The 72,089-nt window shown below is 35.9% G+C and overlaps 5 protein-coding genes, 1 long non-coding RNA gene and 2 pseudogenes across 6 annotated transcripts in view; 2 read left to right on the forward strand and 6 right to left on the reverse strand.

Moving 5' to 3' along the window:
• The window catches only part of LOC104720827 (subtilisin-like protease SBT3.7), a 3,221-nt gene extending 1,233 nt beyond the window's left edge, over positions 1-1,988 (reverse strand). The window contains exons 1-7 of the mRNA XM_010438723.2: positions 1,883-1,988; positions 1,695-1,786; positions 1,511-1,608; positions 1,217-1,372; positions 464-1,137; positions 298-386; positions 1-210 (exon numbers count right to left, since the gene is read on the reverse strand). The exon at positions 1-210 is cut by the window's left edge and continues 39 nt beyond it. Coding sequence (XP_010437025.1) covers positions 1-210; positions 298-386; positions 464-1,137; positions 1,217-1,372; positions 1,511-1,608; positions 1,695-1,786; positions 1,883-1,981 — 1,418 coding nt within the window. The 5' untranslated portion in view covers positions 1,982-1,988. The remainder of the gene's footprint in view (positions 211-297; positions 387-463; positions 1,138-1,216; positions 1,373-1,510; positions 1,609-1,694; positions 1,787-1,882) is intronic.
• A 15,350-nt stretch (positions 1,989-17,338) lies between these two features.
• On the reverse strand, positions 17,339-18,289 carry LOC104750080 (glutathione S-transferase T3-like). Its single transcript, XM_010471829.2, has one exon. The coding sequence runs from the start codon at positions 18,287-18,289 to the stop codon at positions 17,360-17,362; it is 930 nt and encodes a 309-aa protein (XP_010470131.2). The 3' UTR covers positions 17,339-17,359.
• Positions 18,290-21,771: 3,482 nt separating this feature from the next.
• Positions 21,772-23,403, reverse strand: LOC104720833 (protein DMR6-LIKE OXYGENASE 1). Its single transcript, XM_010438735.2, has 3 exons — positions 22,948-23,403; positions 22,245-22,814; positions 21,772-22,142 (listed from the first exon to the last, which is right to left on the reverse strand). The coding sequence occupies exons 1-3, from the start codon at positions 23,173-23,175 to the stop codon at positions 21,888-21,890; spliced, it is 1,053 nt and encodes a 350-aa protein (XP_010437037.1). The 5' UTR covers positions 23,176-23,403; the 3' UTR covers positions 21,772-21,887.
• Positions 23,404-28,660: 5,257 nt separating this feature from the next.
• LOC104720843 (uncharacterized) lies at positions 28,661-30,872 on the forward strand. The gene is made up of 4 exons (XR_756791.3): positions 28,661-28,959; positions 29,195-29,253; positions 29,344-29,416; positions 30,528-30,872. It is a non-coding gene; the product is annotated as an uncharacterized LOC104720843 (long non-coding RNA).
• Positions 30,873-37,462: 6,590 nt separating this feature from the next.
• LOC104720845 (glycosyl hydrolase 5 family protein-like) lies at positions 37,463-39,738 on the reverse strand. Its single transcript, XM_010438740.2, has 4 exons — positions 39,308-39,738; positions 38,959-39,206; positions 38,132-38,655; positions 37,463-38,004 (listed from the first exon to the last, which is right to left on the reverse strand). Exons 1-4 carry the CDS (start codon positions 39,704-39,706, stop codon positions 37,604-37,606), a joined length of 1,572 nt encoding a protein of 523 aa, XP_010437042.1. The 5' UTR covers positions 39,707-39,738; the 3' UTR covers positions 37,463-37,603.
• Positions 39,739-42,898: 3,160 nt separating this feature from the next.
• On the reverse strand, positions 42,899-44,435 carry LOC104750091 (F-box/LRR-repeat protein At3g59250-like; annotated as a pseudogene).
• Positions 44,436-55,486: 11,051 nt separating this feature from the next.
• Positions 55,487-56,617, forward strand: LOC147948442 (uncharacterized; annotated as a pseudogene).
• Positions 56,618-70,913: 14,296 nt separating this feature from the next.
• Positions 70,914-72,089, reverse strand: part of LOC104720858 (glycosyl hydrolase 5 family protein-like) — a 2,276-nt gene continuing 1,100 nt past the window's right edge. Inside the window, exons 3-4 of the mRNA XM_010438758.2 lie at positions 71,583-72,089; positions 70,914-71,455 (exon numbers count right to left, since the gene is read on the reverse strand). The exon at positions 71,583-72,089 is cut by the window's right edge and continues 17 nt beyond it. Of these exons, the coding sequence (XP_010437060.1) occupies positions 71,055-71,455; positions 71,583-72,089 (908 nt within the window). The 3' untranslated portion in view covers positions 70,914-71,054. The remainder of the gene's footprint in view (positions 71,456-71,582) is intronic.

Here is a 72,089-nt window from a genome sequence, read left to right on the forward strand (position 1 = left end):
TCGTAGTCAACAGCAACACAAGGGAATTCATCTAGACATGGTCGAAGAATGTTTCCTGGTTGTCCTGCAATGATTACACCGAGACCACCTGCTCTCTTAACATAACGTGCAGCCCTCGATACAGAAGTACTGTACGGTGATTCTGTGAAACACAACACAACTTTCCCCGCCATTGTACTATTAGAATTGATGATAAGACGCTCACATGTACTGCATTACAAGAACCAAAGTAAATTCAAATAACTTCTCATGATAAGACGCTCACATGTACTGCATTACAAGATTTGGTAATATTACCCAGAGAAACTTTCGTTGCTGTTCCCTGGATTCTCCGGGTAAACCAAGCTAGTGAAGTCAACTTCTGGACCTGTGTATATTGCTTGACCCTGCAATATAAGACAAAGATCATCAAACATTTGCAGAGTACATGTTTTGAAAACATTTGATTTTATCATGTTGTTACCAATATCACTTTATTATTCCCAAGTATCATAGGTGTAGCAAAGGACCGGTCAAGAGTAGTTGCAGCTACTGTGATGATCCAAGGAGCCAAATTTGTAACCGTTTGAGCCGCTGGACCCGCGTTACCGGCCGCACAAACAACAGTAATACCCTTCATTACTGCATGGAATGCACCAATAGCTATCCCATCTCGAACATCAGTTTCTGGGTACAGAGGTTCATAGCCTAGAGAAAGAGACAGAACATCAACACCATCATCGATAGCCTCGTCCATTGCTTTCAAGATGTCAGCGGCTGAACAAATCGTTATGTCTTCATCATCTAGATACCAACAAGTCTTGTACACTGCTATACGAGCACGCGGTGCCCCACCTCGCACAGTCCCTCGAGCTAGGCCCTTGTAGCTGGTATTGGGAACATAAGAACCACCCGCGATGGTAGCTACGTGTGTTCCATGACCATTGTAGCCTCTAGGGGAAATGAAGTCAAGTGATTCTGTAGAGTTGAAGCTTTCGTGCGTCGCAAGAAAACCATTGATGAAGTACTTGGCTCCTATGAGCTTTTTATTGCAGTGAGAGGAGTTAAAATCCTCTCCTGATTCACGGCCTCCTTTCCAGTGGCTTGGCACCGGTCCAATCCCATTGTCATTAAATACTTCAGATTCTGGCCATACTCCTACGTCAATACAATACAGTTACAGAGGAATCAATATGAACAAGAAACTTAATAAATGTACAAATATACACACTCATACCTGTGTCGATAATGCCGATGATCATTTGTTCACCCATATTGGTTTCATTTAGAAGATTCTTTGGATTGGCGGCAGAAACGCCTAAGTAGTCCCAAGTCCGAGTTGTTGTTGGTTTGTAGAATCTATCCGGTATGACATGAACAACTTCAGGTGAATCTGTTGACAGAAAGCATTAGCAATGATGGAAACGAAATCAAAATATCCTGTTGAGACAATCAAGATGTACTGTAAATATGTATATGTGTTTGGTTCCTTAGATGCCAAGTTAATGTGAGATTAGGATTGAGTATATACCTGCTATTTTCTTCGCTTGGGACTCGGTAAGTTTGGCCGCGAACCCTGAGAAGCCATGTCGAAAACTATGCACCATTGAATCATGGGCCTGCTCTTTACTGTTAACATGATTGATGAAGCAAAAGCAAGAACCATGATGAGTATACAAATTGAGACAACAATGGAAAAATATACCTATACATACCTTCCAAGAAGTGACCACAACATCCGATGATGAGACTCCGTGACAAACTCAGGATCATCATGTTGTTTCTCACCTAAATACACTATGTGAACCTATTGATCATCACAAAAGAACCCAAACTTGTTAGTGTTTTTAGTCTTTGTTTATGTTGTTTGGTAAAAGAATGAACTTATATAATTTTTGAATACCTTGCTCACAGGTCCGGCTCCCGCCCAAAAACCGGTCTGCGCATTAAGTATTATTACCAGAGTTAGTACAATAAAGGTTGATGTTCTGTGATTCCTCATTCCAAGAGAGAGAGAGAGAGAGAGAGAGAGAGAGAGAGAGAGAGAGAGAGAGAGAGAGAGAGAGAGAGAGAGAGAGAGAGAGATGTAATGTAGTTGAGGACTAATTTTGAGGAAGCTTAAGCATTTATATAGATATGGTCTTTGGATGAGTTTGACCAAGAATGTTTCCGTTTCTTGGATTTGTTCTAAGTTTCTGGTGAGTTTGAATTTCTTATCTTTCGTCATAGTCGGAGTCACAAATTTTTAATTTAATCCAACACACGATGTCTAAGGAATATATCAAACAGTGTGTGCTTAGTCAACTAAAATCTAGTTTATTGCAATGTATAGAGCCAACACATGTAAAGAGCAATAGAAATCAACCATACTCCATTCAATAGAAACTAGAAAAACTAAATTATCTCTGCCATTTGAAGAATTATTAGCTAGGGGAAAATAAATTTTCAAACTCTATCATCTTAAATCGTATTCTAAGATCATTACATACGTAACCAGAATTTCATCCTAGTTATAGAAAATGAAGCTATATTGTCAATTAATTTGACTGTGAGTGACAGACTCATGAGACTGAAATTTTGAAGAAAATCTCATTGGAAAAGAAAGTGTATAACCTAATTAGGGTCGAAGTTTATCGGGCATCGGCCTTTAAAATTTTGGTTTGGCTAGGTTCGGTTTGAAACTGTTCCCTGCTAAATCAAATTAGAGTTCGGATTGTTTGTAGAAGTAAAATTTTCGATTCAAGAAAAAAAAAACTAATGTTGGATTAGAACCGAAAGGGAAATTAGGTTCGATTTGTGAATGGATATTTTCAGTTTCTATACAATAATTTCAGTTAAGTTTTGGGAAGAAAAAAATACTTTAAGAAATATTGGTAATTTCAGTTTTATTAAAGATAATAAAATGTAAAAAAAAAAATGGTTTGGCTTTTTCGAATTACATGCTTCCTCTTGCCGATTAGTTTCATCCAGTGAACCGAATTAGCCAAATTTTTTGTTCCATAATAAATGTAAATTAAAACTTTCTAAATTTCTTAGATCTATTTGCGAAGTTTGGATAATCTCTGTAGTAACTATTTTCACGTTTAGATATTCATCAATTCTTGCATAATAGCAAACAAATCCGGAAGAACATCGTTATCGAACAAGAATTCAAAGAAAAATAGCAAATAAAGAAACTTATGGACCAGTTGAATCAATCACTTTTTATTTGAATTTAAGGAACACATTCATTTATAATACTATTAAAAAGTATGTAACAAGCACAAGACCTAAAGAAAAAAAAATCAAGAAGTAGTAACTATGGTTTCGAAGCAATGAAGCCCGTCAAACTCCGGTGCAACCCTCAGAGTCAAAGGTTTCTCCACTATAAACTTCTTTGGTGTCTTCTCCGTCAACACGGCTTGAACACCCGAGGAAGAAGTAGAGGATCCATGAGAGGATGGATTAGATGTAGCTTTGTTCCTCATAATCCCTGCGCAAAAGGAATCAAGCATACTGAACAATGAATTGATGATTCTATAATCAAACTCGAAACTTGTAAAGAGAGATTCTTAGAAACTCGGAAAGCTTTGTTAGATATTCTTATAATGAAGAAGAGAAAAAAATAAGTTTGTTTATTATATAGAGAGAACAAACTTTGCCGTATCAGTGTCATATAAGGAAACTGTACAATCTAAGTTCCACAGTTGTCTTTTTTTTTTTCTTACAACTTTTTTTTCCTTTTTTGTCTTTTTGACAACATTTTCCATTTTCAAAAGTTGGAATTAATTTTCCTGTTCCGGCTGATATTAATCTTACATTTTTACAATGAGACAAAATAACAGTTAAAAGTTAAACTTACCATAATTCAAGAATAAACAAAAAAACAAAGATCAAAAGATACAAAGATCAAAATTTAAACTTAAATTTGCATAAAGCATATAAGATCTACTTATGCAAATTGTAAAATAAAAGGAAAAGTTTGAAACAGAAGGACTAGAAAGTTATGCAAGATGTTGAACAAAAAAAAGTTATGATTGGTAAAGGCTTTTAAGACTTCATAACTTTTTTTTTTTGTTCAACATCTTTCATAACTTTCTAGTCCTTGTGTTTCGAACTTTTTCTTTTAGGACTAGAAAGTTATAAAGTCTTAAAAGTCTTTAAAAGTTATAAAATCTTAAAATCATTTTATTTGCTAATTAAGCTTTAATGACTTTTTAATTTTTTAAAGTTTCTACAGCCACTTTAATTTTTTCCTTCTTTATTTCCTTTTTTTTTCTAAAGCTTCAAAATGACGGTTTAAAACCAACAAGTTAAAAAAAAATTTATTTCTTTCTCCATCATAATTAAAAACTCTACATAAATTTATATATATTTTTAGGCAAAAATGCTAAAAAAAACTTCAAGTTATTTTTATTTGGATGTTTAATACCCAATGGTTTTGCATTGGAATAAAAATACACCAAATAATAAAAATATGTCATTTAAAACCTAAACTAATAAGCGTTGTTGTTTTCATACCCACGATTTTTCAACAAAATCAAAATTCCAATTTTATCCTCGGTTATCTAATTAATTAATAATTTTAAATACAAAACTTTCGGTTTTTTATTAACCATATTAAACCGGGAGTTAACCCGATTTTATACTTCTATCTCTCTTCTTCGTCGAAGCTTATAAGTTAAGGAGGACGAAGAAGAGAGATAGAAGTATAAAACCGGGTTAACTCCCGGTTTAATATGGTTAATAGAAAACCGAAAGTTTTATATTTAAAATTATTAATTAATTAGATAACCGGGGTAAAATTAGAATTTTGATTTTGTTGAAAAGTCGTGGATATGAAAACAACAACGCTTATTAGTTTAGGTTTTAAATGACATATTTTTATTATTTGGTGTATTTTTATTTCAATGCAAAACCATTGGGTATTAAACATCCAAATAAAAATAACTTGAGGTTTTTTTTAGCATTTTTCCCTATATTTTTACACAAACTTTCTTTTATAGATTAATTATCAGCATTTTTTTCTCTTTCTTTTGACATCCACTTCTCTTCACAAATTTATTATTTTTTTTTCAACCACAAAATTATTATTTTTATCATCACCTTTGTATTTCTTACAATTTTTTTATAAATAAAATTACAGTCACAGCTTTTAAACTTTTTTTTTTAACAATCAGATTTTAACAGTTAAAATATCTACAGTCAAAGTCTCTGCATCCAAATTTTATACAGCCAAATTTTTATAGTCAAAGTCTTTACAGCCATAAATAATAGTCGTTATCAATCGGGACCATACTTTTTTTTTTAGCAAACAGTTATGAGAGATACACTTATACAAACGAAAACAAAACAGGCCTTTGTATTATAGGTTGTTTTGATTGTTGTTATTCCTTTAATACTACTACTAGAATATAACCCGTGCTAGAGCACGGGTTGAAATTTCTTTTGTTTATTATGTAATTTTTATTCAAAAACATCATATATGTGATTATTTTATTTATTTTAAAAGTTTTTTTGGATGGAATACTATGCCAAATCATATGCTGAATATGAATTATGAAAATAACATATATTTTGTAAGATCTATTCTAGTAGATCTAGATAATTAACCTGTAGCATACCGCAAGTTAAGTTGTGTGATAAAAAATTAATTTTTTTTTTTGATTTGTTAAGTATTTAAAATTATACATTAGATTTTGATTGTTAATATTGTGAGTTAACCCGTAGTATACCGCATATTAATGTAACGTATGTTTGTCAAAATCATCTTAACCGAGAAAATGCCTACAAAACAACATTATTCTAAACTTTAATTTAATCTGAGAAATCATATTTCTTGAAATTTTAACCTTTGCTCATATTTCTTGGAATTATTTCATATTATAGTGACATATTATTGATTCGTGCTATAACAAATCAAATTAGAGTGTTTATAATTTTTAACTTTTTGATCTATCATATATTTATGATATTTTTAAAAATATCAAATTAAACTATTTTAAAATATTTCAAATTAATTTATTTTAAAAGTTTAAAATATATTAAACTATACAATTCAACAAAGAAATATATGAAATTGAATTTAAATATTCAAATTTTGATCCGTTACTCAGTTAAAATTTTAGTTTAATAGATATTTTTTTAAAGAATAATATTACTAAAGCTTGAATATTTTATGGATTGAACAATTTTTTTGGTATGAATAGAGTGTATTTCGGTGAATGAAAATGTCAATGATTTATACTAAAAGTTTGGAGGAGTGTTAGGTAAAATATTATGTCGTTTTAATTAATTTTCTTTAATTGCCTAAAAGTATATATGGCCTAACAGTATATGGTTGTTAGAGATTTTATTTCTTTTAAGTTGTATTATTCTTGGGATATTCTTTTTAAGTTTATCTATGTATAAGTTAACCCATATAACCTATTTTGTAACCAACTAATGAATCAAATAATAACTATAACTTTATAACTTATAACTATTATATAGTCTACCAAAAAGAAGTTGTGTACTTCCGAATTATTAAATAGGAGATATAGATAAGCGTAAGCCCATCAACAGAAATGTCATTTGATATCAATTATCAGTCCTCGATTAAGTTTACGCCTAGAAATTTAGTTTTAACTTTTAAGCGATTGGAATTTTGGGATTTTTATTTTTTAAGTTTTGGAAATCCCAAATAGATACAAAAATTATTTCAGTTTTTGGATCTGATTCAGTTCGGTTTAGAATAAAATTTACAATAAAACTAGCAAAAATAATTAATTAATATTATATTTTAAAAATTTTATATACTTAATTAATATTATTTTTGATAAACTCAAATCGATTGCACAATATTTAGTTTCAACAGTTTTCTTTGAATAACTCAATGCATAAAATAAAAATGGTTCGAGTTGTAATAATATTCGGTGCCAACTCGAATTGATGAATTTTGGTTCCATTTAGTTACAGTATTGAACTAAAAATAACTAAAAATAACTAAAAAATAACAAGATTGGATAATAATAATAACAAAAGGCCTATGTGTTAATTTCTTGGTTGCAAAGTAAACAAAAACTAAGTTTTTTTTGTGTACATTTGACTATTTGAGTGAATACACTAGGCAAAAATAAAGGTGACTTTTTTTTTTTTGAAAAAAGGTAAAGTTAAATGCTCAAATTGCAGTTGGCCCATGCGGTCAGGCAAAACAATTCCGAATCCAGAGTCATCGCAATATGAACCGATGAACCGAGGAAGAAGAAAACTTAAGTCACTTAACCCCTGAACCTTGTGTTTGGTTATATCTTTCTAATTGACTGCCTTGTCGTCAAAGGTAATGCTCTCTGATCACACTTGGCATCATCAGTCTGAAGCTGGAATCTACAAAGAGGACAGGTGTTTGTTGTGCTTAACCATTGCACAATACAATTCTCATTATAACTGTATCCACATGGAAGCTTCTTCCCGATTTGGATCCATTCATCCATCACCATTGCATCTAGACACACATTAAAAAACGTCCCACGTGCTTTTTTCCCTTACAGTGAGACAAAACAAACATTTCAGGCTTTTTGTAAAATTGTTTTGAACTATAATTCCTCTATTTCCCAAGTAAAATTATATATATAAGAGATATGATCGTGATAAGATTGTGAATTTGTGATTCTCAATATCATATCATATTACATTATATATTCTGATTATATATATTTTAGGAAAGTACTGTAATTAGCTAAACCTAGACTCCTCCTAGCTTCTGTTGTATAAATACATATCTGTACACCACTCTTTGATATATAGCAAAACACATTCTTTCATGGTATCAGAGCTATAATTGATACCCTTCTTTTTTTTTTCTCTAGCCGTCTCCTCTCTTCTTTGTTTTTCCTCATCTCTTCTTTCCTCCTCTTTCTTCTTTATCCATGGCTGCTGCTGCTGAAACTGTTGACACCACTCAAGGTCTCCTTAACATCAATATGATGAATGTCACCACACTTACCTCCACCAACTACATCACGTGGAATCTTCAAGTCCACTCTTTTCTTGATGGCCACGATCTTTTCGGCTACATTGACGGTTCCAAAATCCCACCGGATCATACACTCACCTCCACTTATCCACCAACACCGAATCCCGCCTACTCGACCTGGAGACGCCAGGACAAGATTATCTATAGTGGTCTCCTTGGCACTCTTTCTCCTGCTCTTCAACCTCTAGTTTCTAAAACGAAATCTACTGCTCAAATATGGAAAACAATTTCCTTCACCTATGTCAATCCAAGTTGGGGACATATTCAACAACTTCGTTTGCAGATCAAACAAGCTTCCAAAGGTGACAAAACCGTTGATGAGTATATGCAGACGCTGACGACACGTTTTGATCAACTTGCTCTTCTTGGCAAGCCTCTTGCCCATGAAGAACAACTTGAGTTCATCTTTGCTGGGTTACCTGAAGACTACAAGTCTGTCGTCGATCAAGTGGAAGGTCGCGACAGTCCTTCCTCTATCATTGAAGTCCATGAAAAGCTTATCAACAAGGAAGCTAAAATTCTTGCTTTATCCTTGTCCACACCAACCATAGGACCCGCTTCTGCTCATGTTGCAACCTCTCGTCAGAGATCCAACACTGGGAAGTTTCAACCTCGACAATCTCAGCCCTGGCACAACAACAACAACAGGCAGCAATACCAACCTTCACGTCAAGACAATCGCATGACCAGAGGTTACCAAGGCAAGTGTCAATTCTGCGGCTTGTTTGGTCATAGTGCCAAACGATGCACCCACCTCCAACAGCAACAATCCTTCTCTCAGCCCAGCATTCTTCCATCACCATTCCGTCCATAGCAACCTCGTGCCAACCTTGCTGTTTCCTCTAATCCATGGGTAATGGACAGTGGGTCCATTCATCACCTTACAAGTGATCTCCACAACTTGGCTTTGCATCAACCCTACAATGGCGAGGATTCAGTTCTCATTGGTGATGGATCCGGTCTCTCCATCACCCACACTGGTTCTCTTACTCTCCCATCACACTCTCGCCCCTTATCTCTTAATATTGTCTTGTGTGTTCCAAATATACAGAAAAATCTTATCTCTGTATATCACCTGTGCAATAACAACCAAGTCTCAATTCATTTTTCCCTACCTATTTTTAGGTGAAGGATCTCAGCTCGGGGGTTTCGTTAATCCACGGCAGGATTAGGGGAGAACTATATGAGTAGCCAACCTCTCCAACCATCTTCCAATCCTTCTTTACTTCCACCACACCACATCTCTCTATCACTGACTGGCATCACCGGCTTGGCCACCCTTCTCTATCTATCACAAAACAAGTTGTCTCGCAATTTCTTTTACCTTGCAATAATAAAGCCTCATCAAACACTTTATCTCCCGACTGTGCTATCAATAAATCTCACAAATTGCCTTTTCATCAAACATCTATTACCTCTTCTCGTCCCTTGAAATACATTTTCACTGATCTCTGGAGTTCACCCACTGTCTCCATTGATAATTATAAGTACTACCTTGTGTTAGTCGATCATTTCAGTCGATATACATCGATATACCCTCTCAAACTTAAGTCCCAAGTTCGTAACACTTTCAAAGCCTTCAAAGCTCTCGTTGAAAATCGTTTCTCAACCCGCATTAGAACACTCTACTCCGACAACAGAGGCGAGTTTATTGCCCTCCGCACCTATCTTGCTGACTCCGGTATTTCTCACCTTACGACACCATCACACACGCCGGAACACAACGGTATCTCTGAAAGAAAGCATCGCCACATTGTTGAAACAGGACTTACCTTACTTACACATGCCGGTCTTCCCAAAACCTACTGGTCCTATGCCTTTTCCGCCGCACCCTATCTCATTAACCGTCTTCCCACGCCGGTGATCGCAATGGAGTCTCCTTTTTTCCAAATTGTTTGGTGCTTCACCAAACTACGATAAACTACGAGTCATCGGTTGCCTTTGCTTCCCATGGCTTCGTCCTTACACCACCAACAAACTTGAAGATCGATCGACGCCGTGTGTCTTCATCGGCTACTCCCAAATTCAGAGTGCATATCTTTGCCTTCAACCCCACTCTGGTCGCATATACATTTCAAGACATGTCAAATTCGACGAAACTGTGTTCCCATTCCAGACTTTCAAATCCTCACATCCACAATCACACCCAGAACCTCCTTAAACACAACCTTCCGCATCGGTAATTCCCATACTCATACACTCATCCATCCCACTATCACCTTCCCCACCACAACCGCCACTCGTATCACTCTCTCTGTCGGAACCCGCAAGCTCTGGTTCTCACCTGCAAGGGAATTCTTCAACGGAAACGACAACGCCATCGCTCGCCAACAAAACTTTGGTTTATCGTCAATCTGGATCAGACATTGGGCCCTCGCTGAACAATTCACAGTCAGGCCCATCCTCGTCCCATGAAGAAGCAAGTTCACATCAAAGTCCATCATCATCTACAGGCCCACCCGATGATACCTCTCGTGCCAATTCCCCTGTTCTCTCCTCGCCACAACGAACACCTTCGCCAATTGTCGTCTCACCACCGCCTCCTCCTCCGGCACATCCGATGCTCACACGTCGGAGAAACAACATCACTAAGCCAAATCCAAAGTACAACTACGATGCCTCTCTCTCGTGCATAATTCCGGGGGAACCACAAACACTTCTTCAAGCTCTGAAAGACAAACGATGGAGAGGTATCATGTCCCAAGAAATTGATGCCTTTGCTCGAAATCAGATGCTTGACCTTGTTCCTCACCAATCACACTTCAATGTTGTGGGATGTAAGTGGATTTACAAAAATAAATTCCAGTCTAATGGTTCTCTCGACAGGTGCAAGGCTTGTTTAGTAGCCAAAGGCTACAACCAACGGTTTGGTCAGGACTACACCGATACGTTCAGTCCGGTCATTAAATCAACCACCATCAGACTTGTTCTTGACGTCGCAGTTACCTACTCTTTGTCAATCCAGCAACTTGACGTCAATAACGCCTTCTTACAAGGAACTTTATTTGAAGAGGTCTACATGGAACAACCGCCGGGCTTCCTTGACAAGGACAACCCAACTCATGTCTGCAGACTCTGCAAAGCCATCTACGGCCTCAAGCAGGCACCAAGAGCGTGGTACACAGAACTTCGTACTTTTCTTCTAACCCTTGGTTTTAAGAACTCACTTGCGGAAACCCCTCTCTGTTTGCTTTAAAATTTGGACGTGAATTCGTTTACCTATTCGTCTATGTTAATGACATACTCATCACGGGAAACAGCAAACAAGGCATCAGTCGGATTCTTCAACTCCTTGCAGATAGATTTTCTGTTAAAGATGCTGAAGATCTCAATTACTTTCTTGGAATTGAAGCTCGTCGCACATCAGCCGGTCCTCATCTCTCCCAACAAAAATACATCCTTGATCTCCTACATTGCTATGACATGAAAAATGCGAAACCAGTTCACACACCCATGGCCTCCTCCCCAAAACTCACGCTTACATCTGGTGTTCCTATGTCTGATCCGCTCAAGTATCATCAACTCGTTGGGAGCTTACAGTATCTTGCCTTGACCCGATTAGATATTGCTTACACCGTCAATCATTTGTCACAGTTTATGCACCGACCTACTGATGCACAATGGCAACCTGCCAAACGGATATTACGGTATCTCGCTGGAACACCGACACATGGGATCTCCTTCTCCGCAAATAACAAGCCCAACCTTCATGCTTACTCAAACGCTGACTGGACTGGTGACTCAGATGAGTACGCCTCCACCAACTCCTACATCGTGTATCTTAGCAAACATCCCATCTCTTGGACCGCTGATACTAGGGTTTTTGTGTGTCTATTCTAGTAGGTCTCAATTAACCTTATGTAGTTGTAGTACTTAAGGTGTCAATCCAAATGAGATGTTGCTAGCAATCAAGATGCAATCAAGTGGTCACAAGTTAAGCCAGATTCAAGTGAGTTTTTGTCTAACAAACTTGAGTGAACGAGATGCAAGAACAAAATGAGTTTGCAGAACAAGAGCTAAAATGCAATAACATAAGAGAGCAAAACAAGCTAAACGTGAAGAGAAAAATGAGCAAGCTATTGCAACTAAAACAATGAAGAAGCTTAAAGATGTAGAAACAATCAGATAAGTATAGGCCTTAAGGATGGGGTTATTGATTTCGGTGGAGTCTATTAATCTACCTAGAATGCCTAACAGAACACAATCAATCTATCCTTAGACAACGAACATCAAAGCTTAGCTAATCCAATCTCTTGACAGAAGCTACTCAGACTCAATCACTTCCAAACCTAACTCTCGCTAGAGAAACATGATTAAGCAGACATGACAAACAAGTTCATTCACGTCAATAAACATCCTAGACATCCAATCTCTTAGGCTAGGTATGTAAATCTCTGGTATTAGTTTGTTCAAGCATCTCATGGAACACCTTTGGATGCTGAGATGCTTAAGATCTAATTCCAAATGATCAGTAAGTAATTAGCAGTAAGAACACTAATCGAGAAGGGAAATCAAACAATCTAAGCTTAGGCATCCTATTAGACTAAGATTCTCCACCTAATCTATCCCATCCTCTAGAACTCTAGTTCACTACTCAGATCCGGAAATCATCATCAAGGATACAAACCCTAGAAAACATTGAATCAAGCATCATGAGATAAAAAAATGAGATGAACAACTTTGTAGAAGAAATCAAATGCAAAAAACTCAGTAACATCCAAAGCTATCTCAATTACAAAGTCTCAAAATGTTTAAGGTGGCTAGGTAAACATTCAGAAAAAAACGAGATTCCTCAGCAAAAACTTAACAAAACGTATTTATAGTAAAACATGGAAATCCCTAAAACATAAAACGACAAGATAGAACGTCGGTTCAGGAACCCTTCTCGGACGCGTCTTCAGAACAAAACCAGGACATCGATTTAAGAGCGTTGATCGAGTCGCACCGTGAGAGTTTCAATCGAGTCGGAGTCTAGGAAGTTTGAACGAATGGCGGCTTGAGAACGTTGATCGAGTGGCAGCTTGAAAAGTGTCTTCTGAGAGCTGCTGATCGAATCGCATCTTGAGGGTGCTTAGGACCCCTCCTGGGACGTCTTGGATTAGTCGCTGCTAACATCCGATCGAGTGGGAGCTCTCCTTTGCGTGCAGGTCGAGTCGGAATTCAGAACATATGTGCGTCCATTAAAACAGCGATAACTCATGAACGACATCTCCGATTGGCTTGAAATAAGCGGCATTGGAAATATGACTCAATTCCCTACAACTTTGATGAGGACATCGAAAGCTGAATCCTAAAGTAAAATCTTCACTCGAGTCGATCAAAGACGTGGAAGATTGGGTCGCTGGGTAGCGTTGATCGAGTCGCTGGACTGCTTTCCTTCTCCCTGTTTGCTTTTGATGGTTTGGACATCCACTAAAACACCTGAAACAACTCCAATATGCAAGATGCATGCAATACCAATGCAAAGACTACCTAGATATGCATATTATGCAAAAGAGACTAAAAACAATACAAAGCAATGAGTTAAAAGAACAAAATGAATGACAAATGCATGATGAAAGGGTATAAAATATATACATATCAACTGCAAAGAAGCAAAAGAGAGTAGCAAGATCTTCTACTGAAGCAAGAGTACAGGGCTGTCGCTAATTTTGCCTCCGAACTTAGTTGGATATGCAACTTACTCACTGAACTTGGGATCACTTGCCGCACCACCAGTCGGCATTTCTCTGTGCCAACCTAGTTTTCCACTCTCGGATGAAGCACATAGCCATAGATTACCACTTTTTTCGGGGCCAGGTCCAACAAGGTGCACTTCGAGTCGCTCATGTCAACACTCAAGATCAACTGGCTGACGCTTTAACCAAACCATTACCTCGTGCACGGTTCATCAACCTAAGTGACAAGATCGGAGTAGCTTCCGCTCGTCCATCTTGAGGGGGCATATTAGAGATATGATCGTGATATGATTGTGATTTTCAATGTCATATCATATCATATATTCTGATTATGTATACTTTAGGAAACTACTGTAATTAGCTAAACCTAGACTCCTCCTAGCTCCTCTTGTATAAATACATCTCTGTACACCACTCTTTGATATATAGCAAAACACATTCTCTACAATATATACTCAAACATGAAAAATTATAACATACAGATGAGACAAAACAAACATGAAAAATTAACGCTAAATCTTGTTTCCCAAGGAAGTGAAAAAAATAGAGCTTAGCAAACAAGTTAATGCTCCAATTGCGATTTACCTCTTGAGGTCATGCAATGCAACTCCGGATACACAAAAAAGTTAATACTCCAACATAAGCCGAACTAATCATCCACACCACTTATTTGCCCCCACTTTTGGTCCCAAGCTCACGTAACCTATCTTTGACAAATCTTTTTTTTGTTAATATCTTTGGCAAATCTTAAGCATTCAATTAACTCTTTACAAAAAAAAAAAAAAGAAAGAACCTTCCGTCATCCCACTGATTCCAACGTACGACCCCTCGATGATTTTGGCCAATCCAATTATAAATATGGTTGTTAGAGCATGCACATCGGTTGGGGTTAATAATAATATTTTGAAAGTTTTTTATTTTTAGTATAAACATTGGTGTTTATTTGTATTTGGTCTCCCGAATAAAATAATAATATTTTGAAAGTTTAAACATTAATTATTTAAAGTTGAAAAAACAAAAACATACAATGAAGAAACTAATAACAGAAAACATAAAACATAAAAACATCAAAACAAAAACAAACATTTTATTCAACTCATAGAAATTTTAAAATCAATCTTCATTATCCGGGAGATGTCCAAAGTTAGTCCAAATATGCTCAATCAAATCATGTTTTAGTTGGTCATGGGCTTGTTTATCCCGAAGTCTTGTTTGACGAGTAATCATACTGCTGATGTTTGAACCCACACCGGCGGCACCAACGGTATATGTTTGATCCACATGTTCTCCGTGTTGAAATTCATAAACAATGTTTCGGTAACTGTATGTATGTTGTTCATCTTCGACAATCATATTATGGAGTATTATGCATGATCTTATTACATTTGCCATTCTGTTTTTATCCCATAAACGAGACGGATTTTTAATAACGGCGAATCTAGCTTGCAAGACTCCAAAGGCACGCTCAACATCTTTCCTCACAGCTTCTTGTTTTTTAGAAAAGAGAGATTCTTTCCTACCTTGTGGAAGTCGGATTGATTGAATAAAAGTTGCCCAATTTGGATAAATACCATCAATGAGATAGTACGCCAAATTGTACTCCCTTCCGTTGACAACAAAGTTGACTTCCGGAGCTTGACCGGTTATTATGTCATCAAAAACATTAGATCGATCAAGAATATTAAGATCGTTCATCGTACCTGGAGCTCCAAAAAAGGCATGCCATATCCAGAGGTCATACGAAGCTACCGCTTCCAACACAATTGTAGGTTTTCCGGTTGATCGTGAATACATGTCTTTCCAAGCCGTGGGACAATTCTTCCACCCCCAATGCATACAGTCAATGCTACCAATCATCCCGGGAAATCCACGCTGTTCATTCTGATAGAGTAGTCTTTGTAGATCCTCCTGTGTAGGACGTCTTAGGTATTCATCTCCAAACACTTGGATGATGCCGGCGGTAAACTCGTGCAAACATTTCCGAGCTGTCGAAGCACCAATTTGTACATACTCGTCAACACTGTCAGACGAAGTACCATATACCAATTGACGAATTGCTGCAGTACATTTTTGTATAGGTGAAAGACCAGCCCGTCCGGTTGCATCCTGGGTTTGGCGGAAATATTCGATTTCGGTAGAGAGACGTTGCACAATTCTCATGAACAATGGCTTGTGCATGCGAAACCGTCGCCGGAATAAATATTCTGGATATGTTGGAGTGTCACTAAAATAATCATTCCAAAGATTATTGTGGCCTTCTTCCCGGTTTCGCTCGATAAAAATCCTATCGTTTGGCTGGTTTGGTTCCGGAATAATATGCGAAACATTATAAATGTTTTCTAAATAGCCCTCAAAATGATCATTATCATCGGCTTGGTAGTGATAATGATTATCATCGGCTTTGTAGTGATAATGGTTTGAAGATGATCCCATTTCAAGAGAAAGGAAAAGAAATGAAGAAATAACTTGTATTAAAGAGAAAGGAAGAGAAAGGAAGAGAAAGGAAGAGAAAGTGTTGTTGCTTTGATCTTGTTTGGTGTGAATATTTTGTTGCTTTGATGGTGTTTCTTGAGAATGTTTTGTTGCTTTGGTCTTGTTTGGTGTGAGTGAAGAGTTATCATATATATAATGGAAGACTAGTGCCCGTGATATTAAAAATTGGAGTTCCATTATTTTGTAACCCATGAGCCTCACCAAAACAAAACAAGGTACAAGGCAAAACAAAACAAAAGTACCCGTGGGATACCAAAACAAAACATCATACATAGCATAAGAAAACAACAAATACCTGTGAGCCTCAAACCGTAGCCTCAAACCATAGCAACAACGACATATCGAAGAAGATGGTCATTACAAAGTTATTACATTACGTAGACATGAACAAAATACATGCGAAAATACCCATTACACCAACAACCAGCAAATCAGTTACTTACGTATCTCATTAACTACATTCTCTAACATAACCATCTTCTGTTCAGTTGCGTAACTCTGATCTCTAACCTGATTGATGTATGATTCATATTCATTGAACAAGGTTAAGTAATCTACCTTCTCAGCCATCACTTCATATAGTCTATCATTGTCCCTCAACTCCTCCATTACAGCCACATCCCACCACTTGTGAATATGCATCTCTCCATCATCGACATTTGGACATGTGAAGAACTTGCAATAGGTAAAAGAGTTAGCATGTATAGCGAAACTTATACTTCAATAAAATTAAAATCACATACCTTCTGTTGTAGCAGTTGGATAGAATAGGCTGCGCACCACAGTAGCATTCCTTTGGGAATCCATGCTCCACCTCAGGTTGAGGTGGGTATTGCCTCGACTCTGCTTCATCCATACGAATCAAAGCCTCTAGCTCTCTATCCGCAGTGTCCTCTGAGTACTTATCAGCGAGATCGGATGATTCAGGCTGAGAATAGCTATAGTCCTGGCCCATTTCTTACTTAACCTGAAGATAAACAAGAAGAAGCAGATTAGACTTAGTACAATCTGATTAAGTTAGTTAATACAATAGCCGAGTTACTAGAAATTAAAATAGACTTATATTGATTTAGTTTGAAACAGGAAATACAAATCAAACAAGAAATACTAAAACAGGAAATACAAATCAAACAAACATGGAATACAAATCAAATACATAAGCTGAGTTACTAGAAATTTAAGCAAGATAAACAAACAACAAACACATGCTCTAATATCAGAAATACTGGGACACTATCTTGTTCATGATAACTTCTTCACTCGCATTCAAGGGTTCTTTTTTGGCTAAGAGAGTGTCTAGGATGGCCAGCTTCTGTAGTTTCTCCTTTTCAGCCAATTCCTCTTTCTTGACATCCGACATGCTCTTATACTCTGCAAGAGTCTTCACGTTTGTGGACTGAGCATTGTTCCTCTTCGCCTTCGCAGCCTTGATCCCTTCTGGCCTTTTCTCATACTCCTCAACATTGCAGCTTGATGATTGTGAACCTTCAGCAGCTTGTTTCCTCTTTGTTGCAGGCTGAGATGGGGGCGTGTTAATAGTGTTCAGGGATAGAAAATTCTGCTCAAACCTTAACCGAAACCAACAATGTTCAAGGTTAAATCTCTTCTTATGGTCAGCGAAGTAGATATCATGTGCATTCTTTAAGATATCATTTTCAGAATGACCAGAGCTGTTCAGTCTCTCTGCAGCTGCGAATGCCGCACAGAACTTGTTAGTTTGGTCATTTATCTTGTGCCAACGCTGCTTGCAATGTGTCACCAGCATCTGTTCACCACCATTTCTAGCATGAGGAGTGTCAGCATAGTATTTTTGAATCCTTTGCCAGAAGCTTCCTCCCTTTTGTTGATTTGCAACGATGGCATCTTTTGAAGAGTTGAGCCATGCAGAGATCAAGACTTCATCATCAGCAGGTGTCCATGTCTTTCTCTCCTTGCGCTCCAATGGTGTTTCTTGCGAAAGAGTTGGCGCCTCAGAAGGTTGGGAGCTGTGAGGAGAAGGTTGGGAGCTGTGAGGAGAAGGTTGGGAGCTCTGTCCAGAAGGTGGATAACTTTCCCAACGAAAGTTTTCATTTAAACCACCTTCTTCTTGACTGTTAAGCATGTTTAAGTAAGAAGAAGACTGAAAGAAGGGATTCGTAGAATCCATATGAAGAAGCGAGTAGAGAAGAGAAGGAATGATAAGAGAAGCGAGCATAGAAGAGAAGTGATAAGCGAGTACAAGTGAGAAGGGGTTACTAAATGAAAGAGATTGATGATGGAAATAGGAAGAAGATTGTTGGGGTTTGATAGGTTAAAAGGTAACTTGCAATAAGTAACAAAACATAAAGACCAAACAACCAATGTCTAATCACAATTTATGACAAGTACACATTACAAGTACACATTACCACACCAAAATTAAATACAATCAACTACACAACAATCACAATTTATTAGAAGTACACATTACAACTACCAAATGAAAAACCTAAAATCCTTTATCAATTAAGGAAAAAAAAAAAACAAAAGTTGTATCAAAATCAATGTAAAAAACATTTTAGCAACCATACGAGTACTTATCACACCTAGTTCGTATACATGTCGAAGCAACCATATCAATTACACAACAATCACCAAATTTAAAACCTATAATAGAGTTTCTATATACCAATCCCCTATATATTAAAAGAGAAGCATTCTCTTAAAAAAGCTGACGTGTCGTCGCCAGAGAGCTCTATCCCCAATTAATTATTTGCCTTTACTATTCCATAAAATTACATAAAACTGCCACTGCTATTCATTTTATTTATATACACAATATTTTGCTCCTATAAATTACAAAATTGGTAACTATTATCCCCTATATATTAAAAGAGAAGCATTCTCTAAAAAAAGTTGATGTGTCATCGCCAGAGAGCTCTATCCCCAATTAATTATTTGTCTTTACTATTCCATAAAATTGCATAAAACTGCCACTGCTATTCATTTTATTTGTACACACAATATTTTGCTCCTATAAATTACAAAATTGGTAAATATTATTCAAAAATTGATAAATATTATCTCTTACATATTATGAGATGTAAGAAAAATATATTTAAAATCATATCTTCAGAAATATAAATTGTTTTACCTTTAATAATTTTATAAAGCTCTAATGGTGAAAGAATCGAAGATCATTTGAAACTGGCTCAACGTTTATTCTTTTGCTAAAAACAATACCTATATTTGCCCAAAAAAATGTATGCTCACCAATTGAAATGACATGAATATATATTTTAATTTGGATAACTATGTAGTTAAACATTATATATAAATTTGTAGTTGTAGTGTTTTTACAGAAATCTTAAAATTTAGAAAATCCAGTCCAATAAAAATAAAAAAGTAATAATATTTTTTTTTTTGGTAATACAGCGGGGAAAGAGAAAAAAATAATAATATTATACCAATAGCTGAAACACATTTAGTTAATTTAGTCCCATTTTGATTTATTATTTACAGCTATATGCCATTGTGTTTTTAACAAACAAAAAAAAACAAATGTTTTATTCTTAAAAACTTTATCACATAACTTTATTAATATAAATTAAGTTTAAGCTTTAAATATATTTTATATATTAGAAATAATGATTTATTAAAATACATGTGGGTTACCGCGGATTTCACGAATTCAAGCGGGACAGATGCAAAGACATTTTGCGGCTCAAAATATTTAAACCCATTGTGGGATGGCTTAGCGGACGGGTTTGACCATGTTAACAATTTTATCTAAATAATTTAGTTTATGAAATTTTAGTTTTGTTGTGGTTTTTATCTGATTTGATAGTTCAAGATTTTGATAAAAATCTAATTCATCACTAATTCGGTCCTCATTCGATTCAGATATGCCATCATGTCAATCTAAAATATGGTGAAATAATTAATATTTTAAAATTTCATTAACTTGATGAATTCAAACCAATATAAGTTTGTATTATAAATGTTATACTAAATAAATATATTTACAAATGTAATATCTGAAACAAAAATTTTATGCCGTGCAACAGCACAGGTTATTACCTAGTGATCCTTTAACAATTAAGACAAAAAAAAACTAAAGTTTTACCAAAATCAATGTTAAAAACAATTTTAGCAACCATACTCCATAAGATTTGGTAAACTATCAACAGCAAACGACACAGACACAAAGACGTTGATAAGATGAACTTCGACATACTTAACTTCGAAGTTCATCTTACCAACGTCTTTGTGTCTCGAAAATAGAACAAATTTTATACTCACAGAAACAAATCGACCTTTAGACAGAGGCAAATCAATCTTCACACAAAGACAAATCGATCTTTACACATGAAAAAACAGAACGAGACCAAAGCAACAAAACCTAATTCGATAACCCTAATTCGATAACCCTAATTCAATAACCCTAATTTAATAATCCTAATTCAATAACCTTAATTCGATAACCCTAATTCAATAACCCTAATTCAATAACCCTAATTCGATAACCCTAATTCTCTAACCTTAATTCGATAATTCTAATTCTAACCCTAATTCGATAATCAGCAATAATGAGAGAAATCTCATATTGGGGGAAGAAGACAAACTTTAATTAGCTGGATTGAACCACCGGACAAGCTTCGGGAGACAGAGAAGATCGCTTCGAGAGAGAAGATCGAACCGTCGGACAAGCTTTGGGACAGAAGATCGGACTGGCTTTGGGAGAAACAGAAGATCGGCTTCGGTAATTTGTCAAGAAATTCCGGTGAGAAGAACGGAACGGCTTCGTGAAATTGTCGAGGATGTGTATCGCCTTTGTCGTCGCCGTCGGGAGAAAAGAAAGAATTCGAAGAAATTTTGTCTCGAGAATTTTTTTTCGTTTAACCCTAGAGAATTCGACACCCAATCAGAATAGAGCACGTGGCGAAAAAGACGGACGAAAAATGTCCCAAAATAAGAAACGTTTTTTCGATAATGGACCTTTTTGAATTAAATTAAAATCAAAAACAACCGAAGGACGGCCCGAATCATCGCCGTTGCACATGGTCTTATGAACTTGTGGTGGGGCCAAAACCCGTGGACTTCAACGGGCCACTTGTGTAAAAACAATTTTATGAGCATATAAAGCTTTGTGAAGCTTTGTGAAAAGCTGTGGAACAACTCAACAAAGGCTTTTTATAATTTTAGAAGATAAGATTCTATCGTACGTTTATATATAGTTTGAAAAGATATGTCTAGTGGTGATAGTTTTGTCTTAATGTATTTTTTAAAGAACATTTGCTAACATTCATAAGAAACAAACTGATCTTGCACCGTCCCTATTAAATGAGTTTTGAGCGAGTAAAACCTGGAAGCCTGTCATTTTTTGCAGCTTAACCCTCTATCTCTAAAAAATGCAAATTATTTCTACGAAATAAAAAATAATATGCAATATAACATGTTTCTTTACTGTAAATTTTTAAAATATTAGCACATAATATATATATATATATATATATATATATCAAATTAAAGTCCTCGAGGAGTGGAAATCTATATTTTGAATTTTAATAATCTAATGTATGTGACTGTGAAAACATGTAAAAGATATGTATAAGGCTTATATTGTGTATTACTCTTGGTTTTGTATGATTGATTTGCATTTTCTGCAGGTGGAATGTAAAGTTGCACAAATTGGCCATTTGGAAAAAAAATTTGTACAAAACCCTTATTAAAGAGATCGAATAGAGAGGATTATATTTTTTGACTGCATACAAAGTAGACTTTCTTTAGGTTGTTGAAGCTTTGAAGGCGTCAAGACAGCTCGCAGTAGCGAGTGATCTGTTCCAAAACTTGTCCCAATACTCTACAAATGGGAAGGTTCTGTAAACAGCAAGAGATTCTTGTTCATTGATCAGCTCGTTTGCTGGACCAATCACTGCATCTGTCGAAGGGAAATAGAATGTTGGAATCGATAATCGCTCCCTCTTGGTGTTTACAATGGCTCTGTGGAGCACGCTCTTGTATTTGTCATTACTTATAACCTTAAACGAGGAGACACAACCACATAAAACAGAAGAATTTTAACCAAAAGTATTATTAAAAATTAATTAAACAAAATTTTTTATTTGTTTTGATTACCAAACCTGCATTTGGTCGCCGATGTTGACGGTGAAAGTGTTGGGAATTGGATTAACAGAGAACCACTTATCATCCTTAAAGACTTGCAAACCAGAGACTTGGTCTTGAAGAAGGACTGTGATTACGGTTGGGTCTTTATGTCCGGGAAGTCCGTAAGTAAGCTCGGGCTCGGGACATGGCGGATAGTAGTTAAAGGCCATGTGTTGAGCGTGTTGGCCTAATATATTGCTTATATGGTCGCTTTCGAGGCCTAAGCTCTCTGAGATGGCCTCAAGAAGTGTCAAGATCAAAGCTCTTACGCTCGTGGCGTATTCAGCTGTGACTTCTTTGAAGGAGACGGGACTAGAAGGCCATTCTTGAATGAAATCTTCAATGGGAAAGCAATGAAGTCTAAGGAAGTCTCTCCAGTTCAAGACTTTGTCTGCGCTGACATTAAAACTGGTGGACACTCTCGTCGTCTTTGTTGAGTCTGCGGAATAGTGTTTGACTCTTTCGCTCTCCGGTTGATGGAAAAATTCTCTAGCAACGGTTAGCATTTTATCTATTGTTTTATCCGGTACTCCGTGATTCTTGATCTGTTACATAATCAAACGAAATTTTTGAAACAGAGTAAAGATAGTGTACTGCAATGAAAACCAAGTAACGTAGTGAATTTTAAGGATAACACATAGTAAAAATGAAACAGAACAATACTAAATGAGGAGTTACCTGGAAGAAACCATAAGTAGAACATGCGTTAGCAAGTTGATGGACACTCTCGGCTCGATTAGGTCCATGGAGCTCCCGGAGATCGATCAGAGGGATTGAATCGCCGGAACTCTCAACATCCAACAAGTTCGGACGGTCCGAGATGGGTCGGACGTAGTTTGGAGGGATACGACTAATGGAAGAGGCAAAATCAGACAGTAAGAGCTTAGATGTTGCAGAAGCTGCCATGGTTAGGCAGTGTAACGTTTAATGGGTAGAGATATATAGTGTAAGTAATCTAGGAACATTGATGTGTGACGTCGGCCATGGTGACGTCATTCCCGTATATTTTTAGCCGTTATACTTACGGCAACATTTCTAAAGTAACACTTGCGTAATTGTATTATTTAGTTGTAATGAAGAGGTGTACAAGTGTCGTAATATCTAAACAAAAACTAAATTGTCAATGGTTTGTATGAGTGTAAATAAATTAACACACACACACATAACAATGACTGTATATGATTTTCTGAATTTTAAAACTGATTTGAAGTCTTATCTAAACATGAAAAAATATACAACGTTTAGAGCACGGTTGATTCGTTGACCTGCCAATTGAGCTGTTAAATCATTATACCCACTACATACGTCAAATTAAGCGAAATATATATATATATATATATAATATATATACTACTTAATGAAAATGTGATCAAAATTCGTTTTTTTTTTTAATTTAGAATTTGTGATCCATCTTCTTTCATCTTTAAATTTCACAAATTTAGTATATTAATATATATATATATATATATATATATATATATATATATAGTGTTTTTGTTAGGATATATGTTATTGTTTTCATCGTTAAATCGATAAAACTCGATTCATAGTTAACGCGATTTAGTTGAGTCGAACTCTGGTAGGATTGATCATAAAGTGATGTTGTAACTACTTGAGTAAGACATTTTCCGTCACGATATGTGTTTATTTGATTGAATCTAACATTTACGTGATTTGTATAAAATTATGCATAAATCTTATGTTATTCAATCACTGTTATTGAACTAATTATTTCAAAATTTACTTTAAAATCCACTATTATTAAAAACATCTTGCGGATTTGATTTTTAGCGATTTGAAAAGATTTGAGTGGATTTGAAAAAATTTCCTTAGTTAAAAATATAGAAATCATAATTTCATGGTTTTGAGTTAAATTTGAAGGGATTGTACTATAAATCATATAAATTTTTCTAAAATCATCAAAATTAGATAAAAAATTATGAAAATTCTTTTTCATTTTTTTCTAAAATATTTGATTCAGTACACTTCATATTCAATCAAAATGCATCTTGAATTTAAATGTTTTGTACATTTTCTTAGAAGATGGTGCACATAGCTGCTTATGTAATAATTTACGTTATGTAGGTTTCTATGTCTTTTTCAACATTATAACTTCGACATAATGGCATGAATTATTCAAGTTTTAGTGGAAGAAAACTTAGATATTCTAAATTGAAGCTTATTCTAAGCTTTTAAAATTATTAAAAATGGATATTCTATATATTTGATAAAATGGATATTCTCAATATTTAAAATATTTATTAAACTGTGAAACAACTAGACCCATTTTTTTTTCTTTAATACATTAATAACTAATGATATCATACTCACTAACAACCTAACATCATTCAACACAACCAGCGGATAACATTTAACAACATAAATCATTATCATTCAACGAATGAATACGAATAACCAATAACAATCCAACAATACCAAAATCATTAAAAAAATGTCATTGAACCAGCAACCTAACATCTGTTCTAGACACAGTGTTCCATTTTAACAACCTAACAGAAGCATATAACAAATAACCGAGCCTCTAGAACATCGCATTGATTTCACGAACACACTTTATCTTTACATGCACCGCAACATAAAAGAGATGCATAAGTATTTCTAGAAATACTTAGTGAGACAATTCTCCTATCTACTGGGCTATACACACAAGCAATAAGATCTTCACATGCCACAATCAACAAACAAAAATAATCCAGACGATACACAAAAAGAAAAAACAACATCAGCTGTCTACTGAGGATGGGTGTCGACCGACATTGGTCACCTGGTGTTTACCGACACCCGACTGGTGTTGACCAGAACCTGCTCGACATTCTCTGAAAACCTTAGCAGTGTCGATCAACACCTCCACATGGTGTCGACCGACACTCACCAAAGCCCTCGCGCCATCCTCGTATTGGTGTCGACCGGCACCCTCCTGGTTACGACCGACACTGATGCCGAGCATTGATCTCTTTCGATCTCCAACACCTCACACGTGTCCCAAAAAATACACAAACACCAAGAGAAATCAATCAATCAACCAACAGAACCAAAGAAACAAAGATCTTAGCTTATATAAGCTATAGTCATATACTCACCTTAGCAAATCAGAGAGAATCGACCAAACTACGACCAGAAAAGCACAACAACAAGCTCCTTTCACGTTCTTAGCCTAAAATCTCCACTCACCGAGAAAGATCTCACAAGAACTAGCAAGGAACTTCACATAAACTCCCAAGAACTCACTGGAAACATTTTTCTCTCTTTCTTTTCGCTCTGGAACGAAAAGTGGCTAAACGAAACCCCTAGAGCGTTAAACTCAACCTTAAATATATGACCCCTAAGATTAACCCAATTAATCGTACCAAATCAGAGAAATTAGAATTAACCCAAACCCTAACCATGTTGACAGTGTCAAGCGACACCCCTAATGGTGTCGATCCACACTCCAACCATTACTTGGTACACGGGTGTTACAAACTGACAATTATAATTGAAAACACATATAAAATATTCAAATTCTGATCACCCAATTTGAAAGTGAATAAATCAAACGATTAAAACCAGGATTTAAACTGTATGTTTATTCTCAACTAAACTAATAAAGTAAAAATGTAAATCGTAGTGGAAAGCACGATAAGTTGCATATAAATAGTTATTGCCATAGAATAAACAGATTAAATACAGAAAAGTATCTACATTGATTAAATTATTATTATTGTTATTATTATTATTATTATTATCATTATAGAATTTATGATCTATGTCTACTATAAAAAATAACTAATTTATTAAATTATGATAAACAAACAATTCCACGACAAGTAATTCATCCAAACATAGTCAAATTTTCTATTGTTTTTGACCTACCTCATACTTATGATGAGCATCGTTACTTTCCATATTCGAGACATAGCAGACGATTTTGAAATCATTTAAAATTTTTGATTTGTTTTGTACCACTAATCTATCAAAAAATGCAGTCCATAAAAATCTAACCTCACATGATGTAAAAACCTTTAAATGCTTGAAAAAAGTTTCCACTACTTCTCATTTTTATTTTTATTTTACCCATTTTGCTATATATCGTTCATTGTTCTAAAGGCATCTCTAATATTCCTCTATTTTTACCTCTATAATAGAGGAACTCTATAATATAGGTGAGTTTTATTCTAATGGTCCTCTATTCTCACCTCTAAAATAGAGATTGCTATTTTTTCCTCTATTTATAGAGGAACCCTATTTTTTTCTACAAAGGTTCCTCTATAAATAGAGGAATCTCTATTTTAGAGGTGAGAATAGAGGACCATTGGAGTGTTGTTCAAAAAAAAAAAAAAAAAGGACCATTGGAGTAAAACTCACATCTATTATAGAGTTCCCCTATTATAGAGGAAAAAATAGGGAAAACCATTGGAGATGGTCTAAGTGATCCAGGTGCATCAGCATCGAAGTGGGTTTGGTGGTGAAAACATGTCCAACCACAAACAACTTATGTGTTGATTAGTTCTCCAGCTAACACTCATAAACGTAGAGTTTGCAGATGGTTACGGTTGCTAAGGGCATCTCCAACCCACCTCTATATTTGCTTTTTAACTCTATTTTAGAGTACAATCTACTCCAACCCATCTCTATTTCTACCTCTATAATAGAGATTTCTATTTTTTCCTCTATATATAGAGAAACTCTATTTTTTCCTCTATAATAGAGTTGAACTTTTATATTTATAAAATGGTCCATGAACTTTTAACACTTATATTTATGATCAAAATAAATAAAATATATATTTAAATAGTTTAATAATAATTTAATGAAGTGGAGGTTTTGTATTTAAATAATATTTATGAATGTTAAAAATTTAAATAATATCATAATTTTATGAAAGTTTCACAAATATTAAAGTAAATGGGTTAGTTTGTAACTTTTATAAGTAAAAGGTATTAATAGTAAAATAAAAAAGGAATCTCTACGGAATATTCTTTTTTAGAAGAAAAAATAGTGGAGCAAAAGTCATCTCTATAATAGAATTCCTCTATTTTAAAGGTAAAAATAGGAAAAACCATTGGAGATGGTCTAATGGTGGTATTAATCATACAAATGCTTTACACCGCTCTAGACTATTTGTTATTATTGGATTTAAAAAATTAGTTTCCGCAAGCGTTTGTAATTGCGGACATTTGCGACTATGTTGAAAAAAATAACAAATAATAACGTTATATATATATATATTTAAGTAACCATTTTCTCTGTATGACATTCTTAACCCTATTTAATTTTTAAAATTAAGTTAGTTTATGTTTATACATAATTTTGGACTGATATAAAATGTTTAAAATATCTTTTAATACTTCAGAAATTTATGTGGTCAAACGAAATCACATGTACGTTATTTCAACGGGTAATATTGGTAAAAACAAACAAAATAACTCAAAAAAGTACCTCTAAGTGGTATCCATAAGGAAAATATTGTTAAGAATATAAACAAACAATTTGGAATTGAGTTGAGTTGGAGGCAAACCAAATCTCGTTTGGATTATTTGAAGAGATTTTCTCATAATTATAGAGGCAATTTAAAAGATCTACTAGGGACGGACCTGCGCTACAGTGCGGGAGAATATTCATAGAGACATTCAGTATATAACAGATTGGAATATGTTACACTCTCGGTTCATTATAGTGCAATCAATTATATATATATATATATATATTATAGTAGATTATATATTTATATAATGAATTTGGATAAAACAGTAGAAAGGAAAAATAAATGGCAGTATGATGCGTTTTGATAAAATAAACTAAATTAGATTAGAGAAAAGATTTAATATTATAATGATTTTGGATAAAATAAAATAAGAATACAAATAATGAGGAAATTGTCTTAATATTTGAAATTAAAGACATTATAATTTGTGTTAGTATTTAATTTTGGTAATTAAAAAATGATTTATATAAAGTAATGATCAGTTAAGGCCGCTACAGCGTGGAGAAATGATGAATATGTCTGCTGGAGCATATGAAAATGTTTACGTGTTATTTAGTTAAATTTTCTATGTATATAATCTTAAAAATGTTGTAAAATAATTTAATTTGTATAAAATTAATTTAACAAAAGTGTTTAAATTATTGAGAGTTATTGATATTTACATTATAAAATTATCAATGTTAGCTTTTAATAGTGAGATGGTTGTTGCAAATTTGGGAAGCTAAGCTTTAATTACTACGACTTTTTTTTTTGGTTGCGTGTAATTATCCATCTGGATCTAAGGCTGTAAAACATATTCCCGTACCAAATGGATCATGAAGAGATGCATTTAAATGGGCTTCCTTTGGGCCGAGAGCCTTTTTCTTAATTACCGATTTATGAATCGAGATCTCCATTGGAAAGACCGAAGGAGAACTGTTTTCTCATCTTCTTTCCCAAAACACAATCTCGGTTTTTTTCGATTTCCAAACCCTCGACTTTTCAAAATATATTTGACACAAACCTTTGCTGTTCTCAAGTCTGACAACTATTCTATTTATGGAACATGTTGAGATGAATTTTATCTGTTACAATTGTTTTCGGAGAAGCCCAAATTTGGAAATTCGAAGATCATTCAGATGTAGTAATCAATCGATATCTTGATCGGCGGATTCAGTATTGGGTTTTGGTTTATTGGCCCGATCCTTGTCAATACAATTAATCTGGTAAGCTGCCTATGATTCACTCATTCATTTTATGTTATTACAGGTAGAATAAGAATACATATTTCTCGTGATTAAATCAAACATATAGTCTACAGTTTACCAATTTGTTATTATTATACCTTTCATTTGTTATATGTTTAAAGTAAATCACAGAAGTGGCAAATTTAATGAGTGTATGTATTTTGCTTTGCAATTGTATTGTATGTGATGAATATAAAATTTCTTATGTTTCCAGTGTATACAAAATTGCGATAATCGAGATGAAGAACATATACCAAATAACCGTAATGATATGTAAGTTTACATTTCCTACTGGGTTACTTATTTCATAGATGCGCTAAAGTTCTTGCAATAAGATTTTGTTCTGTATTGCATATACGACAGCACATATCATGTATTTCAGTGGAGCCATTTAACATTACATAGATCTAAAGTGTTTGGAAGAGACTACTTATTGGTTAGTGTTTCCCGAAACTCTTAACAAATAATATTGATATATTTCGTTACTTGATTTATATATAAACAAAAAATAGAATTATTTGATATGTCCATGAAAATTAATCTCAATAAACTTTTTAGATATTGGTTTTATTCAACAAATAAAAATACTACAGCAAGAAACCATAGATAATTTGAAAAATACATAAATATTTTATTAAGCCTTCAAACATAAAAATAATTCATTCATCTAGTAATCCTCTAGCCAAACACGCTTCCTTGCAAGTGTCATAGACAATACCTTCAAAAGTTCTTAAATCTTCATCACATCTTGGTCCTTTTAGAAAAGGGAAAAGAAGTTTCAAATATAAAATGACCATCAAACTTACTTGGCATATAAGATAATTCTTCTATTCCCGTTTGTTCTCTTCCGTCTTTCGAAGCATTTGTCTTTCGGATTCCATGTAAAGTACTATGGTATGTCCTCAAACGTTAGTTCTCTTGCTTCAGATGAATACTTGTTTAGATTAAACCAAGCCAAAAGCAGTGGATCTTCGATTTCTAAACACATATAAGATGAATTGTTGGAAAAAAAACACATATAAGATTAATAAGAGTACCCTAAACACATATAAGATCACATACTCATAGTCAGTAACAAATCTTCATTGTAATATCTAACTGAAATACTGTGAAATGAATAATTGATAAACCTACCGCCATATCACCTAAGACCATTTTCAATGGTCTCACCAGAGAAAATGGTATATTGTGACCAAGAATGAACAATTGTGACTTGAATCATCCAGCCAGTCTTGTATGGCTTGATTGGACAATGGCCATGGCCGCCATTTGTAAAGAGTATTGAAAGAACAAATCAAAGAAATTGTAGAAGGTATGATGAATTCAACCTAGATGACTGATGGGTAATTATAGGAAGACGTAGATCGATCACTAATTAGGTTAGTTTTAGGGTATATTCTATGGAAATTCTCTTTCAATTGAATAGTATTTGAACTGCAAATCTTTTAGTTAAAACAATTCTCGCTGCTCGAAAGTAGGATCAATTGGGTATGTATATTTGGTATGTATAATATTTGTTCATAATTGATTTTCCTAAATGGTTTCAGTGATTCGCGCGGAAGTTTGGTAAGGTATGATAATGATAAAGGTAAGATTGTGATCGAGGGCGGTTAGGAGAAGTTGGATGATGTTCGAATTGGAAATAATCGAAAGAATGCTTTTAATAGCCGGATGATCCAACTATTACTTTACGGTTTTTTCTCGCCCGTATCCGTTTACTTGATTTCGGGTTATTTTTTCAAATTGATCCGACCCATAATCGATTTTGTACTTCTCTTTTACTTATATAGGGATAAAATCAAAGATGTATTTTGCCGTTTGTCACATTACTTAATTAATACAATTTTTGGTGATGAACCAAATGCATAAAGTAATAAGCATTTTATTATAAAACTTATTTGTAAATTATTTAGTACTTTATTTTTCACTGACTTTTAAGTATTAGTCATGTTTAGTTTTTTAATCATAATAATATAATTTTTGATGTTTTTAAACATCTATATAATTATGAACTACATATAGTCATATATTATACTTCCTCTGTTTTTTTTTAATTGTCGTTTAAGATTTTTGCACACAAATTAAGGAAGCTATTAAATTTTCTGTCTTGCTTTTTATTAATATATTTTATAATTTTTTCATTGGTTGAAACTTTAAAACAGTAAGGATAAAACTGGAATATTCAACAAATATCTGCATTGAAAATCTAAAACGACAACTAATATGAAACAAAAATTAAGTCCTACAAGGACAATTAAATTAAAACAGAGGGAGTATATAATAATGTTTATTTATTGTACTCCTTGGTCTACCTATCAGTCATAAAACTTTCACCAACGCATTAAGTTTAAATGCTAAATCAATGTTCAAAACGTTTAATAAAACAACCGTCCGTTTCCACAAACTCTCGCAACCACACCGGCAACAACCGCATTTAACCCATTACTCACCCTCTAATTAATTCCACGTCAGATAAAGTTTGCCCACCTAATTTTTTAACTACATTTAAGGTATCAGGTTCGATGTGCATCGTAAAGAACATGTAAAGAACATATTGTTAGACAATAGGAATATATATATATATATATATATATATATATATATATTTCCTTTATGTCTAACACATATAACACAATTAACCGACAAGACAAATTAGTGGCCGAAGTCACTGTTTTGTAACATGCATGTGATTTTGTTTATAGTAGAAATCTAACTCAGGAAAAACAAATTCATGTTTCATCCCATTACCAACTAACACATGCATATATACAAGTTATAATACTCCATTGTCTTTTATTTTTGTTTAGTTGAATCTTCGAACGTATAGAATTGTATTATGATACAAGAAGCATCGTATATGTATGCAATTTGAGGCTTAAAGCTCAAGTAACATCAAAGTTTTCAACAAAAGAAGTATTATTCTTCTAGGAAATTTTCTTTCCTTCGGATGGAATATATATACGTCAGAAAGTATCAATCGTAAATAAAAAATATTGTAAATTTTACAAAATATATTAGTAAATGATTTGTAAATGTTTTATTCGTGGAGTGGTGGAAATAAATTATTTTTAAAGAGAAGAATATCCAAAAGAAGTGTTATATATACATAGAGACGCATACACTTGAACTAGAACGTAACGTTATTGCATAGCATCAGCAAGCACTGGCGTGAAGTCTAAAAGCGATACGATACGATAATGTTAAATATATTTTAGACGACTTTGAGTTGCACAAATAGTCCAACAAAAAAAGTAAACTTTTACATATTTAAAGATTTAAAAAGCCTCACTATTTTAGTTAATTTGTGCACGAACGTAATGCCTCTGTTTTATAGCTTCAAAATCACATGATGAAAGATGATGATTTATATTATAGAGAGGTTATGTCGATTTCTTGTTTCGCAAGACTATAAAATTAGGGTTTAGCTGATGCAATTCTAGTTTGATCTCGATCTCGAGTCTAATACACCGAGAATTTGAGGCTATGTCTCGTGTGGGACTTTAATTTATTCCATAAATCTTTATTATCTTGAAATCGGTATTCTACAACTACAAGCTATCGTATTCAGTTTCCACCTATTAACGAATATATAACTATACTTTTCCTTTCCCTTTGTTGTAGAATGAACGTATTTACCAATCATACATGTCAAATAGTGCCAAATCTTAAGCATGTCCAAAAAGTTGGATCTTTCATGATCCTAGAAAGCTGAAAGCAAGACATGGAAATAATTTTACTAAAACCTATTTTTTTTAAGAATTTAATTTGGCGGACCAAACAGCCATCTTTTGAAAAAAGCGTAATAGCTTACTTAACATATGCAAGAAAATATTATATTTTGGACTTTTTAGAAAGTAGGGTCCCATTGCCCTTTCCTTAGTTATACAAAGACTAATTTCCGTTAGTGGCTTTCCAAAATGGCTTAAGAATCAATTCTCATTGAGCTGAGTCAGCTTTTACGGAAAGGAGACTATTCGTAAAGGTCCGTTGGGGTTGGATTAATTTCTTCACTTCTACTTCTATAGCTCGACGAGTGAATTTAGTATTATCCTCTTGAAACTAATAAATTTTGAGGTCCAATGATTCGATTTTCTCCTGACATAGCTTTTGCATAATTTGAAAACACAAAAAGAAAAAACTGAGTTTTCCAAACATTTCTTTTAACCATGGTTGTAATTCTCCTTCTTCTTCTTCTTTTTTCTTTCTTTTTTTTTTCTATTTTTTTAACGTCCAGATTAGGTTACTTCAAGCACTTGAAGAGTTGTTCACTCTTCTCATAGTAAACGAATTTGTAACTCTTTTAGGTACAAAAGAGTATAACCAAATGTGATACCGGGAAAAAAAACCTTACCAATGAGAAAAGAGAAATAAAACAAAAATTCAAAAACCTATTTTAATATTAACTAATTTTTTTTTTTTAAATCATTTACCGCTACTGTAACCCATTTACTACGTCATAATCTTTTCAATTTTTTTTTTAAATAGCAAAAACAAAATGAAAATTACAATTATTTAACTAGGAAACCTAGCACTGTACTAGTTTTTCAAGTTTTGAATCTTCTGATTTTTTATAGATCGATAATATTTTAATATTTGTTAAGAGGAATATTGAAAATAAAAAATAAATATTTAAAAATTTGTCTATCTATGTGTTCTATTAACAAATGACAACTTTTCATAAACTAACATTTGCAATTGATTTAGTAAAAATTTCAAAGAAAACAAAGATAAATTCTTAGGAAATGATGAAGAAGACATGAAGATCCATATAACGTCGAAAATATGATATACAAATTTTAGAATACACCTTCTGTATTTAGAATATGTAGGGTAAACTAGTAAACTAAAATAGCTTTGTAAAAATATATTTTCTTGTCACTAAAACTTTTTTCATTCGGTTAAAATTTGACACTAGCTAGTGATTTTATTTATTCAAATAGATTGTGGTGATTAAACAATTATTAATTGAGTGCTTACCAAATTTTCTTTCAAAAAAGTTTGAATATTTTTATTTTTGGGTGGTGTATTGGAAACTCTTAATTTTAGTTTCAAGGGAATCATAAATTTTTATTTCCAAGGATAAGTAATAATATATATAAGGTTGAACAATCATAATCATAAATCGTAGTTTTGATGATTACAAATACATTATCTCAAGAATAAAACATAGAAACTACAGGATTTAAAGAACTTTGAACCATTGGGTAGCTGGATCACACGAAGCATCCTTTGTCAAACACTTGCAAGGGTTAGCGACGACGCTGTTGTCACGTTAGTCCACGTCAAGACATAGCAACAAACCATTACTTGTCTTGAACGCCAAATGCATCTTGGTAGCTGCGATTTGTCCCAACTTAGAACACTTAGTGCCAACTCCAAGCTTCACCTTTTGTCCAGAAACATTGGGAGCTTCGACGCACATTTTATTGATCCAAAGAATGCCTTCGTTGGGGTTGAAGGTCGATGTGTCGGCTTTAGGGCATGGTCCTAATCGAAGTGTTGGTAATTTGTCTGAGGGATTATGGGTGACGCAGAGTCCAGACAATGGATGGAAGAGAGCGTTCTTGGATTGCAATCCAGGTCCTGTATATAGATAAATATTTATATGGGAAAAAAAAAACCAAATTTGAGTTTTGAGCTAACTTTGCGAAGCTATTCATTTCTTATATGGCGTTTTCTTAAAGCTATTCATTTCATAGTTCTCTTCTTTGAGAGTAACTGGAACAATCAAAGTCGTGGTGCCTTCCATGTCGAAGTTACCGTTGGTTAATGCTATTGTCCAACGGATAAAGAGATGAGACTTTTAAAGTCAAACAAAAAAGATAAGAGAGATTAGAGCAAAAGCGTTTGGTGGGTGTGAGAATGAGAATATGGAACAACAAGGCTCTGATACCATGTAAGTTTAGAGAAGAAAGAATTATAGCTTAGATCGCAAGTGATGAGTAAATTCAAGAAAGTGTAACAAGTGTAGAGATAAGAATCGAGAGAGTGTATAAGTGTAGAAGAAGAAATTATTATTTCTTACTTGATATGGTTCATAGATACAAGCTAATTATAGACAATTACAAAGAGAATATTCTAAGTAGATGATGTACACGATTACACATAATGATAACGACATCCCTTCTTAAACTAAACATGTGATCTTTGGTTGACTTAAGCTTCCCACTTGTCTCAAACTCGCCAACGTCTCTTTGAGGAAGGATCTAGATGTTCCTTGACCGTTGGAGACTTCTCAACATGGGCTGGACTTGTTAAGACACTAAATGGTACGGACGGCCCATCTCCTTGTACGGACGGTGTTGTACGGACGGTGTGGTACGGGCGGTATGTGTGAGTTCTCATAGATCTCTTAATCTTTCTCCTTTACACCAAATAACCAAGAGTTCTCTCTCTTTCTCTCTGATAACAATATCGACAATAGAAAGAAAAAAAAAAGGAGGCATCGACTTTATGAGGTAGATTAGGGTTTTTGGTTTAATTAGATTAAACCAAGATTTAATTAAAGCAAAATTAATTAAAATTCAATCCTTTGGTTTGCTCCACATCCCACAATTCCAATTTTAGAAAGTGGATGTTATAATTCTAACCCACCAACATGGATTCATCCTCGAATCTCGAACAACTATTAGCCAAAGACTCTCGTGCAACCTTCTCCACGGCCCGCAACCTCTTCTGACCGATCTACAAAGGTTACTTCCAGGCATTATTTTCTCTGACTTTTGGACTTTCCTTACGCATAGGTCTCAACCTTAAGTTTTTATTTGGCTCCTCATCAGGCCTTAGCCTGCATTCCATAATATTGGCTCCTCATCGGGCCTAAGCCTGCATGCCATAACATATAAAGGAAGTTCAATATTTGTCTCTCGAGTTATCACCCTACAGCGCGCCCCAAGATCGTCATCCGAAGTTGATATACCAGCCATACTCTCAAGCCATAAAGTCTCTGAATATGAAGGTACTAGGAGAAATAAAGTCTCCCAAGAGTCGTTCAGGACCAATTGTCCTTAGAGCAAACAATTCTGAACAGGTCTGAGTCCTATCACCTAAGCAGGTCTCCCTCTCGTGGTTCGTGTAAAACAACACAATGTCCTACCAACCACATATCCCCTCACTGGAATACCTCATGACCACACAAGGATAATCAAAATGCCACAAAGGCTACCACTAAGGCAAACAAATGTCTTAAACAGAACCGCCACAAAGGCTGAAAATGTCTAAACAGACTGCCACTAAGACCAAACAAATGTCCTAAACATGACTGCCACCAAGGCCATACAATTGTCCTAACAAGAACTGTCATGAAGACCACTCGTCCCAAAGGACCGTAACAAAGACCACTCGTTCTGAAGGACCGTCACAAAGACCACTCGTTCTGAATGACCGTCACGAAGACAACTCATCCCGAAGGACCGTAACGAAGATCATACATCCCAAAGGATTGCCTAAACATGCCACACATCCCGAAAGATCGTCACGAATACCAAACATCCCGAAGGACTGTCTAAAAAGATAACATTTGCTAAACAGCCCGCCATGAAAGCCACACAATTGGCTAAACAGCCCGCCATAAAAGCCACACAATGTCTCAAAAGACTGCCATAAATTGGCCACACAATGACTCAACAGTCAATGATTCAACAGTCCGCCACATAGGCTACACAAGTCCTACCAAGGCTCTTAACAACTAAAAATAGACAAATTCTAACTCACATAAAACTTTCCATTTTTAGCACTTTTCACTTTTGAAAACTTTCCCCTTAACGTAGAGGAGAGAGAACTAATTATCAAGTACTCTATGGGTACAGATTGATAATACTCAAAAAAACCTTAACAATGAGAAAAAAGAAATAAAACAAAAATTTAAAAACCTATTTCAATATTAGTTAAAAAATTGAAAAAAAGAAAACCCTTTACCGCTACTGCGTCAACGTCTTTACTATGTCATCAACTTTTCAAATTTAAAAAAAAAAAAAAAAAACAAAAGAAAACAAAAAATGAAAATCACAATTATTTAACAAAGAAACCTAGTATTGTACTTGTTTTTCAAGTTTTGAATAATCTGACTTTCTATAGATTGAAATATTTTAATATTCGTTAAGGGGAATTGAAAATAAATAAATAAATATTCAAAAATTTGTCTATCTATGCATTCTATTAACAAATGACAATTTTTCATAAACTACTATTTGCAATTGATTTAGTAAAAATTTCAAAGAAAGTGAAGATAAATTCTTAGGAAATGATGAAAAAGACTTGAAGATCCATATAATGTCAAAAATATGTTATTTTTATTGTCGTTTTAGATGGATAAAATATGATATACAAATTTTAGAATACACCTTTTGTATTTAGAATATGTAGGATAAACCAGTAAACTAAATTAGCTTTGTAAAAATATATTTTCTTGTCACTAAAACTTTTTTCATTCGGTTAAAATTTGACACTAGCTAGTGATTTTATTTATTCAAATAGATTGTGGTTTTTATTTTCAAGGGAATCATAAGTTTTTATTTCCAAGGATAAGTAATAATAAGGTTGAACAATCATAATCATAAATCGTAGTTTTGATGATTACAAATACGTTATCTCAAGAAAAATTAAAACATAGAAACTACAGGATTTAAAGAACTTTGAACCATTGGCTAGCTGGATCACACGAAGCATCCTTGGTCAAACACTTGCAAGGGTTAGCGACGACGCTGTTGTCACGTTCGTCCACGTCAAGACATAGCAACAAACCATTACTTGTCTTGAACGCCAAATGCATCTTGGTAGCTGCGATTTGTCCCAACTTAGAACACTTAGTGCCAACTCCAAGCTTCACCTTTTGTCCAGCTACATTGGGAGCTTCGACGCACATTTTATTGATCCAAAGAATGCCTTCGTTGGGGTTGAAGGTCGATGTGTCGGCTTTAGGGCATGGTCCTAATCGCAGTGTTGGTAATTTGTCTGAGGGATTATGGGTGACGCAGAGTCCAGACAATGGATGGAAGATAGCGTTCTTTGATTGCAATCCAGGTCCTGTGTATACATAAGTATTTATATGGGAAAAAAACTAGGATTCTTTATTTCGAAAAGAAAAAAACCAAAATTTGAGTTTTGAGCTAACTTTGCGAAGCTATTCATTTTTTATATAGCTTTTTCTTACCTTTAAAGGGATATTGGATTCCAGATAGTTGCTGCAAGTAAGTAGCGTTTCTCACGTCTTTCCAATTCGCATCCAAGATACCAAAAGTCTCAACCATATCCGTTTTACCGGTTCTCAAGTAATAATCTCCGGTTAACGCCCAAACCGCCCAATCCAAATCATTCTGAGCCGCCCAAGCCACCAAACAATTCATATACCGGTTTCCGCTGATGTCACGGCCACTCTCCTCAGTCCCAAACTCAGTCAACATCAAAGGAAAGCCTCTCCCAACTAAGAATCCTCCGTTGCGTGTAACCTTTGTGATGATTTTGGCGCAGAAATCGTTAGAGTTGTGTTTTCTCCACGAGTCTCTGCCGTCAGAGAAGCTGTACCAGTGGAGTTCGAATACGAGTTTGTCGGTGAAGCTTACGTTGAAGAAACGGTCACGGAGGAATGAGAGGTTTGTGTCAAAGTCGATGCCCGAGAGGATGACTAGTAATTTAGGGTTTGCGGCGTGCACTGCTTCTGCTCCTTCTGGCATATGCCTTCACGTTACCATTAAAACGCATGCATGCAATTAGTTACCACGTAAACATACACGAACAATGTTATAGAAACAATAGCAAATAGTGAAAATTTGAAATGTATTGTATAACATCATGAATCCAAACATATTTATGTAAAATTATAGCTGATCAGCTTGTGTATAGTTTGATAGGTACAGTTTTAAAAAATAAATTTAAGTTGTGATTCAAAAATATATAATTTTCTCATTTTAAAATTGTGATTCAAAAATATATAATTTTCTCAGTGGAACAAAGTTTGGTGAAATTTTCTGAAATATGTACCTGAACCAGAGGTCAGGGTAATCTCTAGCGCCACGTGGCTCGTTCCTCAGGCTCACACCAACGACATTAGTGGCACTTTTGAACAGAGTAGCCATCTTGCTCAAGCCATTGGCCCAGACTTTGGGATCAAAGTTAGGGTAGCCGAAGAAGGCGTCGAGGTCATTCTCACCACAGCACCAGCCTGGGGTTGTCAAGTGGTTATCTAGTATCACCATCACTCCATTTTGTCCTAAGTTCGATACCACTTCCTGATGACAGAAAACAATCATAGCATATTATATTATTATTTGTTATTGATTCAAATTGGTTCAGGTTAGATATAGTCCATCTACTTTAACACTATATTTACCTGGAATGCGTTTAGAAGGGGGAGATTAAGGATTTTGGGATTGTGAGTTTGAATCCCAAGAACGTCTTCAAATAACTTCAAGCTTTCGAAAGACTGTTTAACAGTAACCTTAAGGGCCAATGTGTCGTTAGTCATCAAATCAAGAGGCCAAGTGAGCCGAACGCAGTTAAATCCCATTGAGACAATCTTTTTGGAGATGGAGTCTAATGGTTGTTTGCTTAGCCCTTCAGCTACCGTGGGCTGGAGATGAGCCGGCCAGTTCACGCAAGCTAGCTTCACCCTTTGCCCTTTCTCATCCACGATCCATCGAGACTTTGTTGAGAGAGGATAGCTTGTGATTAGCTTTGATGTCGAAGAAATGAATAAGAAGAATAAACAAATATACAAGGATCTCGCCATTTCTTGTCTGTTCTTTGGTTTTTATTTTGATTGTTTTAAACTTCAATTTGATTCGTAATTTATATTGCAAAGCAGTTAGTTTTGTTTCTGGTTTTTGGCAGATTATATGTGTTTATGGTTAGAGGTTTTTTTTTCCAACTAAAGACATAATTGAAAGAAAAAAAAAACTAATAGTATTAACGGTAAGAAAAAAAAAAAATCAACAGATAATACCAATCTAAGGTATTTATTTCTCGAGAATTTAAAAAAAAACTTTATAACAAGTCAAAAACAATATATTACATTATTGTAACAGTAAATATTTGTTTGTAAACTAATTTCATATAACAAGAAAACAGTATATCTTATCTTTCAATCTTATAATTTTAAAATTTTCTTTGTTCTGTTATAACAAAAAGAAAAAAGAAACGAAGGTAAAAACAACTTTAACATAATACTAATTTCTTATAACAAGAAAACAATATACATCTTATCTTTCAATCTTATAATTTTAAAATTTTCTTTTGTTCTGTTATATCAGAAAGAAAAAAGAAAAAAAAATGAAGGTAAACACAACTTTAACATAATGCTGTAATTATTTTGTGTATGTGGAAAATTAGATTCAGATTGATATATATATCAGATGCATTACCAAATGTCGGTAGCTCAATTGGTAAAGACTCTTTGGCAAAGTCTAGAGGTCGCCGGTTTGAGGGACGGCGCTTGGGAGAAGACCATATAAAATGCTCTGGTTCCTGGCCTGAAGAGATGTACGGACCTAGGCTCGGAACCTCTTAGTAATTCAAAAAAAAAAAAAGATATAACCATGCATTAATACTACATATACTCTTTTCAATTGCGTGTTGTATTAAGTGTGCAAAAATTAACATTTACGTTTGTTTCAATCCCCAATATGGTAAAATCCGGCTTCAGCATTTTATATTTCCTTGTTTCTCCTTACTACTACTGAAAAAGAACCAGCCGAAGAATGCCCATGTGCAAGTAAAGCCGCACCAATTGCTGCACCCATCTTCCCTAGCGAGATCATTTCTTCTTCTTTTTTTTCTTCCCGATCAACGCAAGAACCTAGAGGCTTACAACACAAATCCAGGTTATTAGCAAAGTTCTTCAGTCAAATGTGAAAAGATTCCTCGAAATTTTGGACAAGGCCGATCAAAAGATTGTCTGCCATTGAGAACCATCTGTATAAGACTTAATTATATGTGACTAGATCTATATGTTAAAATATGATAAGACATAATGGGTTCGGATAACCTACGTCTCCGAGACCAAGTCGAGAATTCATTAACTAGAAAAGTTGCATCATACAATTGTATCTAATGGGGCGACGCCACACACCTTGTGTGAATCCTAAGGTGCGCACATCTTTATGAAATACCCTCTTGATATTTATAAGAACTGTTCAACCCTAGAGTTGACAACTTTCTAATTCTAAACCGTTAAACTAACATATTTAGATAACTCCTAAATAGAACTAATTCTAATTTCATAACTCAGTAGGATTAGTATAACTTGCACCTCAAACTATCTTCAAGCTTATGTCAACATTCTCCCTCTTAAGCTTAAACTCCTTTTCTTCCAAAACTCTCATGCCAATGAGATCCCTCATTTCTTTAAACTTGTTTCGTCTGAGTTCAAGAGTCAAGATATCCACATTTTGCTCATTTTCGGGAACATGCTCGACTTCCACTTGCCCATTCTCCACACATTCTCTTATATCTCTACAAAATCAAATTTTATTTCAAGTTTTATTGATTCCCCTTTTGATGTCGTTGAACACTATCTTCATCGCCTTCATTCTTCGATGCTTATGTTAAACAAGATTCAACTTCTGAACCATCTTTAATACCCACAAGCATCATGTTCATTCCACAGAGACATAATCAATAGAGACTTCACCTTAGTCTTTCTAGTCTTTGTGACTACAGTGGAATTTGCAAGGAGATCCCAATCAGCTTCTCATAGAGAGTAAATCTTTATGTAGAATTTTATTTTCAAATGAGCTTGATATCTCCTTGCAAATTACCTTTGAAAACTTATGACTGAACTTATGATAATCAATGAGAGAACCTCTTGTCCTTTTCATCAAAAATAAATCTTCAAATACTTAAACCATGATGATGCAGATCATATCTCCTTGTCCCTTTCTTTTTCCCCAATCAACTCTACTTTTCCTCTGTGATCTCTTTTAATCTCTTCAACCACACAATCTTCTTTATGAACTTTGTTAATCACACATACCTGTTTACAAGATTAAAAAGATCATCTTCTTTCTGAAATTATACTCTCCAATCTAGCCTTCAAGATATTTCTCCACAACTTTTTGTTTTGAGACATATAAAAAAATCTGTCTTTTTCATCAGTTTTGATGCAGAGCACAATGGAGTAGCAAACCAACCCAGAAAAATTATGAACTTTTGTGGGAAAAATCAACAATAGTCATATGAAGACACGGGAAGAAACAGATGACGATTTGCATTTACGGTTTGGAAGTTACAGCCACTTTCCCAACTCTCTATAGAGTTGTTTAATGCATTGCACAAATATACCTAAAGATAATTATATATTGATCTTTTTCTTATATGCCTTTTAAACAACTCTCTATAGTTTTGTTTAATGCATTACACATTTTCTAAAATTAAAGTTTTAGTAATAGAGGCAGAGATAAATCGAGATGCATGCTTTAAGAAACCGATCTTAATGTTTAGGATCTTGATTCGATGGATGCAAAAAGATTCGATCAAGAAGTTTTCTACTAAATGATTGAATTGTATCCGTTTTTCGTTGTTCATGAGAAGTGTGGTTAGTGTTTTGCTTTGTTTGTAACTCGTAGGTTTTGGTAAATTTTCTATGTTTCCATCACATTTGTTTAAGACTAGAAACATTAAGGGATCTGTGTTCTATAGTTATATTATCATATCTTCAGTTAATTGAAGGGATCTATCTCACCTTCAAAGAAATCAAGAACTTGGAAACCTCTAGAAAACATGAAGTTACCCACAAAAAAAAAAAAGTGGAATGCATTGAAAGTCAGTCTTTTAGTAAGCGTTTATAAGCAGCTTAAGAATCTGAAAGAGAAAGGCATAACAGAGGCCAAAGTGCTATATTGTTTCTTAAGCTAAAAAAAAAACTAGAACCAAAAACAGTGTTGGTCTTTTCTAAGGTGAAGGAGAATAATAACAAATCGGAAAGTTACTCCTGAAGAGAGATGAGTCCACTTGGGAAAAAGGAAGACGATACGCAGCTGTTAGAAATAACTTGGATGTTGCAATTAGCTGAAGCTACTCTAGGAAGCATCTGAAGTTGCTCGAAAACATAAATCACATCTTTATCAAATGATACATCGTAGTATATTATCATTTTTTCAAGATCCGGCATTGTCTCAAGAATGTGTTTAACTTTGCTTAATCTGCTTCCTCATCGAAACATCAAAAGGATACAAAATGTCACCAAACTTTAATATCTTTACAACCTTCACCGGACTTGATGATAAACAAGTAGGAATGTCCTCAGAAGAAGGTTTGCAAAGGCAAACCATCAACTTGTTCACATTTAATTGTAGTGACGCAGTCCCTGAATCAAAGAGGAAAAAAAAAAACTCCTTCAAAAATCTAAATGTGTGTTGAGAAATGCAGTAAAGGATATATGTGTTTGGTACCTCGAAGACGAGTGTTTCTAGATTCGGACTGTTCTTGAGTAGAGCCGGGAATGATTCCCATATTCCATGACTGAGAGTGCTTATAGTTAAATAAACCAGCCTCTTGAATACAGGTATTGGTTCACACCAATAAGTAAGTACCTGAAACAAAAAAAAAAAACAAATCAAACAATTCATCTGCAGTCACTAACTTGAAGAATCATTAAACAATGTTACATTAATATACTTCAACAGAGTTGTCAGATAAGTGAAGGATCTGAACATTGTTAAATCCCATAAGAAACTCTGTAGCATTAGCATCAAAATCTCCATAGCTCATTCGAATATTGAGACTAACTTCAACAAGCGAACAAAATTTCACTTTCGGGTACTTGTCCGCAACATAATCAGAGTATTCCAAGTAGACAAGATTAGGTGTATCGAATGAAACAGTATTCAGAACCTTATTACGTATAATACTATAATATAGCTTCAATCTCTTAAGCATTTTAGAAGACATAGAGCGGTTCAACATATCGTCATCAGAGTAGACATCAATCAGAAACAATTCCTCTAGAACATGACAACCAGATATAAGCTTGTTAAAGTAATCACTAGCTTTTCCTAACAAAACTGAACGAAGATAGAGAGTCTTAAGCTTTGGAAGTAAAACATGTTCCACATCAACTTTTTGATATTCTATCCTCAGCCTAACTAGTGACTCGCTCATAAAGACTTTTGAAGGAAGGTCCACCCCAACTAACGTGTAAATCAAGATCGGACACTACACGTTCCAACACGTTTAATATCCAACGGTTGACAATAACCGGATCAACAAGTCCACACTTTAGAGAGAAATTATTTAAAGTAGAGTTGCCTTGCAAACTCGTACTCTTTCCACAAAGTCAACAAACGTACCCATTCCAGGTTTCAGACAACCAAGCCATTGAACTCAAGATTTGGCGTGAAAGCAAAGAGATAACGCCACGTTTTCGATATAACTGAAGTCAAAGCAGAAACCTTTATAGGAAGGAATGACAATATGTGGCAAATTAGATATTTTGGTAGACTTCTGATTAGATCAACGTCCATCTTTTTCGACTTCATATGTGACAGATCTCAACAGTTACAACCTTAATAATAAGATTTTTTGAGACAATTTCAGAAATAACAAGAACGAACACACACACACACACACAAAAAAAACAGAAAAATAAAAGCAAGTTGTTAGAGAGAAATAACAATTTAACAAATCAGAAATAAGAACAGCCGGATTCAGTGGTTGACTGTGAGAGGTGTAGGGTTTTTATTTTTATTTTTTGTTCACGAAGAAGAATAAGTATCAGTTTACAAAAAAACATTCATCTCTGTTTAGAAACAAAATATTAAGCTTGGGCCGTATTTTGTTTCAGTTACAACAAAGACGGGCCGATCTAAACTTAAACCTTTTTGAATTATATTTAGACAATCTACCCTTTTAATTTTACTTAATTACATAAAAAAATTATTGTAAACAAATATTATAAAAGTTTATCTAATTTTTATAAATCTTTTACCTAATTCAAATTTAAATATGGGCAATTGACAAAAATAGCACTATCTTAAGTTTTTAGTCCAAAATTAGCACACATACTAAAAAGTTCCAAAATTAGCACAAATTTATATATCTCAATTGACAAAAATAGCACCATGTTAAGTTTTTCTTCCACAATTAGCATATGTTTTCATATATTCCAAAACTGGCACAAAAATTCTAATGAATACAATTATAATTAAAATCACATCTTTATCTCTACAGATGAGCTTAAAGCCCGACGAAGGAATGTTGCCATGAGCCAATTGAATCCTTACTCCCACAAGACCTTGAAGCATTCCAGATCTCTTGCCAATCGATTCTCATCGTCGATCTGTCGTTGTTGCCGTGTTCTCGCCGCTGTGTTTTCTTAACCCTTTCTCATCGTCGATCTGTCGTTGTCGATCGATTCTTTTCTCTATTTTTCTTGTTGGGATATAAAAATCAACATTTAATTGTGCCGGCCGGTGAGTTTGAATCACAGCGACAAACGCCGACGATGTCAATTTGAAGCCGTTGTTGCAGGTTTTAGATATCAAAATGATTAGGAGAAACAAAGAGAGGTGTCGTTTCCTCATTTCATATGGTGTTTTGGCTCAACATGCTATGGTCGCGGTTCAGTTTAATGATCGAGTCAAGTCATGACAAATTGATAAAGGATCTTTTGTTTAGTTTATTGATTACATTTGCAGCGATGTTAAAGGCCACAAGAAACTTTTTCACCTCTCTATTTGTTTCCTATATATCTGGTTAGATCTAAACCACATTTGAGTTGATTAGAATTTGGATTTTTAGTTTAGTAAGTGACTTGAAGGTTTGATAAGTGTTACCGTTTTCGTATGATGGGAGAAAATATTAATCTATGTGGTTGTGTTCAATGTTTTTGTTTTGTAGTCTCATCTGCATTTTTTTGTATGAAAACGTAATATGTAAACTAGCTTTCGCTTTGGATACAACTTTTTGATTATGTGATGTACTAAGTTTCTTATTTTCTACATATTTGCTTTGTTGAGTAATTGAAGAAAGTTAAACACATTAACCTTGGCCAAATACAACTTTTTTATAAGAGAATTCAGTTGTCTTGTTTGTTGATGTGTTTCTTAGTCACATTTGAAAATTAAGGAAGTATTGTTGAGAATTTATGAAGACTTTCCTGAAACTTATATTCCCTGATTTCAATTTTTACTATGCAAGTATGCTTTGGATATGTTTAAGGAGTGTGTTGGTATTTAATAGGACTATGTTTGAAATTTTTTAACATTGTTTTTGGTACTTGTATGATGTTTTTTCATTTTAACAGTGTTACATGTTTCTGTTAGCACTTTACTTTAACTTTTATTGAACTTCAGGAAGGATTCTACCTAATTTAGGAAGGGTCCTTTAACTTCATGATGTCTGTCATAAAAAAAGTTTGGCTTTCCTACTCGTTATTAATGAAGATGTCTACCAAGATCTGAACAAAAATGAAATTCATGAAGGATTCAATAATATTCAAGAATGACTCCTTGAAATTCAGGATGGTTTTCATAAAAATAATAGTTGAAAAATATTACATCTTTAAAGTGTTCTTGCTTAAATCTCATAAGAGTTTTGGGTGCTTTGCCATGGAGCATGCTGTTCATCATCAGCTCTATGTTTCTACTTTGGAATAACATACTCAACTTACATTTGTAACATCCGTGAACCGGAATCCCGGTTTGGGAGTTGCATCGGTCGATGCAGATGGTGCATCGGTCGATGCAGATGGTGCATCAGTCGATGCATGTTCAATTCTGTGCGTTTTGACTTAAGTCAAATACTGCGTTTTGGGTTAGGGAAAACCCTTAGATGCGAGTTTTGTCTCATTCGTGGGTGTGGAGCCGTTTTTGAGAGAAACGAAAAGAGAGAAACTGTTCTTGAGAGTTCCTGGTGATTTCTGGAGATTTGAGGCGTTTCTTGGAGAGATCTGTAGCTGGGATCGTTGTAGGAGCTTCCTAGAGGCTTGTTCTTGTTTGTTTAAGGTTCAGATTCTTCTGTGGCAAAGGTAAGTGCATGACCATGGCTTATCTAAGCTAGAGGATTCTTTAATCTGCTTGTTGTGTGATGTTAGGCTTGTTAGTTCATTGCTATGGACGTTAGGAAGCTTTCTTGTGGCTTGGGATCGAGTTTTGTGGTTGTAGGAACGGAGATCCGGCGAGAAGCTTCGGGGAAATCACGGTGCTCGACGTTGCATCGATCGATGCATATCTTGTGTCGGTCGATGCAAGTGCGAGTACGACGCGTAAAACTCTAGGGTTTTCGTGTTACGTCGAGCATGCGTCGGTCGATGCAGATTGGGTATCGGTCGATGCAAGTTACACTTGCATTGATCGATGCAGCTTCTGTGTCGATCGATGCTTCCCCATTTGGCATCGGTCGATGCATATGTGGCGTCGGTCGATGCTGAGTCCTGGTTTGTTATTTGACGTTTGTTGATTGTTGTGTGTTGGTTATTGATACTCTATTGCTTGTGTGTATAGCCCAGTAGATGGGAGGATTGCCTTACTGAGTGTTTATAAAATACTCATGCATTGCAATATGTGTTTGTGGTGCAGGTAAAGGCAAAGTGTGATCGTGGAATCAAGGAAATGAAGAGGAGAATGTTCTAGGGACTCGGTTTTATGTTGTCTGGCATTGCTAGGTTGCTAGAGTTGGGTCATTAGAACATTGCTAGGTTGCTGGTTCTATGATTCCTGTTGTTTGGATATTGATTATGTTGGAATATGGTTATATTTTATTATTGGAGTATTATTGAATATTGGTTGGTTATTTCCGCTGTTGAATGTGTTTGTGGTTAGGTGGCTAGTGGGTATGGGACCACTAGCTGTAGTTTATTTTATTATATTATATTTATTATTTATTATTTTAAAAAAAAAAGGTCGGTCTTTTCAACATTGCACCGTTTCTTTGTTCTTTGCTGAAATCAAAATATAAACAAAAAACCCACATTACAATCCGTTTAGGAAGGTCTTCCTAATTTATGAATCCCTTCCTAAAGTTTTAGTAATGCGTCTTAAATTTCAGGAACGTCTTCCTGAATGTCTGAAACGAACATCTATATAGCCAAATGTTGATTTGCTATCTAAAACCCTTGACAAATATAAGCATTAGATGTAGATTCTACAAGTGTTAAATATAATTGACACCATAAACTAAGATCCATGATCAAAGTGGGATGATCATAATACATTCAAAAACAAAATTGTTAAACGTGCTATATTTCTTAAAACAGAGTGCTGCATATGCCATAGTAGCCAATGTACATAATGTTAAACCTGCAAACTACAAGTTGAAGAAGCCGAGGACAATAAAATCAGTGACGACGATGAACTTCTCTTACTCTTAACAAATGTCTTCCTCTACTAAACAATTCATTTAATCCCAAGATGATTTCCACACAACTTTAGCTTCCACAAAAATATATTGTTTCAGTTTCTCTCATCTTCTTCTTCTTTCCTCTTTTTTTTTTACATATCTTCTCTACTTCAGGATCACTCTCACTCTCGAATCTAAATATCAACACGGCATGCCCTCCTCCTCCTCATTCGTCACCTAACTTTTTTAAAAGTAAGAGAAGTGAGAGACAACACACACCCACGATTTGGACATGTGATTCATCAAAGAAAAACCATTGCTAAAATTTTCCCATCTACTAATTCTCATTGGGAGCATATACAGATACAAACACTCGCAATCTAACTGTAGAATTTCAGACCCTTAACACATGCATTTGCATAATCTTTACCACATTATTACACACATTTCCTATTTCTCTATGGTGAAATTCCAAGCTAGTAAATGGTACCTGAGAGTGACAATCTTGGTAACCAAATGAAACATGATGACTGGGACAGCCACATTCTCTCGTTGTCACCGAAGATAGAAGCAAACTAAGAACCAGATCCAATTCATGTTCCATCTCTGCAACTCTCTTCACCGTTGCGTTCAGCTTCTTCCCTGTACTAAGTTTACCATCCATCATATCTCCAATTGAGCTGTCAAAGTTTCAATCTTCTCATACGCATCTCCCAACTAAGCTGCTTCAAACTCTCTCTGCAAACTTATGCAATCGGCAAAAAATGAATATTATATCATCTTGAATCCAGCGTGAGCATGTCGAGAAGAGTAATAGTTGTAATAACATACCAAAAATCTATAATCGATACACCTCTTCTTCTTCTGCCGTTATCGTAACCTTCTCCGACGATAAAGTGGTGGAAGTCGATGATGATTCGAAAAAACCAAATTGTTCTGGTGTCTAAGGTTAAGGAGACCGTTACGACGAAGAAGAAGATACTCCGATCGATTATGGATTCGGCGAAAGCAGAGGAGTACGGTGAGTCTCTCTCGAAAATTGTTGAGGACGAATTAGGCGAAGAAAACGCCCAGAAATAATAATAATAATTGTATAATTAATAAAGCCCAGAAATAATAATATTTCTCTCTATTAATTACTCAGTATTAAGAAATGCTAGTTTTGGAACATTCCAGCGTGTGTGCTAGTTTTGGAACAAAAACCCAAATGTGTGCTATTTTAGGGTATTTCTCTTAAAATATTAATAAAATTAAAATAATGTCAAAAACATGAGATTGCAATAATCGTATTCTCTCTCACTTTTCTCTCTCTGTCGTTTCCAAACTCAATCGAAGACGATGTTCCACCTTTAATCCACAAGTGAAATCAGCAATTGCGTTCCCAACATTGAAGAGGAGCCCAAGCATGAATCAAAGACCAAAGAGATCTTTGAGCTCTGATTCAGAAAGACGAGATAGCCCAAGCTTTGAGGTCCCAATCTCAATCTCTAATTTTAATTTAATTTAGTTGGTGTTGGATCTGGAGAGTTTTCTGATTTGTGACCTTCAACAACGATAAATCCCATGACGGAGGTGACAAAGGTTTTATTTATTTGCTCCATTGTTTAGAACATATCGATCGTATTGATTTGTTACCAAAAGTTATTTTACCTTTTGTAAAAAAAGTAAATTTGATTTTGAATAAATTGAATGTTTCCTCTACCATGTCTATACAATTTCTAGGATTTAATAATTTTGATTGTTATATGTTTATTGTTTGTTGCTTGTGTATTGATGTGTTTCTTAGTCACATTTGAAGATTAAGGAAGCATCGTTGAGAATTCATGAAGACTTTCCTAAAATTAATTCACTGAGTTCAATTTTTAACATAGGAAATATTGTTGAAGGTTTCTCTAAGCTACGTGATGTATCTGCAGATGACACAAGATGCAAGTATGCTTTGGATATATGCAGATGAGACTGTGTTCTTTTATCCAATTTTACTATATATGTTGTTTAGAAATATATAATGCTTGAGAAACATTTTTAGACTTTTTGGTACTTGTATGATGTATAACATTCTCACATATATATGTTAGCACTTTGCCTTAACTGTGACTGAACTTCATAAATGATTATAGGAAATTCGGGAAGGATATATGAAATTCAGGAATGATTTCCTTGAACTTCATGATGACTTTCATAAAAAAGTTTAGATTTCCAAATATCAGAATGTGCACAAAAATGAAATCATTATCCCTCACTAATGGAGTAATCTACTAATATTTGACACATTGATCCAAAATACACAAAACAATATATTTAGAAACACATATATTTAAATTTATGAAGGGTTCAATAATATTTACATTTAGGAATCACTTCTTGAAATTCAAGATGGTCTTCACCCTCAATGGACAAAGAACCGGATGCGATACAATATTTTTCTTAATAACTTTGTCACTTCTGATGACTTCTCTTCACTTCTTTCTCTTGTAGACACTGAAGCTTTATATGAATCTTGCTTTGTCTTTACTTGGATTCTGAAATTTCACAAATATCAGAATTCTCTATCTCTTTCCTTACATCATCATGAACACTTTTCTTCTCATCTGCTTCAATTTTCACATTCTAGTCAAAAATCCAGGACCATGCCCAAAACAAGAACATACCTCTACCGAACATAGCTCTGATACCAAACATAAGACTTATATGTGGCTAGATCTATATGTTAAAGTATGAGAAGATACAAGCTTTGTTAACGGGGTTCGGATAACCTACATCCCCGGGACCAAGTCCAGAATTCATTAACTAGAAAGTTGCATCATACAGTTGTATTTGATGGGGCGACGCCACACACTTGTGTGAACTCTAAGGCGCACATCTTTATGAAACATCCTCTTGAGATTTATAAGAATTGCTCAACCCTAGAGTTGACAACTTTCCTATTCTAAACTGGTAAACTAACATATTTAGATAACTTCTAAATATAACTAATCATAATTCCATAACTCGGTAGGATTAGTATAGCTTGCACCTCAAGCTATCTTCAAGCTTATGCCAACAATCAGAGCCGTCTAGGTAAGTAGTAACACAAGCTGGGGAGGAAGCTGACCAGTGAACTAAATATGATAAAGATTAAGAATGTTCAGATATGTAATGCTTGATAAGCTGGCAGTGATTTCACCGGAGAATTGATTATAGGAGAGGTCGAGAAGTGTAACAAATGGAATGAAGGAGGATATGTTAGATGGTAAAGGACCAGAGAAGTTGTTCCTAGAAAAATCCAGACCTGTCAAATCAGAACATCCCTTAAATACAAGATAAAACTATCCATTGAGACCATAACAAGAAAGTTGAATGCTCAGAACCCTTTTCTCATCATGTAACAAATGAAAAAAATTATTAGGTACCATTTATTTTGGGATTTTTTAATGGACATATATTACCTTTTTTTTGGTAGAAACGGACATATATTACTTAGTTAAAAAAATATGTGTAATCAACGTTCCATATTGGCTAAAATGCTTAAACAAAGATTAAAAGTAATCTTATAAATAAAATCAAGATGAATTCAAATCCGAATTAGCAGGAAACTTAACTTAACAAAAATCCAAATAAAATTTGTATAGGATTTAATTTTATTTTTAGTTTAATTATGAAACAACCCGACCCGTTCTTTTTTTAATAATAATATATATATATATATATATATATATAATTAAGCATCCCATACTACTTAATTAAACCAACCAAACCACAATACCTCATTAAACCAGCAACAACCAATATATATACACAGCGGAAAACATACCAACAATACAAAACCAATACATCATCAATACAATAACATTCCTAACCAGTCTATCCATCCACCTAATATAACTCTATCCAAGGTTCCAACATAAACAATATAACAAAGACCATCACACACAAACGAGACCCTAGATCATACTCCTCCTCATCGCCATGATTCCATGTCACATACCTGCACACCACAAACAACAATTGAGATGCATAAGTATTATAACAAATACTTAGTGAGACAATCCTCCCATCTACTAAGCTATACACACAAGCAAATGAGATTCTAATGTTTAACAAACAACAAACAAACACAACAAACCAGGAAACCACGTAACAGACAAGTTGGTGTGGTCCGACACCAGAGTGGTGTCGATCGATACTGGCCGTAACATGGTGTCAACCGACATCCACCTGGTGTCAATCGATACCAACTCTGCAGACGCGTTCTGCTCGAAGCCGATCGTCGAATCTCCATTCCAATCCATCCCGAACTCACCCAAAGGTCACATGAACCATTTGAGACGTTAAAGCAATCACAACTAACAAGAAAATCACCAAAACAACAACAAACAAGCAAAACATAAGAGATCTCAGGCTTAGATCAGCAATGGTCCTGCACTCACCTCTTTTGCAGAAAGTTGTGACCCAACAACGACGAATCCAACTCTTAGAAGCCATCTCCTTTGTTCCCAGCACAAGATCTTCACTCCACAGCAACAGATCTCTCAATCCAAGCCAAGAGTCTCCCAAAAACCTCCAAGCCCTCAAGAACACTTTTCTCCCTCTAACTCTCTCTAAACGGCGTCAAAACTATTTTTTACAAAACCCTTTTCGTTGACCTACCACTTAAATAACCCGGTTATAAGGTTTCCTTAAACCAAACCGACCCAAATCAACAATTAAATCGAACTTGTCGAACCAAAAATTGCTGGTGTCGATCGACACTACCCTGGTGTCGATCGACACCTATCCCCAAAATCCACAATTTTGTTCGCGGATGTTACAAATTATATAATATTACTGTACATAGTAAATTTTAAGAATTATAAAAAAATATAATTGATAGATTTAAAAACAATAAAAAGTTTAATATATATATTTAAATATATTGAAAGTTTAAAATAACATGGAGGGGTTATATTGTCCCGCGGGTTTGAATCAATATTAAAAATATATATATTCATTAATTTGATTCTTTAATACAGGTTAAATATTTATTTTACTCTCTTTTTAACACCATTAGATAAGTCAATCAAGCTGATTTAATTAAGATTTTATGAAAGAAATAATTTTTCGCGGTATACCGCGGTTATGATGAGGACATCAATAGTAAACTTCCGGAAGAACCCGTTCTGCCATTTCCCGTAGAACCCGTTCTACCATTTCCTGAAGAACCCGTTCTACCATTTCCTGAAGAACCCGTTCTACCAACAATGATACACAAACCTATGACAAGGCTGGGAGCAAGAACCTTAAGGGAACAATTCAACAAGTCCATTGCAAGTCTGATTACTCTCATCGAACTAGAAGATTCCAAAGAGAAGACTCTACAAGCATCATTTTTGTCAATTCTACAAGGAATTAAAGAACCCGTTCTTTTCATCATTTCCGAAGCAATCAATGAAGGGCTAGAGCGTGCATGAGAGCTATTATCAAGGTAAGTGTTTGAATTCAAATAATAAATGGTCGTTCTTTTCTTGTTTGCAGGAATCGACCGTTAGGTCTTTATGAGTCTTCTATTTATTTAAGTCCTAAAAATCGAGTCTGTTGTTTTTGCAAGTTTAGTCCTTTTATTTGTAATAAATTTCGACCCTAGAAGGTCCCCCGCTGCTGGACCATTATATAAGGTCCCTTCTCAGCATTGTAACCTTTCAAGTTTTTATGAAATAAAATGAGAGTTTTATTAGGTTATCTTCTGAGATAGAAGCAACCACCCTTTTCTTCTTCTTCTTGTGTGTGAATCCTTGAAGACTGAGATTTGACATATCATAGATCCTTTCACAGATCTGTGTGGCGTCCTTCACTCCACCATCTATCTCTTCATCTTCCACTGCTACCGAATAGACAGAACAGTGTTATCAACCATTTGTCTATTCACCATCTCTTCGCTGCGTTCCATCTATCATCCACCGAATAGGCAGAACGGTGTTATTAACCATTTGCCTATTTCCATCTATCCACGTGGGTTCCCTCATCTGGGTTCCTATATCATCTGGTATCAGAGCTAAACGCTCCAAATCAGGTTTTGTCTATCCTTTTGTTACAGTTTGTTTTTGCACTTTCAGATCTGTTATTTTCATGTGTTTTTGTTCTACTGTTGACTGTTCATCTTCTTAAAAAAAAAAAAAAAATTTGGTCAGATCTGTGTATTTGGACCTTTCGACTTCCTGTGCACTTGATCTCTTTTTCTTACTTTTACAGAAACGTTTTGAACCATGGGAGAACAAGGAGGAGATGTGAACATGGCTGAGATACTTGCAGCTATTCAAACCCAACTCCAAACGCTTGGTGATCGCATGACACGAATTGAACAACCCCCACCTGCACCAAGAGCACCAGTTCGTAACTTGCCAAGAGGAAACCATGAGGTTGATAATGGAGATCAGTCTGATTCAGAGGAAGAATATCAAGATCTTAATCAACACCAAAGGCCAAGGAGACACTACCAACAAGGTAGAGGAAGAGATGAGGGCAACATAAGAGAAGGAGGCTATGATCTTAAACTCAATCCGCCAACATTTGCTGGAAATGTTAATCCTGAAGCTTACATTGATTGGGAAAGACGTATGGAGCATATCTTTGGCTACTACAACTATTCTGAACAGAGAAAGGTATCCCTAGCTGCTGCTCAACTTACAGATAATGCCTTAGCTTGGTGGGACAGAGATGTATCTGAGAGGAGGAGGCATAGACATACACCACTTGGGATGATATGAGGTTTCAGCTAAGAAAGAGATATATCCCAGCTTATTACCACCGGGAGCTACAAAAGAAGTTCCGCAAGCTTTCACAAGGAAGCAAATCTGTTGAGGAATACTTTGAAGAGTTTGAATCTCTTAAAAACAGATTGGAGGTAGAAGAGTCTGAGGAGAACTTGATGGCGCAGTTTCTATATGGTCTTCATGATCGGATTGCTAGGAAGGTGAAAAGACAAACATATCATGATCTTGAAGAGTTGTTGCATCTAGCAGTCCAAGCTGAACAACACATCAAAAGGAAGGCAGCTTCTACTAACCGCGGTAAGACTCCATGGACACCACCACCTCAAAAACCTTTAGACAAGGGAAAATCTCTTGATGTGGACCAGAGATTTAAAAGAGCTGCACCTGAGGCATCAAAAGTAACCAAACCAGAGCAAGGTAAGCCTACTAACCAAAGAGCTCGTGATATTACTTGTTTTAAATGTCAGGGAAAAGGACACTATGCAAGGGAGTGCCCAAACCAGCGAGTAATGATCCTTAAAACCAATGGAGAGTATGAATCACAAGATGAGGAAGAAGAACGTGTTGAATCTGAGGAGGATATTGTGGACTATCCAGAGATGGGAGAGCTTCTAGTCATAAGGAGGGCTCTTAGCACTCTTTTTGATCCTGAAACAATTCAAAGAGAAAATATCTTCCACTCTCGCTGCTCAATAAACTCCAAGGTATGTAGCTTAATCATTGATGGTAGTTCATGTACTAATGTAGCCAGCAAGTATTTGGTTGATAAGCTAGGTCTCCAAAAGACAAAGCATCCCCACCCATATCGACTTAAGTGGCTCAATGATGAGGCTGAACTAAGGATCTCCGAGCAAGTCACCATACCATTCACCATATGCAAATATTCAGACCAAGTTGTTTGTGATGTGGTTCCTATGCAAGCTGGACACCTTCTTCTTGGACGACCATGGCAATTTGATAAGGAGACTTTACACAATGGCCGAACCAACTACTACACCTTCTCACACAACAACAAGAAGCATACTCTAGCTCCACTCACCCTTCAAGAAGTGCATGAGATGCAACAAACAATGTCAAAGGGAGCTAAGTCAAATAAAACCAATCTTTACATAACACCTTCTACTGTTTTGAAATCAATTAATTCACAGGACAAGGTGCTACTAATGATCTTTAAGGAAGGTTTGTTTTCAGGACAAGAGGAGAAAGACTTACCACCAGAAGTGCTTGAATTACTAGGAAGGTTTAAAGAAGTCTTTCCTGAAGAGATACCACCTGGACTACCGCCTATAAGAGGAATCAAACATCAAATTGATCTAGTTCCAGGAGCACCATTGCCTAACAGACCAGCCTACCGCGTAAACCCTGAAGAAGCAAAGGAGCTGGAAAATCAAGTTCGTGATCTAATGTCAAAAGGCTACATTCGTGAAAGCCTAAGCCCTTGTGCTGTAACTTCTAGTGCCTAAGAAAGATGGAACTTGGAGAATGTGTGTAGACTGCAGAGCAATCAACAACATCACTGTCAAATATAGACATCCCATTCCCAGGCTTGATGACATGCTAGATGAGCTTAATGGAGCTACTGTATTTTCTAAAATTGATCTAAGGAGTGGTTATCATCAAGTCAGAATGAAAGAAGGTGATGAATGGAAAACGGCTTTCAAAATAAAACAAGGATTATATGAGTGGTTAGTCATGCAATTTGGACTCACCAATGCCCCAAGCACCTTCATGAGGTTAATGAACCATGTCCTAAGGGAGTACATCTGTAATTTTGTGGTTGTTTATTTTGATGATATCTTGATTTATAGCACAAGTCTTGCAGATCACGTAAAGCACCTTGAAATGGTGATAAAAGCGCTTAAGGCTGAACATCTCTATGCTAATCTTAAGAAATGCACGTTTTGCACTGATCAAGTTGTGTTTCTAGGATTTGTTGTGAGTTCTCAGGGACTAAAGGTTGATGAGGAAAAGATCAAGGCTATACAAGACTGGCCACTCCAACAACCATTGGACATGTTAGGAGCTTCCATGGGCTGGCTAGCTTCTATAAGAGATTTATGAAGGATTTCAGTACCATTGCTGCACCCTTGACATCAGTGATTAAAAAGAATGTGGAAATCAAATGGGGTCAAGCACAAGAGGATGCATTCAAACTGCTCAAAGACAGCCTAACAAATGCACCTGTTTTGGTACTTCCTAACTTTGATAAAATGTTTGAAATTGAATGTCATGCTTCTGGTACAGGAATAAATGTTGTTCTAACTCAAGGAGGAAAACCAGTAGCATACTTCAGTGAGAAACTCAGTGGAGCTGCACTTAATTATCCAACATATGATAAAGAATGTAACACCCGCAAACCTATCATTGAGATTTTGGTGAGGGTGTCGATCGACACCACAGGGGGTGTCGATCGACACTAGTTGTGGCCGGTTTGGTCGGTTCGATTTTAATCGTCCGGTTTGGTCGGTTCGATTTTAATCGTCTAGTTTGCGTGGTTGGTTTAGGAAATCCCTAAAATCGAGTTGTAAAAGGGGGAAAACGACCTAGGGTCGTGTTTTTGTGTTGTTTGGCCGCTTTTAGAGAAAAAACAAAAGAGAGAGTTGGTTCTTGAGCTTTTGAGAGAGATTGGTGAGATTCCTTGCTGTTCTTGGGAGATCTAAGGCTGGGAAGGTGCTAGAAGCTTGCTAGGAGTGAGGGAATTCGTTCTTATTGGTCAGAATCTTCTTGCAAAGAGGTGAGTGCATGACCATGGCTAATCTAAGCATTTGATTCCCTTGTTCTTACTTGTTTGTGTGTTTTTCTTGCTGGGATTGGTTGATACAGGTTCACATGGAGGTATAAGGCTTGGGTTTTGAGTATTGGACGATTTGGAGGGGATTTGGGAGCGAGATTCGACTCTCGACTTTGCGCGGATCGTAGTTGCAGAGGGAGTGTCGATCGATACCACTTGGTATCGGTCGACACCAGCAATTTGGCATCGATCGACACTGTGGGGTAGTGTCGGTCGACACTATTGAGCCAGTGTTGGTCGACACTAGGCTGGTGTCGGTCGACACCTCCCTTCCAGCGAGACGATGTTTGATTTCCTAGTTTGTGTGTTTGTTTGTTGCTTGTTTTGGAACTTTGGAATCATTGTTGCTTGTGTGTATAGCCCAGTAGATGGGAGGATTGCCTCACTGAGTGTTTATCAAATACTCATGCATCTCAATATGTGTTTGTGGTGCAGGTAAAGGCAAAGTGTGATCGTGGAATCAAGGCGATGAAGAGGAGGATGTTCTAGTGGTTCGCTTGGTTGTCTGGCTTCTGTCAGGTTGCTAGAGTTGAGTCCTAGAACATTGTTTAGGATTGCTGGTTATTTGAGTTATGCTGTTTGGATCATTAGATTGAGACTGGATATTATTTTATTGGTTATTGGTTATTGGTTTATGGGATATTTATTGGTTTGTTGTTCCGCTGTTGATTGTGAATGTGGTTAGGTGGCTAGTGGGTATGGGACCACTAGTTGTAGTTTATTTATATATATATATTATTTATTATTTATAAAAAAAAGGTCGGTCGTTTCAAAGAACTCTACGCTTTGGTAAGATCTCTAGAAACTCTGCAACATTATTTGTTATCCAAAGAGTTTGTTATTCATACAGATCATGAGACACTCAAGCACCTAAGAGGACAAACTACACTTAAGAAGAGACATGCAAGGTGGCTTGAATTTGTGGAGACATTTCCATATGTGATTAAGTACAAGAAGGGCAAAGAGAACATTGTAGCTGATGCTTTATCAAGGAGACATGCTTTGATCACTACAATGGAGGCTAAAGTCATGGGATTTGATCACATCAAAGGTCTATATGAGGAGGATCTAGATTTCAAAGAAGTCTTTAAGGAAACAAGCAAAGCTGCTTATGGGTCATACTACCAACATGATGGATTTCTCTTCAAGGACAAAAGACTGTGCATTCCTCAAGGATCCATGAGAGAGCTGCTAATAGGAGAAGCACATGGAGGAGGACTTATGGGACATTTTGGGCGTGATAAAACTCTAAGTGTTCTTATGGAACATTTATTTTGACCGCATTTGAAAAGAGATGTTGAAAGGTTCTGCGCAAAGTGCATCACTTGCTTGAAAGCAAAATCCAGGTCACATCCTTATGGTTTATATATGCCTTTGCCTATTCCTAACCTACCATGGGTAGATATTTCTATGGACTTTGTTTTAGGGCTACCTCAGATCAACAACCGAGATTCTATCTTTGTTGTGGTGGACCGGTTCTCTAAAATGGCGCATTTCATTCCATGTAACAAGACAAATGATGCTACTCAAACTGCTAACCTCTTTTTCAAAGAAGTTGTGCGTTTACATGGAATCCCAAGGACCATTGTTTCAGATCGAGACACCAAATTTCTCAGCCACTTTTGGAAGACTTTGTGGAAAAAGCTAGGAACTAAGCTACTCTTCTCCACCACTTGTCATCCTCAAACTGATGGCCAAACTAAGGTAGTTAATCGTACTCTCTCCACTCTTTTGAGAGCTACGGTGGATAAGAATCTCCGAAACTGGCTATCTTGTTTACCCTATATTGAATTTGCTTATAATCATGCTAAGCATTCTGGTACCAAATTCTCTCCATTTGAAGTTGTCTATGGTTTTAATCCTCTAACCCCATTAGACATCACACCTCTGCCCCAAGCTGTTTATTCTAGTGCAGAAGGAGTCACCAAAGCTGATTTGTGAAGAAACTCCACCAAAAGGTTAAAGAGAATCTTGAGAAGAAGAGCGCAAAGAACAAAGAGCATGCGGATAAGCACCGCAAGGAGCTGACGTTTGAACCTGGAGATTGGGTCTGGTTACACATGAGAAAAGAGAGATTTCCCAAGGAGAGGAAGTCCAAGCTGTCACCAAGAGGAGATGGACCATTCCGGGTCTTAGAGAAAATCAATGACAATGCCTACAAGATTGAGCTACCAGGTTAGTTGAACATTTCTCCTACCTTTAATGTTGCTGATTTATCTCCTTTCCATGCAGATGAAATAGTTCTGCAGACAGAACTTTCTCAAGAGGGAGGGAATGATGAGGACATCAATAGTAAACTTCCGGAAGAACCCATTCTGCCATTTCCCGAAGAACCCGTTCTACCATTTCCTGAAGAACCCGTTCTACCATTTCCTGAAGAACCCGTTCTGCCAACAATGATACACAAACCTATGACAAGGCTGGGAGCAAGAACCTTAAGGGAACAATTCAACAAGTCCATTGCAAGTCTGATTACTCTCATTGAACTAGAAGATTCCAAAGAGAAGACTCCGCAAGCATCATTTTTGCCAGTTCTACAAGGAATTAAAGAACCCGTTCTTTTCATCATTTTCGAAGCAATCAGTGAAGGGCTGGAGTGTGCATGAGAGCTATTATCAAGGTAAGTTTTTGAATTCAAATAATAAATGGTCGTTCTTTTCTTGTTTGCAGGAATCGACCGTTAGGTCTTTATGAGTCTTCTATTTATTTAAGTCCTAAAAATCGAGTCTGATGTTTTTGCAAGTTTAGTCCTTTTATTTGTAATAAATTTCGACCCTAGAAGGTCCCCCGCTGCTGGACCATTATATAAGGTCCCTTCTCAGCATTGTAACCTTTCAAGTTTTTATGAAATAAAATGAGAGTTTTCTTATGTTATCTTCTGAGATAGAAGCAACCACCCTTTTCTCCTTCTTCTTGTGTGTGAATCCTTGAAGACTGAGATTTGACTTATCATAGATCCTTTCACAGATCTGTGTGGCGTTCTTCACTACACCATCTATCTCTTCATCTTCCACTGCTACCGAATAGACAGAACAGTGTTATCAACCATTTGTCTATTCACCATCTCTTCGCTGCGTTCCATCTATCATCCACCGAATAGGCAGAACAGTGTTATCAACCATTTGCATATTTCCATCTATCTATGTGGGTTCCCTCATCTGGGATCCTATATCAGGTTAAATTATAGTAAATTAATTAGATTATAAACTTACACAAATATGGTCTTTTAAAGAACTCTCTTTAGTTTTTTAATACACATTTTCTAGAATTAATAGAGACTGAGATAAATCGAGATGCTTAAAGAACGGATCTTAATGTTTGGGATCTTAATTCGATGAATCCAAAAAGATTTGATCAAGAAGTTTACTACTATGCTTGATTTGTATCCGTTTTTCTTTGTTCAAGAGAGAAGTATGGTTAGTGTTTTGCTTTTTCTTTTTTGTATTTTTTTTTTGGGTGAATTTTCAATGTTTCCATCACTTTTTAGTTAAGAAGACTACAAAACAGAATATTAAGGGATCTGTCTTCTATAGTTATATTATTATATAGGGATCTGGTGAGACAGATCTTGGGAACCTACATAAAACATGAAGTTACACAAAAAAAAAGGTGGAATGCATATTAAGAATCTGAAAGAGAAAGGCATTAGAGAAACCAAAGTGCTATAATATTGTTTCTTAAGCTAAAAAAACTAGAACCAAAAACAGTGTTAGTCTTCTCTAAGGTGAAGGAGAAAAATAACCCTCAAGTCAGAAAGTTACTCCTGAAGAGAGATAAGTCAGTCCACTTGGGGAAAAGGAAGACGATACGCAGCTGTTAGAAATAACTTGGATGTTGCAATTAGCTGAAGCTACTCTAGGAAGCATCTGAAGTTGCTCGGAAACATATATCACATTTTCATCAAATGGTACATCGTAGTATATTATCATTTTTTCAAGATTCGACATTGTCTCAAGAAAGTGTTTCACCTGCTTAATCTGCTTCCTCATCGCAACATCAAAAGGATACAAAATGTCACCAAACTCAAATATCTTTACAACCTTCACCGGACTTGATAATAAACAAGTAGGAATGTCCTCATAACAAGGTTTGCAAAGGCACCCATCAAGTTATTCACATTTAATTGTATCTTTGTGACGGGTCCCTGAATCAAAGAGGAAAAAAACTCCTTCAAAAATCGAAATGTGTGTTGAGAAATGCAGTAAATGATATGTGTTGGTACCTCGAAGACGAGTGTTTCTAGATTTGGACAGTTATTGAGTAGAGCCGGGAATGATTTCTATATTCCACGACTGAGAGTGTTTATAGTTAAATAAACTAGCCTCTTGAATGCATATATTGGTTCACAGCAATAAGTGAAACGATCCGAACCGTTTTTTATAATGATAAATAATAATAAATAATAAACAGATAATATTTATTTAAATAACCAAAAACTCAAATCATAAAATAAACAGCAGAAAAAAAACCAATAATAATAAACTAATAATTACTAGAATCATGGACCAAAAGCTAGCAACTTAAACCATGGTTCTAACATCAACATTCCAATTCTAACAACATAGCAGAAACCAAAACATAACAACTAAGTCCGTAGAACATCCTCCTCTTCATTGCCATGATCCTACAGTCACACCTTGCCTTTACCTATACCACAAACACAATGAGATGCGTGAGTATTACCAGAAATACTCAATGAGGCGATCCTCCCATCTATGAGCTATACACACAAGCAAATCAAGAGTACAACCACAAATAAAACATAACAAATCAGTCATTAAACAGAACACCCAATAATACATTCACCACACCTAAACATCATTACACAAAACAAGTCATACAACTCAATTGCTTAGATAAGCCCATGGCCACGCACTCACCTTAACAAGTGATTCACAAAAATAACTACAATCAAATGAGAGGCTCTCCAATTTCCAAGAACAACCAAACTCGCTCCTACAACCAATCACAACAACAATCAATCATTGAAAACAAACTGCCATGAAAATAAGAAAAGAACAATCTCACAAGTAAAACCACGAAATTTTCCAATCTCTCCGGTGAATAGCAAGGTCTAGACGTCTAGAAGGCAGAAGCTTCCCACAAAATTTTGGCACGATCAAATCTCAGATAAACCCGAAATTTAGCCCGAAACACCCGCTGGTCTCTATCTGCGGCTAAGAAGAAACCCCACGAAACTGCCGATATTTCCTAGAATACTAACTCAAATTTACTTCTGTAAAATGGAGAGTCAGTGCCGTGCCCATACTAATTGGGGCTTTCTTAAAAAAAATTAAATAAAATAAATGTAAAATAATTTCAAAATAATATAAATTATTGAAAATAAAACAATATAACAGTCTTCCTTATATTTCAATAAACTTTTTCACCAAATACTCATAATCTAGGTTCTAAAAATTTAAGAAAAAACAATATATCAAAACATCACAATCATAATTCATAAACAAAATTACTATAAAAATGAATTAGTATATTAATGAAGATTTAGAAGCACTGAAGCAGGTTTTAACCGTTTTAAAGAAAAGGAAGTAAATATACAAAAGAGTTCTAAAATAGATTGTCATTTTTAAGAGGAATACATCTTCTTATGTTAAAGAGTCAAAGCAGAAAAATAGAACCAATGTTATTCATGAAATAAAAAGTCTCCCTAAACTATTGTGATAGACCATATTTTTAAGATTTGGGGGCCTTAAAATTCCTTTATATTATGGGGGCTTGAAGCAAATGCCTTTTTTTTAACCCACAGGCACGGCTCTGAGGAGAGTCTATGAAAATTACTTAGCTACAACCCTACCAAAAATCAATACCTTCCGACACGATTTGAGCAGTCAGATCCCCCTTCTCCTGAACCCTGACAGTTCCGTTTCTCTCTTTATTCTAAGAAAAAAGCTTGATCTTGTAAGTTTAGAGAAGAAAGAATTATAGCTTAGGTCGCAAGTGATGAGTTAGTTCAAGAAAGTGTAACAAGTGTAGAGATAAGAATCGAGAGAGTGTAGAAGAAGAAATTATTATTTCTTACTTGATATGGTTCCTAGATACAACCTAATTATAGACAATTACAGAGAGAATATTTTAAGTAGATACTGTACAAGATTACACATAATGATAGCGACATCCCTTCTTAAACTAAAATGTGATCTTTTGTTGACTTAAGCTTCCCACTTGTCTCAAACTCGCAAACGTCTCTTTGAGGAAGAATCAAGATTTTCCTTGACCGTTGGAGACTTCTCAACATGGGCTGGACTTGTTAAGACACTAAATGGTACGGACGGCCCATCTCCTTGTACGGACGGTGTTGTACGGACGGTGTGGTACGGACGGTGTGTGTGAGTTCTCATACTCCCCCTCAAGCTTGATCGATTTGATGTCGATAGAGCTTGGACATTACGAACACCCACCTCATTAAAAACCTTAGTATAGAAAACCACTTGGGAAAAACTATACTTAAGGGAAAAGAGTGTAGGTGTCATATGAGGGTACTCATGGCCGAGTGAGGTCCCTAAGACCAAGTTTAGAATGAATATACTCACAAACTTGTGGACTAGCCGCCTTGGTGAGAATGTCAGCGAGCTGTTCGGAGCTTTTGATGTGGCAAGGGAGAGTAACACCAAGTTGAATTTGTTCTCGGACCTTATGGCAATCAACCTCAATGTATTTTTTCCTCTCATGAAACACGGAGGTTGGTGGCTATGTGGATGGCTGCCTCATTATCACAATGCATTTTGATAGGTTTTGGTGATTCAACTCCAAGATCTTTGAGTAGAGCTTTAAGCCACATCAGTTCGGGTAGTCAGCTTCCTCATGGCCCTATACTCGGCTTTGGCGCTTGATAGTGATACCACCTTTTGCTTCTTGCTTTTCCATGTGACAAGGTTACCTCCAAGGAACGTGCAATATCCGGTGGTGGATCGACGGTGTTCACGGTCGCCGGCGTAATCAGCATCACAATATCCCACCAGTTCTGTGTTCTCATTGCGTCCCATCCAAATTCCTTGTCCTGGTGCACCTTCGATGTATTTGAGGATCCGGTTTACCATGTTCCAATGATGGACAGTGGAGTTTTGCATATGCTGGCTAGCCTGGTTCACAGCAAAACAAATGTCAGGTCGAGTAATGGTAAGATATATGAGCTTACCCACTAGTTGCCCATATCGTGTGACATCTTCAAATGGAGCTGCCTCAAGCTCCCCCTTTCCTCCTGCCTTATAGTTTTCTCCAAGTGCTGTCGTCACAGCTCGATCACAGTTTTCCTGCTTCACTTAAGAGATCAAGGGCATATTTTCTTTGTGATAAGAATAACCCCTCATTAAACCGATATATCTCTATCCCAAGAAAGTATTTAAGCTCTTCAAGATCTTTAATGTCAAAAACTGATTTAAGAAAGTCTTTAGTATCTTGAATGCCGACCTTGTCATTTTCAGATATGATGATATCATCAACATATACTAGAATGACTACAATACCTTTGTCGCTTGGTAGTGTGAAAAGAGTATGATCAGCTTCTGATTTGCGAAAGACTCTCCTAAGCAAGGTGGTGCTTAGTTTGTGGTACCATGCTCTTGGTGACTGTTTTAGACCATAAATGGCCTTGTTGAGCTTGAAAAAATTTCCTGGACCGATAGTCTCTTCTAAGCTAGGTGGAGGTCGCATGTACACTTCATCCTCGAGTTCGCCTTGCAAGAATGCATTCTTGACATCCATTTGCCAAAGTTCCCAAACCAAGTTAGTAGCCAACGAGAGAACAACTCGGATCGTATGGAGTTTCGCAACGGGGGCAAACGTATCAAGATAGTCCTCCCCATACGTTTGTGTAAATCCTCATGCGACAACTCTCGCCTTATAGCGTTCAATCTCCCCATCACTCTTATATTTAATAGTAAAGATCCACCAAGAGGTGACTGCCTTCTTGCCTTTCGGTAAATTTGCCTCGTCCCACGTATGGTTTTGCTCCATGGCCGTTTTTCAGCACTGACTGCATCACGCCACACCTTATGTTCCTTGGCTTCATCATAAGTTTGTGGTACCCAATGTTTGTCCACTTGGCCGAGGAAGGCCTGGTGGTCCAAAGGAAAATGGACAAGAGTACATATGGCTTAAATCGGATGGGCAACAGCAACATTGTTGTAGTACACGCGGGGAACATGTTTTAGTCATTGACTTCTCCGTAAGGGGATAACTTCCCCATGATCATGGGCTTCATTATCATCATCGTGGGCTTTATTATCATCATTGTCATGTATAATTGATTCATCAGGTTGACTCTCCTCCTCGAGCGGTTGTGGTTGCTCTTCATTGGATTTGGTTAGATCACCGGAAGTAGGCTGAGTAAGGACTGCCTCTGGACTATTGGGGTCGAGGTCAACAAGTGGAACAGAGTCTCCTGGTGAGTTTGGCCCGGCTGAATTGTCGGCGTCCCGATCTTTTTTGACCCCTAGCCTTTCAAGGATAATACGAAGGTTCTTGGTGTGATCGGATGGTGAAGTCGACAACTCGCGAAGACCATCCCAATTCTTCTCGTCATAATACCCCCAAGTTTCCACAAATTTCACATCACGAGACACCAACACTCATCTAGTCTCAGGATCATAGCATTTATAGCCCTTTTGAGTAGTAGAGTAACCAAGGAACATGCTCTTATTACTCTTGGCGTCAAGCTTGTTTCGTAGTTCTCTTGGTTTTAACACAAAACACATACACCCAAAAACACGTAAGTGATCAAAAATGGGCTTTTCCTTGTTCAATACCTTGCTTCCTTCTAAAGATAAATGTAACAAAATATTTTTGATTTTCTCTAGATAAACATGGGGATGTCCACACATCAGAGTGAACCAAATCAAAACAATTTTCATAAATAGTCAATGACTTAGGAAAAACAGATTTGCAATGTTTACCAAGGATACAAGCCTCACACTCATCATTTTAGAAACAAATACTTGGAAATATTAATTCTAAAGCTCGAGAATGGGGGTGTCCTAAGCATGCCACATTACATTGTTCTCATTAACATTAATTGAGTTAAAACAAGACAAATTTGAAGAAGATAGATTTAGGTCCTTAAGCAAGTAGAGGTCATCTTGAGTGACACCTTGGCCAAGAACTTTACTTGTCTCAATATCCTGAAAATAAACATCATTAGGACCAAATATTGCATAGCAGTTTAAATCAGTGGTAGCTCTTTTAACCGATAAAAGGTTTGAAGTGAAACTAGGCATATAAAATGCTTTGGATGATTTATCAAATAATTTCAAGTTTCCTATTCCCTCAACCGGTACTTTCTCACCATTAGCTATAGTCACATTTCCTATAGCAGGTATAATGTCACTAATCAACTTAGAATCACTAATCATATGATGTGATGCACCAGATTCAACAATGAGAGGTTTATTCGGTTTTAAAGCAAGAAAGGAGTTACCGGAGGCCTCCTTGAGAGATTTGATGAGGGCGTCCAGATCTGAATTCCTTACTAGCTCCGAAGAGGAAGCTAGTGCAGTGCCATTCCCTTCAAGGACTCGATTGTTTGGTTCCGTGGTCACTGCTTCCCCCACCATGGTCGCTTGATGTGCTCTTGGTCCTCCTCGTTTTGTCATGGCTCGGTTGACTCGGAGGTGAGGGTGAAGAATCCATCAACGGCTCTTGAAGTGGCCAGGTTTCTTACAATGGTCACAATTAGGTGGATTTTTGTCATCGTGTCGGTAGAAACCTTTGTTTGCAGAAGCTATCTCCAATTTGTTAGCCGTCACTAGCTCTCATTTTCCTCCAAACAACCCAATGGAGCCATGTTCCTTCTTAATCTGGCTACACACATCATCAAGACTTGGCAGTTTATCAGACCTTAGGATGTGCTTGATAATATCGTTGTAGGAGGGATTCAGGGTTAGTAGAAGGCCGAACACCTTATCTTGTTCTCGCCGTTCGTTTAAGATGGTCGGGTCAAGGGTGGCCGGTCAGAGCATCTCAAGCTCGGCCCAAAGTGACCGAAATTTCCCAAAATGTTTGGTGAACTTCATATCTTCTTGACTGAGATTATTATTGGCCCTCTTGATCTCAAACACGCGGTTTAAATTGGTGGTGTTACCGAACACATTTTGTAATGTGTCCCATAGATCCTTATCCGTTTCGCAATACGAGTAGGCTTCAATTATTTGAGCATCAAGGGAGTTCTGAATGATGGCGAGATCACTTTCGTCTTCTTGAAACCATTTTTCTTCACCACTAGTGACCACATCTTTGCCGTCTTGGGTTGGCACTTCTTTTGGAGCTTCACTCGATGTAATATAGGTCCAAAGCCCTCGGCCACATAGTGCCGTCTTTGTGGTTCTTGCCCACAACAAGTAGTTCTCTCCTTTGAGAGTAACTGGAACAATCAAGGTCGTGGTGCCTTCCATGTCGAAGTTACCGTTGGTTAATGCTATTGTCCAACGGATAAAGAGATGAGACTTTTAAAGTCAAACAAAAAAGATAAGAGAGATTAGAGCGAAAGCGTTTGGTGGGTGTGAGAATGAGAATATGGAACAACAAGGCTCTGATACCATGTAAGTTTAGAGAAGAAAGAATTATAGCTTAGGTCGCAAGTGATGAGTAAGTTCAAGAAAGTGTAACAAGTGTAGAGATAAGAATCGAGAGAGTGTATAAGTGTAGAAGAAGAAATTATTATTTCTTACTTGATATGGTTCATAGATACAAGCTAATTATAGACAATTACAAAGAGAATATTCTAAGTAGATGATGTACACGATTACATATAATGATAGCGACATCCCTTCTTAAACTAAACATGTGATCTTTGGTTGACTTAAGCTTCCCACTTGTCTCAAACTCGCCAACGTGTCTTTGAGGAAGGATCTAGATGTTCCTTGACCGTTGGAGACTTCTCAACATGGGCTGGACTTGTTAAGACACTAAATGGTACGGACGGCCCATCTCCTTGTACGGACGGTGTTGTACGGACGGTGTGGTACGGACGGTGTGTGTGAGTTCTCATAGATCTCTTAATCTTTCTCCTTTACACCAAATAACCAAGAGTTCTCTCTCTTTCTCTCTGATAACAATATCGACAATAGAAAAAAAAAAAAAAAAAAAAGGAGGCATCGACTTTATGAGGTAGATTAGGGTTTTTGGTTTAATTAGATTAAACCAAGATTTAATTAAAGCAAAATTAATTAAAATTCAATCCTTTGGTTTGCTCCACATCCCACAATTCCAATTTTAGAAAGTGGATGTTATAATTCTAACCCACCAACATGAATTCATCCTCGAATCTCGAACAACTATTAGCCAAAGACTCTCGTGCAACCTTCTCCACGGCCCGCAACCTCTTCTGACCGATCTACGAAGGTTACTTCCAGGCATTATTTTCTCTGACTTTTGGACTTTCCTTACGCATAGGTCTCAACCTTAAGTTTTTATTTGGCTCCTCATCAGGCCTTAGCCTGCATTCCATAATATTGGCTCCTCATCGGGCCTAAGCCTGCATGCCATAACATATAAAGGAAGTTCAATATTTGTCTCTCGAGTTATCACCCTACAGCGCACCCCAAGATCGTCATCCGAAGTTGATATACCAGCCATACTCTCAAGCCATAAAGTCTCTGAATATGAAGGTACTAGGAGAAATAAAGTCTCCCAAGAGTCGTTCAGGACCAACTGTCCTTAGAGCAAACAATTCTGAACACGTCTGAGTCCTATCACCTAAGCAGGTCTCCCTCTCGTGGTTCGTGTAAAACAACACAATGTCCTACCAACCACATATCCCCTCACTGGAATACCTCATGACCACACAAGGATAATCAAAATGCCACAAAGGCTACCACTAAGGCAAACAAATGTCTTAAACAGAACCGCCACAAAGGCCGAAAATGTCTAAACAGACTGCCACTAAGACCAAACAAATGTCCTAAACATGACTGCCACCAAGGCCATACAATTGTCCTAACAAGAACCGTCACGAAGACCACTCGTCCCAAAGGACCGTAACAAAGACCACTCGTTCTGAAGGACCGTCACAAAGACCACTCGTTCTGAATGACCGTCACGAAGACAACTCATCCCGAAGGACCGTAACGAAGATCATACATCCCAAAGGATTGCCTAAACATGCCACACATCCCGAAAGATCGTCACGAATACCAAACATCCCGAAGGACTGTCTAAAAAGATAACATTTGCTAAACAGCCCGCCATGAAAGCCACACAATTGGCTAAACAGCCTGCCATAAAAGCCACACAATGTCTCAAAAGACTGCCATAAATTGGCCACACAATGACTCAACAGTCAATGATTCAACAGTCCGCCACATAGGCTACACAAGTCCTACCAAGGCTCTTAACAACTAAAAATAGACAAATTCTAACTCACATAAAACTTTCCATTTTTAGCACTTTTCACTTTTGAAAACTTTCCCCTTAACGTAGAGGAGAGAGAACTAATTATCAAGTACTCTATGGGTACAGATTGATAATACTCAAAAAAACCTTAACAATGAGAAAAAAGAAATAAAACAAAAATTTAAAAACCTATTTCAATATTAGTTAAAAAATTGAAAAAAAGAAAACCCTTTACCGCTACTGCGTCAACGTCTTTACTATGTCATCAACTTTTCAAATTTAAAAAAAAAAAAAAAAAACAAAAGAAAACAAAAAATGAAAATCACAATTATTTAACAAAGAAACCTAGTATTGTACTTGTTTTTCAAGTTTTGAATAATCTGACTTTCTATAGATTGAAATATTTTAATATTCGTTAAGGGGAATTGAAAATAAATAAATAAATATTCAAAAATTTGTCTATCTATGCATTCTATTAACAAATGACAATTTTTCATAAACTACTATTTGCAATTGATTTAGTAAAAATTTCAAAGAAAGTGAAGATAAATTCTTAGGAAATGATGAAAAAGACTTGAAGATCCATATAATGTCAAAAATATGTTATTTTTATTGTCGTTTTAGATGGATAAAATATGATATACAAATTTTAGAATACACCTTTTGTATTTAGAATATGTAGGATAAACCAGTAAACTAAATTAGCTTTGTAAAAATATATTTTCTTGTCACTAAAACTTTTTTCATTCGGTTAAAATTTGACACTAGCTAGTGATTTTATTTATTCAAATAGATTGTGGTTTTTATTTTCAAGGGAATCATAAGTTTTTATTTCCAAGGATAAGTAATAATAAGGTTGAACAATCATAATCATAAATCGTAGTTTTGATGATTACAAATACGTTATCTCAAGAAAAATTAAAACATAGAAACTACAGGATTTAAAGAACTTTGAACCATTGGCTAGCTGGATCACACGAAGCATCCTTGGTCAAACACTTGCAAGGGTTAGCGACGACGCTGTTGTCACGTTCGTCCACGTCAAGACATAGCAACAAACCATTACTTGTCTTGAACGCCAAATGCATCTTGGTAGCTGCGATTTGTCCCAACTTAGAACACTTAGTGCCAACTCCAAGCTTCACCTTTTGTCCAGCTACATTGGGAGCTTCGACGCACATTTTATTGATCCAAAGAATGCCTTCGTTGGGGTTGAAGGTCGATGTGTCGGCTTTAGGGCATGGTCCTAATCGCAGTGTTGGTAATTTGTCTGAGGGATTATGGGTGACGCAGAGTCCAGACAATGGATGGAAGATAGCGTTCTTTGATTGCAATCCAGGTCCTGTGTATACATAAGTATTTATATGGGAAAAAAACTAGGATTCTTTATTTCGAAAAGAAAAAAACCAAAATTTGAGTTTTGAGCTAACTTTGCGAAGCTATTCATTTTTTATATAGCTTTTTCTTACCTTTAAAGGGATATTGGATTCCAGATAGTTGCTGCAAGTAAGTAGCGTTTCTCACGTCTTTCCAATTCGCATCCAAGATACCAAAAGTCTCAACCATATCCGTTTTACCGGTTCTCAAGTAATAATCTCCGGTTAACGCCCAAACCGCCCAATCCAAATCATTCTGAGCCGCCCAAGCCACCAAACAATTCATATACCGGTTTCCGCTGATGTCACGGCCACTCTCCTCAGTCCCAAACTCAGTCAACATCAAAGGAAAGCCTCTCCCAACTAAGAATCCTCCGTTGCGTGTAACCTTTGTGATGATTTTGGCGCAGAAATCGTTAGAGTTGTGTTTTCTCCACGAGTCTCTGCCGTCAGAGAAGCTGTACCAGTGGAGTTCGAATACGAGTTTGTCGGTGAAGCTTACGTTGAAGAAACGGTCACGGAGGAATGAGAGGTTTGTGTCAAAGTCGATGCCCGAGAGGATGACTAGTAATTTAGGGTTTGCGGCGTGCACTGCTTCTG

The sequence above is a fragment of the Camelina sativa genome, chromosome 2 (assembly GCF_030686135.1).
Source record: "Camelina sativa cultivar CO46 ecotype springtype chromosome 2, ASM3068613v1".
NCBI classification, from domain to species: Eukaryota; Viridiplantae; Streptophyta; class Magnoliopsida; order Brassicales; family Brassicaceae; genus Camelina; species Camelina sativa.

Bases quoted from the DNA above. Each gene is read 5' to 3' on its own strand.
- LOC104750080 (XM_010471829.2), bottom strand. From the start codon at position 18,289: ATGGATTCTACGAATCCCTTCTTTCAGTCTTCTTCTTACTTAAACATG.
- LOC104720833 (XM_010438735.2), bottom strand. From the start codon at position 23,175: ATGGCAGCTTCTGCAACATCTAAGCTCTTACTGTCTGATTTTGCCTCT. The intron at 22,815-22,947 runs GTAACTCCTCAT...ATTATGTAACAG, and splicing joins CTACTTATGGTTTCTTCCAG to ATCAAGAATCACGGAGTACC. The intron at 22,143-22,244 runs GTTTGGTAATCA...TCCTCGTTTAAG, and splicing joins ACATCGGCGACCAAATGCAG to GTTATAAGTAATGACAAATA.
- LOC104720845 (XM_010438740.2), bottom strand. From the start codon at position 39,706: ATGGCGAGATCCTTGTATATTTGTTTATTCTTCTTATTCATTTCTTCG. The intron at 39,207-39,307 runs GTAAATATAGTG...TTCTGTCATCAG, and splicing joins CCCTTCTAAACGCATTCCAG to GAAGTGGTATCGAACTTAGG. The intron at 38,005-38,131 runs GTAAGAAAAAGC...ATGTATACACAG, and splicing joins AATCCAATATCCCTTTAAAG to GACCTGGATTGCAATCAAAG.